Source organism: Microcebus murinus, chromosome 21 (genome assembly GCF_040939455.1).
Source record: "Microcebus murinus isolate Inina chromosome 21, M.murinus_Inina_mat1.0, whole genome shotgun sequence".
NCBI classification, from domain to species: domain Eukaryota; kingdom Metazoa; phylum Chordata; class Mammalia; order Primates; family Cheirogaleidae; genus Microcebus; species Microcebus murinus.
In genome coordinates, this window is record NC_134124.1 from 24,145,226 (window position 1) to 24,206,173 (window position 60,948).

General features: G+C 45.9%; 1 protein-coding gene across 1 annotated transcript; it reads left to right on the forward strand.

The window, feature by feature from the left end:
• The first annotated feature begins 5,345 nt into the window (after nt 1–5,345).
• On the forward strand, nt 5,346–60,275 carry ADRA1B (adrenoceptor alpha 1B). Its single transcript, XM_012786357.2, has 2 exons — nt 5,346–6,733; nt 59,161–60,275. The coding sequence occupies exons 1-2, from the start codon at nt 5,785–5,787 to the stop codon at nt 59,766–59,768; spliced, it is 1,557 nt and encodes a 518-aa protein (XP_012641811.1). The 5' UTR covers nt 5,346–5,784; the 3' UTR covers nt 59,769–60,275.
• The last annotated feature ends 673 nt before the right edge of the window (nt 60,276–60,948 follow it).

Below are 60,948 nucleotides of genomic sequence, written 5' to 3' on the forward strand. Positions count from 1 at the left end.
ACCTTCCCAGGGAGTGCCGTGCCACTAGGTTGGGGGAGTCCGTGCTCACCAAAGAGTGACAAGTTGTAATTACCAGAAAGAAAAGCAGTTTTTCCCAGAGGGAGCGGAAGTTTCTCACTCTTGGGAGCCTCTGGCCTGCTGCCTTTGGGGGCAGAAGAAAGGCCTCCGCTGTAGCCACGGCCCCTGCTCAGAAGAAAGGATGCGTCTCACCCTCCACCCAGGGGACAGAAGGGACAAAATTCCTCCTTGGGATCCCCACAGACCCCAGCAAAGACCTCATGAAGATGCCTCACTCCTCCAGTTCCTTTTTTGTCTTTAGCCTCATTTGTGGGATGTTTGTATTCTAGCTGCGCCCCCTGCTAGTCCTATGACCTCATGCAAGTCATTTAACCACTCTGGGCATCAGTTCCTCATCTGTACCATGTCCATAACAATAGCATGCACCTCGTACTATTATTGTTAGGATTTAATGAGATAATGTACATAAGGAACTTGGGGCCCAATGCCTGCTACCTAGTAAGCGCCTAATAACTCTTGGCTGATAGCATTACTATGACTCTGTGCTAGGCACTTGGCACACATTGTCACATTTAATCCTCACCATAGCCCTAGGAGGTAGATACTATGGTGATCTTCGTTACACAGGTGAGAAAACGGGGGTCCAGTGTGGTTAAGTGACTTGCCCAAGGACACACAGCTAATAAATTAGTGGAACTGGGACGTAAACCCAGATCTGTTTGATGCCAGAGTTCAGGTTCTTAATCACGTTACTCTCCTGCCCAAGGTCACATTAGTAGCTATTAAATGATAGAAATGGGATTAGATTCCAAGTTGGCTCTCAGCTCCTCAGCAGAACGAGCGCTGGCCCGGGAGGCAAGGAAGACTAACCCTCTCTAGAACCTTCCCTCCCAGACAGTGCTACCTGGCCCTCCCCTCCCTGACCTCTGCCTTACTCAAGACCCTGATCACATTCTGTTTTCTGCTGTTATTTCCTTCAGGCTAACACCGAGCCTTCTGCTGCCTATTTTTTTTTTTTTTAATCTCAGTCTGGTGAAGGGAGAAGGATGCAAGCTTTGGAGCCAGACAACAATGCTTTGAATACCAATGCTGCTTACTCATTGAATGGCCTTGGCCATGTCACCGAACCTCTCTGAACCTCAGTTTCCTCATTTGTAAAATGGAGAGAGAATTCCTCTCTTGCATTGTTGCAAAGATTGGCATAAATGCACACTGAGTACATAGCACAGTGCCTGGCACATAGTACTTTACCATTACCATCTCCCACAGCACCTAGCTCTGTGCTAGGTTATTGTTTGCTTACTTTAATTCATCTTTGATTGACTCACAGCACCTAGCGTGGTGCCTTACACAGAGTAGATGCTTCCTGTTTGCTTGGTTGAATTAAAACTGGAAACAGCCAGAGAGAGAAAGAACTATGCAAAACTACATGATCATGGGTGAGAGATCTCCTCCCACAGGTGCCTTAAGCAGATCCCTGAATCTCCCACAGCCTCAGTTTCCCACAGTCCAAATTTCGTGGCAGCTTCTCCTAGAGGGTTCACAAAAATGGGAGTTTGCAACATCAGAGGCTTCTAATGCAATAAGATGGGTAATGAAAAGGTTCTTCTTCCCCAAGCATCCAGTGAGTCAGAGCTCTGTGCTTGGCTTTGCCCCAGGGAGTACCGAGAAAATGAAATATCGTCTGTATCCTCATGACACCTAAACAAATGGTCAAGTCCATGGGTCAAAAATCAGCCAGAGGGGTTACGAGGCATCTCCAGTGAGGAGAGGAGAGAGGTAGCCAGGAAAGGACCATTTGCAAAGGTTGTTCAGTGGGGTCCTGCTGCATGGCTACTATTCAGGCTAATACCTATTTGCCTTGTGGTGGGATGTTTGTTTTGTCTTCATGAAAGATGCCAGTAAATGACAACATGTCTGAAATTTGCAAGCATTTTGAACTTCTCCATCTGGCCCAATAAATTCTTCCCCATCCTGACACCTGAATCACTGCATAAGTCCTCATCTAGGTAACAAACTCTTCTCCTTCATAATAAGGATAAACCAACTCTGAATCTCAAATTTGCTCTTTTTTTTTTTTCTCCCGACCTTTTACCACCATAGAAAAAATGTCTGCTAGGCTGAGTTTTCACGTTGCAGCTGGTTACTGCGATTGTGTAGACACGGCCTCCGTACATCCAATGGTGTGTAGCTGGCCGTTCAACAGCCGCTGAGATTAATGCCCAGGGATGTGGGAAATGGGCCACCACAATCAAAACTGTGGATTTGGAACTTGCTCTTCATCTCGCCCCACCTTTTGCCCTCCCCACACCCTTGCCTTTGTGCTAATTGCCAGCTTTATGTCAGATTTCTAGCATTCTCTTCCTCCTCCCTCTCCCCTTGGGAGTAAACCAGCTCAAGAGAAGTTCCATTATCCTAGACTTGACGACCACATGGGAATGAGTGTATGACACCTCATTCCTGCCTTCGTGGTACAAGATGTGTTGGAGAAAGGGCAGCAGGTGCGTTCGGGGGGCCACTTTGTCCAGCAATGGAAGCTGACCACCTGGAGCTACAGGATCTCAAAGACCATCTGGGCCAGCCCCTATCTACAGGCAGATGAGGACACATGAGCCACCCAGGACCAAGGACAATTTCTCCTTTACATGAAGACCCTTGGCAGAGGGCTGGCCATGCAGTGCAGTCTCACACCCCGCTGTGCAAACCATGAGTGTCTGCAACAGTGGAAGGAGCACCTTCCTGTGGGCCGGGGAAACAGAATTTGCTAACTAGCTCTGCCCCTGACCAGCTATGATGGCTTGTCAATTCCTTTGCCTTCCACCCCACCTCCAAAATGGGAAGATGGGCAAGCTAGGATCTGGAGAGCTCTTGAAGATCTAAATCACTATAAACCTGTAACTATCTTATTTTAAAATCTTCAAATACAACTTAGGCTAGTTTAATTTAAATAGGAAAAGAAGAACATCTATTTTCAGAGCTGTCTCTACCACAGATTTCTTAACCTCTGAGAAACCCCTTGAAATTGTGTATTTCGTGCATTTGAGAAGTCTGTGCATTTTGGTTGGAGAAGATTAAATCCTTAAACAGGTGTGTGATAATCCACCCGCCCTCCTTCCCAAAAACTAAAAACAAAAAGAGGTTAAGAACATACCTCTCGGCCGGGCACGGTGGCTCACACCTGTAACCCTAGAACTCTGGGAGGCCAAGGCGGGCGGATTGCTCGAGGTCAGGAGTTCAAAACCAGCCTGAGCAAGAGTGAGACCCTGTCTCTACTATAAATAGAAAGAAATTAATTGGTCAACTAAAAATATATAGAAAAAATTAGTTGGGCATGGTGGTGCATGCCTGTAGTCCTAGCTACTTGGGAGGCTGAGGCAGCAGGATTGCTTGAGCCCAGAATTTTGAGGTTGCTGTGAGCTAGGCTGACGCCACGGCACTCACTCTAGCCTGGGCAACAAAGCGAGACCCTGTCTCAAAAAAAAAAAAAAAAAAAAAGAACATACCTCTAGGTTGAGGAGCTTAGATGTAAATGGTTTCCCCACTACTGAATATCAAGTTAGAGACACGGTCTAGAGAGAGGTGAGAGTCTGAGATGCAGGCTGGTGGGCCGGGCTGGAGGAGAAGGAGGTGTCAGGCTTTACTTTTCCATCTGCAGCTGCCACTGCCCATTGCTCTGCCACATTTCTCCCAGCCTATGACCTCAGGAATCAGCTAACTCTGAACCGCCATTTCCTCATCTGTCAGTGGAGAATGGTTATGACTCTCTCAAAGAATTGTGAGGAATGAAAGATGAGTAACTGCTTGGCTATCCATTGGAGCTCAATAAATGGGAGTCCCCTCCCAGTACCAGTAGCTTGGGCCCCAAAATTTACTACTTAAAAGACAGCTCCACCTATAACAGTCATTCCATCCCCTTCCTTCCCCTGGGGTGTCGTACAGCTAAGTGTTATTCCGGTGATGGGCACATTTATAGCCCTGACTCAAGCCATGTAACCAAAAACATTTGTACCCCCTTAATATTTTGAAATTTTAAAACAAAGCAGCTAAGCGCTCAGCTTTGGAACAGAACCACAGTTGGGTTCAATTCCTAGCTCCTCTCCTCCATGACTGTGTGGACTCGGGCAAAGAATTAAACTTCCCTGTAGCTTGGTGTCTCATCCACAAAATAGAAATGAGGATGAGAACAGTCCTCTCATAAGAGTCATGCGAAAATGCAAAAAGAACTTAGCACACTGTCTAGGACATGAAGGTGCTGGATAAATGTTAACTAACATAATGTTCTTTTTTGGCTTTTTGGGCCCATCTTTGTCTCCTAAGTACCACTCACTCACCTCTGGGACAGTGTCCCTGTAGCTGAATGCCCAACATGGATATCAGACAGAAAATTAAAAATTCGACAAATAACCAAGATCCCCTACATCCTTTCCCCAGATACTTGGAGGGCTCTTACCCACCTCACCTCCTAGTCCCAGATAGCCAGCCAGCTTCCTCCCTCATTTCCTTCCGGTCTCTGCTCAAATATCACTTCAGTGACATCCCAAGCACCCAAATACAAGTTTGAATCACACACACACACACACACACACACACACACACACACACATCACTGCATTTCCCCCTCCTTGCATTTTCTCCCTAAAACCTGTCATTATATGACACACCTAGTATCTTGCTTATTTATTGTTTATTGTCTGTCTCTTGTCCCTAGAATGTAAGCTCACGGAGGGCAGGGGGCTTTGTCCATTCTGCTCGATTGCTACGCCCGCAGCGGCTAGAACAGACCCGGGTACTCGGTAACACAATTCCTGTAATGAAAGAGTGAGCGTCTGGGTGAACGAATGAACGGATGCAGAGAAGCCAGGTTTTATTGAGACCAAAGTGGTTGGTTGGTACGGGGGAGACACAAACGGGGGCTGGTCTCAGATCTGACTGGAGTCCCTTTCACCGGCCCAACCCTGGAAATCTTCCTCTCTCTCGGGAGCCAGACAGGTGGCATATCCCGATAAATCCAGGGCCTGACTCCAGGCGCCCCGATTCGAGGTGGGCACCCCCAACTCGCCTTTTGAAACTGAGGAGTAGCCAGGAGGGAAAATGATCCCAGCGGGCCACCTCGGGGTGCGTGACCGGGGATCTCCAGGCCCGGGTCCCTCCCCCGCGCCCACCCTGCGCAGGGCGCGCCGGGGAGCGGCGGGCGGGGGGCGGCGGCCTCGGCAGACCACGGTGACGGCGGCGTCGGGGCTGCGGGCGCCTTGGCTGGACCCGCATTGCCCCCTAGTGCCGCGCGGAGTCAGGGCGCCGGGCTCCCCCGCCTGATGTCACCGCCGAGCAGTCAGCCCAGAGGTGGCTCGTGGAGAGCAGACCCTCCTCGGCGCTCCGCTCGGGGCGGGCGGAGCCGGCGCCGCGTCCGCAGCCCCGCCAGCCCCGCAGGCCGAGCGCCCCCGGCCCGCGCCCTCCCCGCGCCGCCCCCGCCGCCCGCCCGCCCGGCGCGCCTGACGTGGACCATTAAACTTGGAGCTGCCGCCTCGTCCCCTCTCTCCTCCTCCTCCTCCTCCTCCTCCGCTGACAGGCGAGCGAGCGAGCGCGCGGCGCGGTGCGGGCAGGAGACGCGCCGCCGGGCCGGGCTGCCCGCGGAGATGACTCCTCGCCGGGAGGGCGCCTCTGGGAAGGAGACCACGGGGGACGCAAAGTTTCGGGGCAGCTGAGGAGCCTTCCCCGCCGCCCTTCCCAGCCCAATCACCCCCCTGGCTATGGAGGGCGGACTCTAAGATGAATCCCGACCTGGACACCGGCCACAACACATCAGCACCTGCCCACTGGGGAGAGTTGAAAGATGCCAACTTCACTGGCCCCAACCAGACCTCGAGCAACTCCACGCTGCCCCAGCTGGACGTCACCAGGGCCATCTCTGTGGGCCTGGTGCTGGGCGCCTTCATCCTCTTCGCCATCGTGGGCAACATCCTGGTCATCTTGTCTGTGGCCTGCAACCGGCACCTGCGGACGCCCACCAACTACTTCATCGTCAACCTGGCCATCGCCGACCTGCTACTGAGCTTCACGGTCCTGCCCTTCTCGGCTACCCTGGAGGTGCTCGGCTACTGGGTGCTGGGGCGAATCTTCTGCGACATCTGGGCGGCCGTGGACGTCCTGTGCTGCACAGCGTCCATCCTGAGCCTGTGCGCCATCTCCATCGATCGCTACATCGGGGTGCGCTACTCTCTGCAGTACCCCACGCTGGTCACCAGGAGGAAGGCCATCTTGGCGCTCCTCAGTGTCTGGGTACTGTCCACGGTCATCTCCATCGGGCCCCTCCTTGGGTGGAAGGAGCCAGCGCCCAATGATGACAAGGAATGCGGGGTCACTGAAGAACCCTTCTACGCCCTCTTCTCCTCCCTGGGCTCCTTCTACATCCCTCTGGCGGTCATTCTGGTCATGTATTGCCGCGTCTACATCGTAGCCAAGAGAACCACCAAGAACCTGGAGGCGGGAGTCATGAAGGAGATGTCCAATTCCAAGGAGCTGACCCTGAGGATCCACTCCAGGAACTTTCACGAGGACGCCCTCAGCAGTACCAAGGCCAAGGGCCACAACCCCAGGAGTTCCATAGCTGTCAAACTTTTTAAGTTCTCCAGGGAAAAGAAAGCAGCCAAGACCCTGGGCATTGTGGTCGGCATGTTCATCTTGTGTTGGCTACCCTTCTTCATCGCTCTGCCACTTGGTAAGTTGGGGACTGGCACAAGGGGACTGGGCATTTTCAGATCCTGGGTTTGCCGACGGGCTTACCCTAAAGTTTTTCGTGGTTTGTGTTTCTTACGCAGTCTGTGTGTGTTTGGAGATTGACTAATCTTGTTTGTTCTGCAAAGGCTTTGCAGATTGGGGAGCTGGCTAAGCACCAAACTCAGGTGTTAGTGGAACACGCTAAGGCACTAGCCACTAGAAATAGAACCACGGGAGGAAAATCTGGTATGTGGAATGACTCACTCGACAGCCTCGGTTTAATAATTAAAAAGGACGCCAGGCTTGAACATCACACACCAGCGTTATTTCGGTAGTAATGATGTGTCTGTCGGCTAAGGCAGCGTCACTAATGCAGCATACAAAATAGTTTGTAGTTACTGCAGACACGGCGTTGGGGAAGCAGGGAGGCAGCTCACACACGGGCGGTGTTCATTCAGCATTTTCAGGGCTTTTGCAGAGGCCACGCTTCTCAAGACCTTTGCAGAAGCTGCATTCTCCCCCTCCTCCCTTCCCCGATGGCTGTCGCCTCAATGAACTACGGTCATTAGCACTTAATAAGGGCATTTCGCAGCGACAGGGCCCCCACCAGCCTTTAAGCTATCTAAAGCTTGAGATTTGAGAGAGAAGATGACTGTAGGATCATACAGGTTTAACCTCAGAATGTTCCTAACTCTAGTGATTCATGGAATGCTCAGAATTAAATTATAGTTGTCCCTCACCTTCAGCCAACAGGCACCAGATCCTGGGAAGATGGAATTCAGTCATTCAGTGCGTCCCTCTCCTCTTATAAAATCGTGTCCACCTTCTTTGTGTTTGGTGTTCCTACAAACTGAATGGTTCAAAAGGCTACCTGATTTTTTTTCCTAAGGAAGAAGCCAAGGTCTGGTTGGGAGGTTAACTTAGAGTGGGGTTTGTCTGCATAGGTTGGGAAACCCATGTTCCTCCTTTCAGACAGTGCTTAGATTCCTTCCCTTGTCTCTGGGGGACACTACAGAAAATGAATGGAGGGAGGTTACCATGGCACAGTTTTGTGCCATGATATCAAGAGAGGTAACAGCTGCTACATGCCAGGGACCACATATGCCTGCAGTCACACCAGGGTCTCAGTGCTGAACGTAACCACATCTCTCATGCAACTAAAAATTCTGAAGACCTATTGCTCTCCAGAGAAAAAATCCAATGGAAAAGAAAGCAAACTGATATCAAGAGTTTTCATTTAAAAAGAAAGAAAGAGAGAAATAGAAAAAAAAAAACAGCTGTTTAACCTAATTCTCGGTGGCATCTTTTCTAAGGCAGGCTTGCAGGCCAATGGCTTTCAGAAATATTTTCAATGGTAAGTGTTAAGTGGAAAGGGTTTGAAGTTCTACCCCCCAGGAGGGATCACATCCCACCACAAAGAAGCTTGTTTTTCTTTGCCAATGTCTCCGAGTCCTTTTGCAGGTTTATTGGGTTAACAGCAGATGATGGCTCACGCTGCATTGGGCCATTACAAAGATCATGGTTGTACATGGAGGTGATTTGGCCTCTTATTAGACACATGATCTTGGGCAAAGGACCACTCCTGTGTGAGCCTCAGTTTCTTCATCTACAAAATGGAGCTAATTAGTATGTGTTTCGTAGGGTTTGAGCTTATGCATGGAAAGGACTTGGTGCAGTATCTGGTGCATAGAATATGCTCAATGAAAGTTAGCTGTTAGTACTGCAAACCAAATCATGATCTCCCCTTGAGTATAACTGTGTGTTTCCTCTTTCTCTACTCATTTGCCAATCCCACATCTTCTACTAAAGGCTCCGAAGAGCCTTCTTCCTTCTGCCCCTGCCCTCCAGTCTACAGAGGCTATGACCAGAGCATGCTCAGGAAGAAGAAGGCCCCAGGAGGGTGCAGGAGTGGATCAAGGGTGCAGGCTTTGGCTTTAGAGGATAGGGGAAACAGCTCCAAACAGGTAGAGAGGCTTCCAGCTGGTTGCAGTGGAAACAGCACTGCTCTGGTGGTCAGGAGCAATCGAGTTTCCCATCTGAGCTTTGCCACCAATTAGCTCTGTGCCTCTAGGCTTGTTGCTTTGCCTCTCTGGGCTTCAGATCTCACAACTGGAGAAGGTTGAACTAGATCAAGGGCTCTCAAATTTTAATAAGTATGAGAATCACCTGTGAAACTTGATAAAAAGGTAGCTGCCTGGGCTCGACCCACAGTGAATCTGACTCAGTAAATCAGAGAGATCACAGGAATCTGCCTGTTTAATTAGACTACCAAGTGATTCTGAAGTTCAGATCAGGCTTTGAGACTCACTGGCCAGAGGCTCTCTCAGCTCCCTTTAGGCCCCAGCATCTTGGATGCCAAGGTTCTAAATGTTCCACAGCTCAGAACTTTCCAGCCACATGGTGGTCTGGGATGATGTGGCTTCTCTCTGGATCTTGTCCTTCAAATTCATCAAGCCCACCCTCAGTTTCTTCTCATTCACATCACTCCCACTGTCTCTCTCCTTTCTGTCTGTGCCTTTTTGAGACCTTGTCCCCCTAACACCTCATGTCCTTGGTTCCTATGCAATAGAAAATAAGAGGTTCTTGCCCCCCTAACCCTAACCCCAACTCCAACCCCTAACCCTAATCCTAACCCCTGACCCTCACCCCTAACCAGAGCTTGTTTCTCCTCTCCTTGCAATGAAAACTGTCTGACTACCCACACCATGATCTCCCAGAGATCTCCCAATGTGCTATCCTTCCTCCCTGAAAATCCAAGAGGTGAGGAATGCAGACTCCAGGCCTTGGGTTTTAGATAGACTCCAAAGGGTACTCAAGAGCTTCAGACAGAAAAGGTACTTAATTAATGTTTGCCTAATAATTCAGGAAGAGTATTCTAGCAAAATGGAGATGTGGCTTTCTACTTCCTCTGAGCTGAAATAATACCCAAATAAAAGTAGCATGATGTGGAACAATAAACTCCTCTGGAATCTGAAAAAGGTTTCCAATTCTAAATTTTCCATAAAGGGCTTTTCACTCATAAGGGGAGGAGGCAGATCTGGGGGAAGACAGAGCTTGGCAAACAGAGAAGTGCAGGTACAAGTAACTTCCAATCGGTGATAGACTTGCAGGTGCCTGGATGGCATGAGATTTCCATAGTTGTGTTTGTTTTCTCCATGGGAGCGGAGGGCTGGGATTCCTCCTGGGGAGGAGAAAAAATAGCCATCTCCCCTACAGGATCCTGGTCAGGGGCCGCATTTGTTTTCCTTCATCCTTTATTTTTATTTTTGGGAGCAGAGTTGGGCTGCCTGCAGAGAGAGCCCTCTCAACTCCTGCTATGCCCGCTATGCCCTCCCCACCTGTGGCACCACCCTCCCCACGTCCCCTCCACCCTTTCCCTGTGGCCTCAGACCAAGTTGGACCAGGGGCCAGGGTGCACTCACTCAGGAGCAGGGATGGACTCCACCAAACAAGGACCTCTTTCTTTGGCCCCTGGGATCAGGCCAGGGAGGGACAGGGAATCATTGCAATAGAATATAGCAGTATTTCTACTGCATGGGCCACGCACAAGATGTCCAAGAGAATCTCCAGCTGCCCAGCATTATCATGAAGACCAACTTCCACTCACCCAGAGAAGGCCTGGTCAGGGTCTCAAGAAGTGACTGAGCGATCGATGGAGCATGTGCATTGCAGCGTGGGGGGAGGCGGGAAAGGGGTGGGTAGCAGGAAGCGCTGGGCAGCCAACTAGTCGCTGGGCTTAGTGAGTTGTTTAGAAAACACTGGAAGCTTTCCTTGCTCCAAATCTTTCTTCTGTCTTTTAAAATGCTGAAAGGCACCAGGAAGCCATTATTGAACTAACTGCTTTCCCCTCCAAATAAATGAAGGTCAATTTCAAAGAAATAGTTGTGCTCTCTGTGGTGCTGGAACCAACGAGGAATCCCTCTTTGCATTGATTCGATTCTCCAGCCCTTTCATTCAAATCGGGGCTGATGAATTTCCACCTTCCACGTGTGCAAGGGGTGGTGAGAGCCCCAGAGGTGACTCAAGACAGAGCTACCTGACAAACACATAATTTAATCTCCCAGCTCCGAGATTTCAAAACAAGGGATTAGAGTTGCCTACAAGGAAAGCAATTGGTTTGAGTACTGGGTGAGGAGATATTTTTACACACAGGGAATCCTTCCTGGAAGAGGGAAATCTTACTAAAGTAAAATGCATTTGACCGTGTAGTAAGTCATTAATGAAGACTTCCTAAAGCATCTGCTATGTGCTGGGCACTGTACTAGACATGCGGTAGTTGATCCAAAACAAGCATGGCCCTGCACGCAGCGGGCTCCCAGCCTAGCAAGATCCCGCTATTATTTGACACATACTAAGTGCCAGACATTCTGCTCGCCTCCTTCAGACATTATCTCATTAATCCTCACAGCCACCCGGACAAGGGAAAGAAACTACTCCCTTTTTACAGATGAATATACTGAAGCTCAGAGAGGTTAAGCTTCTTGTCCAGGGTCACACAGCAGTGAAGTGATAGGGCCAAGAGTTGAATCCAGGTCTGTCAGAACAGAGCTCCACTGCACCAGAGATGTGTGGCCTTTTTCTTTCTGGTGGCAACGTATTCTCATAGCAAATGGTCTCCAGGAAACCCAGAGCCATCCTGTCAAAAGCTAGTCATGATGCTTCTGTTGCAAGACCCCGCCTTCTTTCCACTGTCTGCTTGCTCCTGAAAAGAGACCAACGCATGAGATGTCAGGGCAGGCCATGCGTGTTCTAGCTTAGGGCTGGATGGTCTCCACACTCCTGCACTGTGTGTGACAAGGGTCTCTCAGGATTAGACACTTTGTCAGTCACCCCAGGCAGAAGAAAAAAGTGGGAGAAACCTTGCCCTTCTTCTAGGGATGTGGGTCCACATTTTTAATCATTTTCATTAATTAATTCACTGAAAAAATATGTGTTTATTAAGTGGTAAGTGTCTACTATGTCCAGGCATTATACTAGAGACATAATGGTGAGCAAAATAATTATATTCCATAGAATTTCATTTTCATGGGGAACACAGATATTTTGAAACACATGCACACACACACACACCAAAAAAAAAAAAAACCCATGAATTCAAATTATAATAAGTGACTTGAAGAAAAGGGGTGAGATGCTGTTAAGATTCTATATCAGGGATTAGTGTATCATGGGTCCCTGAGGGAGTGACATTTAGGCAGAGCCCCAAAGAGTGTGGCGGAGCTAATTCAGTCAAGGAGGCAGGCAGAGGGAGAGGGCTGTGGGCAGAAGGAAGGGAGGCAGCTACAAGTTGAGGCTGGAGGCCTGGGTGGAGGCCGGGCCATGTGGGGACTTTTAGGCCACATTAAAGACTTTAGATTTTTTTTATCTTAAGTGCATTGGCCACTGCATCAGGGTTTGAAGCAGTTGAAAGACACTATACTATAGTGTAGACCCAAATGACTCGAGTCACAGTGTGGAATGCAGACTAGAGACTTTGCAATGGCTGTGAGAGGTGATGGTGGCTTTGGCCAGGCTGGGGACAGTGGAAGTGGAGGGCAGCCAACCTCAAGGGCTTGGCGGTGGGCTGGGAATGGTGTAGGGGCATAGGAGGGTTAGGGAGAGAAAGAAATGTGTCCAGGATAAGCCTGGGTTGCTGGGGAGAGCTGCCTAGGTAGATGGCGGGTAACATTTGCTGAGAGGCGAACGATAGGGGGTAGAGGTGAGCGGGCAGGAGGTGGCTAAACAGCCAAGAAGATTCCTCTCAGAGCTCCCTCAGCCCTTTCAGCAGGGCTGTTACAACTCCATGCTAGAAACGACCCACCAGACACTCTCATTAGTTGAGCAGACAGAATACCCAACCCCAAAGCCAGGAGCCGTGAGCAACAGTAAACCTAGCTGCTCATCAGAAACATTTGGCAGGGGGACGGTTTTGTTTTTGTTTGTTTGTTTGTTTTGAGACAGAGTCCCATTCTGTTGCCTGGGCTAGAGTGCTGTGGCGTTAGCCTGGCTCACAGCAATCTCAAACTCCTGGGCTCAAGCGATCCTCCTGCCTCAGCCTCCCAAGTAGCTGGGACTACAGGCATGCGCCACCATGCCCGGCTAATTTTTTGTATATATTTTTAGTTGGCCAATTAATTTCTTCCTATTTTTAGTAGAGACAGGGTCTGGCTCTTGCTCAGGCTGGTTTCAAACTCCTTACCTTGAGTGATCCTCCTGCCTCGGCCTCCCAGAGTGCTAGGATTACAGGCGTGAGGCACCAAGCCCGGCCAGGGGTGCTGTTTTTAAAAGCATAGATTCTTAGGCTTCCTCATAGACATGTTATATCAGATTCTCTCATTGTTGTGCTGAGAATCTCAGTTTTTAACAAGTTTCCTGGGTGATTCTTATGCAGCCAGCACAGCACCAAACGTCCCCATGCCAAGGAACCCCTGGAATACTCTGCAGAGCAAGTGTCATCATGTCTGCCTTTACAGGTGAGGGAACTAAAGTTCAGAGAGGTTCAGTAACCTGCCCGAGGTCACACAGATAGTAAATGGTACAGTCTATCAGAGTAGATGTTTGGCACTCAATAAACATTCATTGCATTATTCCTGCTGTTACTACACTGCTTCTCCGATATTTATCTGAGGTCTGGCACCCAAAGTTTTTACTGGCTCATGGCAAAATGAGAAAAAAAAAATAGGAAAAAGCTGTGTTCTTCTAAAAACTAAATGTATTCCATATAAATGACTGTTCTTTTATTCTAAAGACTCTGTTCTTTCTATTTTGGGACAGTGAAATAGCATTTCTTTGATGGAATGATGGTAATAGAGTGCGTGCGTGTGTTTGTGTTTTAATGTTCTACTTGGCAAAGTAAAAAGTTGGTAACCCTGAGTCAGTCCCCCTCCAAAAAAATGTTTTGAAATTTTACCGTGAGTCTCCTAAAGTCTTGGGATCATGGAAGAAAGACACCACGGTGGCCAGACACGATAAATATTTGCCAGGACAAAAACAGGAGGGATGGAAGGGAGGGAAGGAAAGAAAAGAGGAAGGAGAGGAGGGAGGGATGGACAAATGAGTTAGCCTGAGTGTTGCTGGGAGGGTCCATGCCCTGGGCTGGAGGGACGGGGAGGGGAAGGATGACCTGGGAAGGATTGTGCCTGTCAGGTGTGACAGGGTGGGGACCAGTCGTGGAGGCACCCAGCCCTGCTGGGGCAAAACAGGCCACAGAAATGCCAGCAGGTGCATGTGGAGCTGCAGTGCCAGCACAGATGGTCCTGTTAAGCTCTGAGATTCAAGAGATGCCTTTACCTGGGTACATGTGTGGCTAGTAAAAATGACAGACGTCCGCCAGGCCACACTGGCAAATTGCTTCCTGCCACATATGCAGGATGTTTCTGCAGTCACGGTGCTCCCTGATCGTGCCTGATAATAATACTACTAATAGCTACCATTTCCAGGCTCACTGTTACCCCGTGCTGAGGGTGCTCTCTCTATATCCTCTCTCATCTGCTTCCCTCCACAGGCTTGGGAAGTGGGCCCTGGTGGTGTCCCCATTTTACAGATGAGAAAACAGCTCAGATTGAGGCACTGGCCTGGGACCTCCCCTGCTGATCAATGCTAAGACCTGGGTTCGAATCTAGACAATCACATGGGTTCATCATTGAAGGTCTCCGAGATGTGGGGCTCTGAGCCTCCATTTCTGGAAGTGCAGGAAGGAACTGGAGAAACCAGAGTTTATTCTGAGAAGGAAGAAAGACAGGGCATGTGGCTGCCGATCATTCAGCAACCGGGAGGCACGGTATCCCGGTGAGAACACAAAGAATATAAAAATAATTGGGTCTTCCCTCTAGCAAGATAAGGCAAAATTTTTCTTTTATTATTGATGCTTCAGAAGACTTTTTTTTTTTCAGCCACACAACTTATTGTTGGTAATGTCACATACATTTTTAAGGTTTTTATGAAATTTGAGGAAATACATAAAATTGGGGAGATTTTTTTTCGCAGCTTAGTTTCTGGCTGCGTACATTTCAGACCCAGATTCACCTCCGCCACCCACCTACATGTGGTGCCAGCACCACAGGACACTTTTCTATCTCAGATCAGCCTCTGGTCCTACCTCTTGATGTCACGGGTCAGGCGAGCCGGCATCGTGGGCGACAGAGTATTTCTAGAAGCTGTTTTTGCACTTGGCAGTACCTCTAGCTAGTGATGACCTAGCTGTACAGAAAGAAAAGATTTGCAGACCACATAGGATATATTCAACAGAACCCAAGCAAATGTGTCTTAACTCTTAGCTAGTTCCCTTATGCAGAGAAACACAAATAATATTTAAATAAGGAGGATAACCGAGTGCAGTTAATAGACGTGACTTCTGAAAACTTTGGCCATGGGGGGACATTGCTACGGTCCTTCCTCAGGCCTTGGAGGGTCCCTTGAAGAGAGGGGAGCCCTGAGGCTCAGTAAGCACTTTCCGTCCACACCCAAACACCCCGGGGGTTGGCTCTTTCTAGAAACCTCATGACCTTCTCCTTTACCAGCTGTGGACTTGTCAGCAGTGACCGAATCTCTGCCTAACACGGTGCTCACACAAGCTGAATGAATGAAACAATGAGCAGCGCTGTGCTTTCAGCAGAATCATTAGATCATTAGGAGTGCGTTCTAATTCCAGCAGAATTAGGCGCCAATTCCCAAGTACACCTTGCATCGTCCTTCCCCTGTGCACTCGAGCATGCTGTTCCCTCTCCCACCAGCACGCTTCCCGTAACCTCTGGACACCCAAATCCTGCTCATCTGTAAATGCGTGGTTCTGCCGACACCTTCCTCATGAAGTCTTCCTGCTTCCCCCACCCCTTGCCCTGACAACGATCACTCCCTTTATGTCTGGTTTGCGGCGCTTGTCACATTTGTCTGTGGGGCTAAGGACTGACACGTGCACCTGTAGCAGTGCTAACCCCGGGAGGAAGGCAGGTACTCCTCTTCTTGTCCTCTGTGCTGAGACATGTGTGCACGGTACACTTCCAGCAAAAACAGCTATGACAGCTGCTATTCATGCGGTGTGTGCCAGACTCTTCCCACCAGTTGGACCTCCCACAGCCCATCAGATAAATATTTTGCCCATTTTGTAAATAAGGAGATGGGCTTAGAGGGGTTAAGTGGCATGTCCCATCCCTTGAAACTACTGCAAACCCATTGCAAGGAGACCGTCATGGACTGGTCTTCTAAAACCAAAATGCCAATCTGGGTCTGGTGGATAGGTGAAGACCAGCATGGACATGGGGCAGGAGCTTGGTAGTTGGATGACGTCTTCAGTCTTTATTGAAAGGCTGCCATTCCTCCTGCCCCTGGTGGAGATCTGCATGGCCAGTTGGTCCCCAACTCCCTTCCTCTTACTAGCCCTGGTCACCTGCCTCTCACCTCTGGGAGGGATGTAGCCCCACTTGGTCCCCGCAGAAGCAGAAAAGGAGGAAACAAATCTGGTGACTTTACAGCAGGACCAGATTAAGACTTTTAGAGGCCCAAGGTATTGAGAAGGGAATAATGAAATGCTAAATTAGAACATGCACACATATACACACACATGTACACATAAGATAAAGGGAGGCCAATAATATTCGAACTTTTTTCATGAAGGTGACTTTGACTTCTTTAATGTCAAATTATTACCCCAAAAAGTGGAGGTGCCCCAGCTTTGCTAATGCTCTAAAGACACACTGGGTCTTTTTGTTGGGTAATAGAGCACCGCTCTCCAATGGGGTGACCATACATCCCAGTTTGCCCAGGACAGTCCCCATGTGTGCCTATTATCAAAGCATGGTTATTATTGTTATCATTATAAACCCCTCCCCCGATTCTCAATCTGAATGATAAAAAAATGTCCCTGTACGTTAAAACCTGGAATAAGGGTATTTATAGTGGCACGTCAATAGCACCCCAGAGCCTGAGATGAGGAGGGGAGAGAAATGGACACCAACAGCCACAACAGTCCGCAGAAAGATTCATCACGAGAGACCAAAGCCACCATCCACTTGGGAAGGAAAGAAACACCTTACCCTGTGTGCATTTTGTGGGAGGGAGGGGTTATTGTAAATGTTGGTTTGAATTTTTTAAATAAAAGCATTCATTTATTTCACTTCCCCCGATGACACAAGTGAGTGGCTGAGCTGGGATTTGAATCCACAGCTCATTGGGCCTAAATACTTAATGAATAAGTGAATAAATGAAAGAATGGATCGATTTCAAGCTAAATGGTATGATCCGAATGATGAGTGCCTCCAGAACACAGAGGAGACAGAAAGAAGAGTGGGCTGAAATAAGATTTGGGGGGGATAAGGAAAGTGAGCTGTGTTGTACGGACTTGTAAGGCCGGAATCCCTGTGGAGGGAGGGGACTCTCTGCCCCATCCATCATCGCCCCTCCTGGCATGACAGCATGAGTCAGCCCAGGCCACAGTAGAATCTGTCCTCACCTGCGGGCTTTGCTCTTAGGACGCTGTCAACAGCGCACCCTGGGCCACACCCACCAGCAGCACCTCTGCGCCCCCTTTGAGCATTCAGGTGCCCCCTCTGGTGTGAGCACACGCACTGTGCTGTCAAAGTTGCACCAAAGAGCAATTCCGTTCAAAATGTTCAGAAACAGAATGTTCTAGCATTTGCAAGTGGACCATTCCTCGCAGAACCCCATTTAGCTTTTTCCAGGGGTCTCTGCCCAGAGTGTCTTGCTCCCTCTAAGTGCTCGCTCTCTCGCTCTCTCTCTCGCTCTCTCTCTCTCTCTCTCTGGATGAATTTAGGGCTTGACTTTGCATGTTTTCTGAAATTCTTCTTTAAGATAGAGTTTCCTGCCAGGCCAACATGTATCGCTTAGAGGCTGAGCTTAGCACCCTGGCCGGGCCCCAGAAGGAGGTTAAAATGGGACCAAGGGCAAGCGGGGCTCACTGTCATTCGCAGGCACCGGCCCCAGGCTCACACCACCAGCACAGGGCCGGGCAGGGATCCAGGGAGGCAGCTGGTTGGGGGAGGAGGAGGATCCACCAAATGGAACAACAACAAAAAAATGTCATCTCCAATTCTTATATTCAGGCCATTAATCGCCTCCTGGCATCGGGAGAAAGTGGTAGGGTCCCTTCTCTGTGCTTCTAGGGATATCCCCACAGTGCCCACGCGTGACTCCCTGTCCCCAACCCGTCAGAATTTACCTTCACGCAAGGGTCCCCGGGCTTTGCTGTCTCATGGAGCCTTGGGCAATCTGATGAAGCCCCTTGTCACAATAGACGCATAAAATAAAAGACAAAGGATTCCAAAGAAAGCCAATTATATTGAAATACAGTTAAAATGTTGGAAAAACAGATTTATTATAGAGCAGAAAAATGTCCTTTAACATATTAAATAAACAAGATGTAGCAGCAAGTCAAATAAATAACTACTATAATTTTGAAGTAGTGACAAGTGGAAATATTTCAAGATATCTGCAACAAATGTAATATGATATTACAAATGTGATTTCTATTGGTGACAAACCCTGCTTAACTCTGCTATGGCTTGTTGCCTACATTCCTATCAAAGGAAATGCAGACTTTCAGCCAAAGGTTAGTTTTGTTGTTGTTTTCTAGGGGACGAAAGGGATTTTTTTTCTTATCTAAGTCCCGGGATGCACACCCCCACCCCCAGAATAAGAACCCTACCTTGGAACATTCAGGTAGTTCAGGATGTAAGGTATCTTGTACTTTTCTTCTTCTTCTTCTTTTTTTTTTTTTAACAATTTTTTTGTAAAGAAAGATTTTTTTAGTCTTGGGACCACAGGGAACTTAAAAGTATGCCATCATGCTTTGCAACTATTTTGCATGATTACTTGTAGCAATTGTTTTAATCAACAGGTTTATTTAAAAATGATGTATGGACTTTTACTCGAATCTGAAAGAAGAAAAAAGAGAACAACAAAAAATATTCTGCCCTTACCAGATCCCAGGTTTATATCCGTCCAACACTCTCAGTCGTTTTCTCCGAGAGTAAACACCATTACCAGATTGTTTGTATATGCTTTCAGAAATATTCTACTTATTTGTAAGCATACATATTCATATATGCACGTGCATATATTTGAGTGTGTATGCGTATGGAATGTGTGCTTTCACCCTGTTTAGTTTTTTTTTTAGGTATGAAAATCCAGGTGTCTTTTATTAAGCCAGACAGTAAAGAGATTTGCAAAAATTATCACACGGTAGTTCTCAATCCAGGATGATTTTGTCCCTCAAGTGACATTTGGCAACCTCTGAAAACATTTCTGGTTGTCCTAACTGGGGAAAGTGCTATTGGCATCTATGGGTAGAGGACAGTGATATTGCTTAACATCCTATAATGCAAAGGACAGCCCCTCACAACAAAGAATTATGCAGGCCAAAATGGTGTCACTTTAGAAACACCAGGCCAAAATGGTGTCACTTTACTAATGGTGTCACTTTAGAAACAATTCAGCGAAGGTTATATTTTCCACTGAATAGCATATGTTACACCTAGTTCTGTCACAATGTGTAGAGTTACTGCTCTTTTTTCATAGCTGCATAGCAATCCATTTTATGGAGTGTTTTATTTTACTTACCAATTTTCCAACTGAGTGACATGTAGGTTATTTTTGGTCTTTTACTATAAACAATGTTGCAATGAATACTCTAGTATGTATGTCTGTGCCCACATATTCAGAATAAATTCCTAGAAATGAAATTGCTGGGGCAAGGAATATTTGGTATTTTAGCTTTAGCCTGATTACATTCAATTTTACAAACTTGAAATCTTATTTCAACCCACTCTTCTTTCTGCCTCCTCTGCATTCTGGATACACCCATCAATTCAGATCAAACCATTTAGCCTGTACTGAAATTGATCTATTCCTTCATTTATTCACTGCAATGCAATACAAAATGTTTTAAATGGCAAAATGTAAAGTGGTGTTAAAACAAATAGATTGGATCTATATCTACTGATCTATTAGTAGGGATGTTCATGATATCTAAGTAAAAAATCAAATCATAGAGTAATGTCTAATCCCATTTTTAAATGCTATTAACTTGGTTATTTCAAGGAGACTATTAGCTTTTTTGTACCTTCTGTATTATTTCACATGTTGCAATGAGCAAATACTCTATTTGTGATTGAGAACACCAAATTAAGAAAATATGATGGAATACAAATTGGGTTTCAATAGAAATATAGTAGTGACTATTATACATTTTTATGATTTTAGAAGCAAAAACTGTCAATGGCCAAAAAAGAAAAGACAATTGTCTTTAGTCATTTTCAGTCTAATTTTACAGGTTTAATATACATATCCTGCTTTGTGATTACTAGCCCTTAGAATATTTAGAAATTACTTTGGCCCTTTCCTCTGCTTGTTACAGCCCTGCCCACTCTTCCGGTTTGAAACCACTCTGTTAAGTTGCTTATTGGTTTTTATTTTTATGTTTTCTTCAAAATGAGAAGAATTTTCTCTCTCTTGGTAGCAAAAACAATTTTTTTTTTTGAGACAGAGTCTCACTTTGTTGCCCAGGCTAAAGTGAGTGCCATGGCGTCAGCCTAGCTCACAGCAACCTCAAACTCCTGGGCTCAAGTAATCCTGCCTCAGCCTCCCGAGTAGCTGGGACTACAGGCATGTGCCACCATGCCCGGCTAATTTTTTTTTCTATATATATTAGTTGGCCAATTAATTTCTATTTATAGTAGAGACGAGGTCTCGCTCTTGCTCAGGCTGGTTTTGAACTCCTGACCTAGAGCAATCCATCGGCCTCGGCCTCCCAGAGTGCTAGGATTACAGATGTGAGCCACCACGCCCGACCGCAAAAAAACAATTTATACATGACAGCAAAGTATAATAAAGAGAGGAAAATCACCCATGTCATACCACTGTTTTAGTCCATTCGGGCTGCTGTAACAAAATACCCTGGACTGGGCAATTCATAAACAACAGAACTTTATTGCTCAAGGTTCTGGAGGCTGGGAAGTTCAAGACCAAGGTCCTGGCACAGTCCGTGTTTGGTGAGGGCCTGTTTCTCAGAGATGGTGGCTTCTGTGTGCCTCACGTGGCAGAAGGGGCAAACAAGCTCTCTCAGGCCTCTTCTAGAAGGACACTGATCCCATTCATGAGGGCTCCACCCTTATAACCCAATCATGTCCCAGATGCCCCTCCACCCAACACCCCTGCACTGGGGATCGAGTTTCAACATATGAACAGACACAAACATTCAAACCATAGTACCATCTATATATAATAACCATGTTGAATATTTTCCTATGGAACTTTCCAGAATTTCTTGTGTGTGTGTGTGTGTGAACACAAATGGGATCACCCAGTGCTTTTCTCGCTAGTTATCAAGCATGGACTTCTTGTCATATCAAGAAATCTGTTTTTTCATTTTTTTGTTGTTGTTTTTCTTATCCTTTTAATGTTGCTTGAATTCCATAATAGAGGGTACCATAATGAACTTAACCAAACCAGTTATGTAAGCAACCCACTTATATAAATAGGTGAGGCACACACTAGGCATCGCATTCACGAGAGACAAATGTAGAGGGAAGAGTATGTCCCTCTCACTTATCTGACCCCTCAGCCATCCAATTCCCCTCCCTGGAAGCAACTACTGTTACCAGTTGCTTGTATAGCCTTTCAGACATGTTCTGTGCATATATAAATGTATTCATATGTTCTTTTTTAGTGGAAATAACATTGCAAACACTATTCTATACTTTGCTATTTTCACTGAACAATCTATCTTAAAGATCTTTCCACAACAACATAAATAGAGCAGCATCGTTCTTTTTAATAGCTGCATAGTATTCCTTTTGCCTTTAAATAGATCCCTGTGAAAGAACATTTAGGTTATTTAAAACTTTTCATTACTACAAAATGATATTCTTATACTTACTTCACCATTTTCCACATGAGTAAATATATCTGTAAGATAAAATCTCGGAAATGGACTATTCTGAGTACATTTTTCATTTTTACAAATATTGCCAAATCGCCCTCTGTAGATACTGTACCAATTCACGTTTTCATAACCGCCATTTGAGGGTGGCCATATTCACCAAGTGTGTTATCAAACTTTTTGATCTTTGCCAATTTGACAGGTGAAATGTTTGTGAAAGAGGTTAAGCATCTTTTCCTATGTTTAAGATAAGCCATCCTCTCTTGATGTCCAATTTGCTTTTAGCTGCGATAAATATTCTAATGCACACGTTTTCCCCTTAATATCTCTTGGGCACCTGCCTTTTAGGATTTCCTTAGGATAAAGTCTACTTTGAATGGTTAGATCAAAAGATGGACTCATGGGAAAAGGCCTCAGACATATATTGTGAAATTAGCTTCTGGGAAGTGGGTAGCAATGTGTGCTCCCACTAAGTATGTTCTAAACTAGCTGAAGAAAACCACTTTTTGTATTGATAGCTTCCCGTTGCCTGAGGCCCGAGAAGTTTCAGGCATCCACTGGAAAAGTCAGCTTCCCTCCGAGGTGATAAGATGGCTTGAAAGTTTCAAATCCTCCCAGCTCATTTGGTGTCAGCTTCCCAGGGCCCATGGCTAGCTAGCTGCCCTCTTGGAACACACCCCGCCCTTGGGGGAGCCAGAGAATACAGCAGCCTCAGAATGTGTGTATTTTACCCAGAACCCGAGAACAAAAAGCAGTCACCCACGGTGTGTAAACGGATTTGATCTTTCCCCTGGCTGCCAGGCCCACCCCTGACCCACCCAGGCCCACACCAGTGGTTTGAGGCTCCAGGACTGATGTCCCAATTTAAAACCAGAACAAAAGAAAACGCTGTTGCCACCCCCAGGAAAACAATCGCGTTCGAGGCGCCGAGTTAATAAGGAAGGGTTCCTCCAGGAGTCCAAGCGGGCCCCACCCCACCGTGGGGGCCTGTGCGGGTCCAGGGAACGCAGTGGGCAGTCTATATTTAGACAAGGGTGTGGCAAACGCACCACATTTGAGTTGCAAAATTCCAATTGGCCCTGGAAGATGCCAGGCTCACAGATTTTGAAAATGAAAATTCACTTGAGCACCACTCAAGAAGCAAGGAGCTGGCCCGCTGAGCAGATGTTGCCAGGGGAGGAGGCTTTTGAAGAGGGAGTAAGTGGGGCCCTGGTCAGTCAGGGCGTGATTTAATCCTGACCTTGAACTGCTGGTCTAGAAGGAGAGACCAGGTTATTTTCAGACTGTACTAAATCTAGAGGTGTTGGAACCAGCGACTAGAACAGGGCAGAGACAGGGTGAACTTTGACCGACTGCCACAGAGTTGGGAGATCAAGTGAATTCAGTAATACTACCTGGGCTCAACCAGTGATTCTCAGAATCTGACCAGGAAAGCCCTTCCTGCCACCTGGCTCTGTGTCACTGCCATCCTGTTTCCCCCGATGTCGATGAAGAGCGCTGGCATCTTCCCTTCTCTGGGACATCCTTGTTAGCTCTTCATGACTAACGTCTGAGGGACAGCTTAGAGTACCAGAAAGAGCAGGGACATTGGAATCAGACAATCTTGGTCTAAAGTCCTGGCTCTCCTGCTCACCTTTCTAAGCCTCAGTCAATTCATCTGTAAAATGGGACCACAATCATCTACCTCATAGAATTATAATGAGGAATAAATAAGAAATGGATGAAAAGGACTCAGCCGGGTGCTAAACACTAGCAAATGTTTCACAAACACGAGCTATTAACACACTTGAAGCTTCTCATACAAACATCCAATTCGGAGGAGAATTTCAGTACCTGTTAATGTTGTCAGGATTATGACAAATTCTATGAGTGGGCAACATCTTTTGGGGAAACAAATATGAGATGGGCTCCTTCTCATTAAATAGCTGGGAGAATGCCTGTGTTAAAAAAGAGGAAAAGAATAAAAAAAAACCTAAATCTTTTTAGAGCTCCAGGTATGATGGTCACATGCTCTGAAAATATTGGAAGACTTTTACCTAACATTTCTAGTGGTGTTTCTCTTCTTTTTAAATATTTTTTTTGTTTTTTTTTCTTTTTAAATTTTTTCCAGCGTATTATGGGGGTACAAATGTTAAGGTTACAAATGTTTCCTTGCCCCTCTCCTGCCTCGAGTCAGAGCTTCAAGCGTGTCCATCCCCCAGTTGATGCCCATCACACTGATTATGTATGTATATACCCATCCCCTCCCCCCACCTGCCCAACACTCGATAGATGTTATTACTATATGTCCACTTAGGTGTTGATCAGTTAATACCAGTTTGCTGGTGAGTACATGTGGTGCTTGTTTTTCCATTCTTGGAATACTTCACTTAATAGAATGGGTTCCAGCTCTATCCAGGAATATACAAGAGGTGCTATATCACCGTTGTTTTGTATAGCTGAATAGTGCTCCATGGTATACATATACTACATCTTATTAATCCACTCATGTATTGATGGACACTTCAGTTGTTTCCACATCTTTTGCAATTGTGAATTGTGCTGCTATAAACATTCGAATGCAGGTGTCTTTTTCATAGAGTGACTTTTTGTTCTTTGGGGTAGATGCCCAGTAATGGGATTGCTGGATCAAATGGTAGATCTACTTGTATCGCTTTAAGGTATCTCCATACTGCTTTCCACAGAGGTTGAACTAGTTTGCAGTCCCATAAAATTATTTTGATATTTAATTTTGTGATGTTTCAGTCCTTCCAAAAAGTACAAAAAGTAATTTGACACCCATGAATCCTCCACCCAAATTTTAATAATTTAACAAATTTAACATGTCACTGGATTTGCTACACATCTTTTAAGAAATAAAATGTTACAAATACATCTAAAAGGCCCAGACCCCTCACCCTATTCACCTCTCTCCTTCTCAGAGCCAATTACCACAATGCCTGTGACTGGGGGGAAACCCTTCTCTAAATATTCTTAAATATATGCTGTAAGAAGCAAAAAGACTAGTGGTCAAGATGGGGGCTCTGGATTGTCACTCCTGGGTTCAAATTCCACTCCTGCTCCTTCACTAGCTGTGTGGCCTTTGGCCAACTGCTTGACCTCTCTGTTCCTCCTTTCTCTTCTCTCTAAAATGAAACTACGAACACCTATTTCATTGGGTTGTTGCAAGGATGAAATAAGAGTATTCATGTAAAGCAGTAGCTCTCAACAAAGAACAATTTTGCCCCAGGGGACATTTGGCAGTGTAGGACACATTTTTTATTGCCACACTGGGGAGATGCTCCTGGCATCTAGAGGGAAAAGCCAGGGAGGCTGCTAAACATCTCACAGTGCACGGGACAGTTCCCCACAACAAAGAATTAACCAGCCCAAAATGTCCATATTGCTGAAGTGCGGAATACCTGACATAAAGCACGCTGTCACTCTGAAAGGACTCAGTAAACATTTGCTCAATAAACATTATAACATAAATTATTATAATTTTTAGTTGTAAGACATTACGTTAGACATTTTCACATACATTATCTCACTGGTATTTAGTGAGTTGCCCCTTCCTGCTAAAAAGAACGATGGACAGAAAACACTGTCTCTTCTGCATGTCTGAGTATTTGTTAAATCAAAATGGAAAACTTACTAAAAATGTAAAATTTCAGACTGGTAGCTTAATTGGAAGCTGTTACTCAGAGCCTAACTCCTCCTTGCTCTCAGTGAAAACAAATTGTATCAGTACTTTTCAGCCACAGAATCGGTTCATTGAAACCACAAATATGGCTTCCACCTGAGCAGGCCCAGGGACTGGCATAGCAATAAATAAATGAATAAGGCATCATCATCAAGAGAACCTTTTTGGCCCCTATTTGCAAGGACTGGCTATCGAGGGCTAAAGAAACCACAGAGGCAGGGTGGAAAGAGGGGCAGAGGACAGAAGCCAGACCTCTACTTCTCTGCGTCACCCCAGGCTTGGTGGACTAGGAATACTCTGCCCGAGGCCAACCAGGGATCCAAGCCGCTGCCTGTGCTTGTCTGAGAGCAGGCACGGGGAGTGGCCTTCTCTCTCCAAGTGGGGTTCCCAGCCCAGCAGCAAGGAACTTGGTTTTTTTGTTTATTTGTTTGTTTGTTTTTTGAGACAGAGTCTCACTTTGTTGCCCAGGCTAGAATGAGTGCTGTGGCATCAGCATAACTCACAGCAACCTCAAACTCTTGGGCTCAAGCGATCCTCCTGCCTCAGCCTCCCGAGTAGCTGGGACTACAGGTATGTGCCACCATGCCCGGCTAACTTTTTTCTATATATATTAGTTGGCCAATTAATTTCTTTCTATTTATAGTAGAGACAGGGTCTTGCTCTTGCTCAGGCTGGTTTCGAACTCCTGACCTTGAGGAATCCGCCCTCCTCAGCCTCCCAGAGTGCTAGAATTACAGGCATGAGCCACCTCGCCTGGCTGGAACTTGTTATAGATGACAATTCTTAGCCCCCCCCCCCACCTCAGAACAATGGACTCAGAAGCTGGGGGTGCAGCCTAGGTGATCTGGGTTCTCCCAAGCCTCCAGGCAATACCGGGGCACACACAAGGTTAAGAACCACGAACCTTGGCCGGGCGAGGTGGCTCACGCCTGTAATCCTAGCACTCTGGGAGGCCGAGGCGGGTGGATTGCTTGAGGTCAGGAGTTCGAAACCAACCTGAGCAAGAGCGAGACCCCATCTCTACTATAAATAGAAAGAAATTAATTGGCCAACTAATACATATAGAAAAAATTAGCTGGGCATGGTGGCGCATGCCTGTAGTCCCAGCTACTTGGGAGGCTGAGGCAGCAGGATCGCTTGAGCCCAGGAGTTTGAGGTTGCTGTGAGCTAGGCTGACACCATGGCACTCACTCTAGCCTGGGCAACAAAGTGTGACTCTGTCTCAAAAAAAAAAAAAAAAAAAACAACCACGAACCTATGAAGATCAGATCCCACCCTCCCTGTGTGTCCCTTTGCCATTTGCCGGCTGCAGCCGCGCAGCTCTCCAATGCCAACTCACAAGTGCAGGGGCCACTGCTCACTGGCACTTCCCTAGTGTCGGCTGCTTGACATGTGTCCTGTAACTTTCACAACAGGAATATGAGGAAGAGGCTTTTATCCCCTTTTCCAGATAAGAAAACCACGGCTTAGAGAACCCAAAAAACTTGCCCAGTGTCATACCCGCAGAAAAGAGCTGGAACCAGGGTCTGACTTTGGGTCAGCCTGATGCTAAACCCTGTGCTTTTTACAATGACAGCATACTGTGACATCACACTCCCCACTGATGAGTAAGAGAGAGAACACAAACAGATCAGCGCCACCCAGGCCAAATCGTGAGCCCTGTTAAGTTCGCCTCCAGTGCCCCTCTGTCATCCGTCCTGGGGTTCACCTGGCCCCAGGTGATACCAACCTCCTAGAGCCCAAGGCTTCCCACGTGGCAAGGCCACCTAGGCTTTCTCTCTTGCCAGCTGTGTGACTTTGAAGCTGACTCAACCTCTCTGTGCTCCCATTTCTCATCTTTAAAGCAGTGACAGTAATACATTCAGAGTAAGGTTGTTAAGAGAACCAAATGGGATAATAAATGTGAACGTATCTAGCCCAGAGCCTGGTGCAGAGTCAAAACTAATTCACTCTCGGTTTTCTTCCACCTTCCTCTATACATCAACAACTATCAAAACTGCTCCACCCAGGTTGGATTCCCTTGAAATCTCATTTATTGACCAATGAGCTGATATGATGAGCTGATCCTCACTGAGGTGTTAATTCATGATAGCAGCTTTCTGTGTTTCCCTCTTGTGTTTCTACCAGGGGCCCTCAACGTCTCCTCAAAATTTTGCAGCCAGAATGTTTATGGCAGCACAATTCACTACTGCAAGGGCATGGAAACTACCCAGGTGCCCGTCAATTCATGAGTGGATAACTAAAATGCGGTATATGCTCACAATGGAATACTACTCAATCCTAAAAAACGACAGTGAGCTAGCACCATTTATGCTATCCTGGATTAAGCTTAAGCCCGTAATAGAAAGTGAGACGACACAAGATCTGGAAATTGGGCTACACATCTACTCGCCATCAAATTGGGACTGACTAAAACTATGGTGCTCAAAAAACGGTAGTGTTCAACAGGGATTTGGGGGCGGAAGACCCACATCTTAAGGAAGTGGTGAGCATTGTGGAGGGGAAGGGATTACCTCTATCTCTTTTTAGGGAGAGGTAAAGATATACATTGTAACCAAAATGTCTGAAAAAAAATCTGTAATCAGGAAGTGGGCGGGGGAAGAGGGGAGGAAGGGGAAGGGTATGTACTTACGTGGTGGGTTTGGGGCGCATCACCTGGAGCCTGGACTCGCTAGAAGCTCTGGCATAGTGGGGTGGGGGATGGGGGGCAGGGGCAAGACATGTAACCCTAACAATATTTGTACCCCATAATATGCAGTAATAAAAAAAAACAATTTGCAGCCATGAAGTAATGAATGATGGGAATGTCGGGAAGGTAGAAGGCATGGAGAAGAAATTTCCTAGCCTTTCCTTATCCTTCACGTCACCCCAACGTTGTATTTCTAGAGTCAGCGGACAGGGAATCCCAGAGAGTGGGTCATGAGAAAGGAAAATCCGCCTTCAAGGTTGCACCTGGCTTTGAATAGGAAAAACGAACTACAGGCATCTGAATCTCAGGATGGGTGAGAACAATGCAAAAAAAGTGAAATCAAAGACTAATGAGTCATTTGCCAATGTTTAATAAAATTGCTTGCGATTTGCGTAGTTGAATGTAATAAAGCTTCGTTAAAAAGTAGTTATAACAACTAATAAGACCTTAACTAAATTAGCTGTCACTGGGCAAGCTGCTGCTGAGGTCCTAATTAGGTTATTCGCTGCCACTAGCCTAGCCTGAAAACAAAAGAAGACTCCGTTAAGTCCTCGGAGAGGCCTAGAAAGCCTGGTCTCTGGCCTTATGCGGGGAATGCCACGAGGCTCTAAGTTTGGGGGCAGCCAGTCCGCAACTATCTCAGCTTTCCAGAAATCATGGTGTGTGGCCAGAGTGAAGTCCCACTGCTCATAGGAGCCAGACAATTCTAAAGATGGAAAGGGTATATGAAGGCCAGGCACAGTGGCTCATGCCTGTCATCCTAGCACTGTGGGAGGCCAAGACAGGAGGATCGCTCAAGGTCAGGAGTTCGAAACCAGCCTGAGCAAGAGTGAGACCCTATCTCTACTAAAAATAGAAAGAAATTATTTAGACAACTAAAAATATATATATAAGAAATTAGCCGGGCATGGTGGCGCATGCCTGTAGTCCCAGCTACTCAGGAGGCTGAGGCAGAAGGATTGCTTGAGCCCAGGAGTTTGAGGTTGCTGTGAGCTAGGCTGATGCCACGGCACACTAACCCAGGAAACACAGCAAGCCTCTATCTCAAAAGGAAAAAAATGGGCATATGAAGGTGGGAATGCCAAGAATTTCATTTAACAGATGAGGAAACTGAGGCCATGTGAGAAGTGATTAGCCCAAGGTCCCTCAGCAAGAGGCAATGTCCCCCAAACCCCAATCTTCTTCCGCCATGATCTACAATAAATGTAAGACTCGGGGCTGCTCCCATGGGTTTTCATTTGGGAAGGGAGAAGGAAATAAAAAGTCCTGGGTTCTCAGAGGTACCTTTCATTGAAACATGTCAGATGTGTGTCTGTCTGTCTGTGTGTCTGTCTGTCTGTCTGTCTGTGTCTGTGTGTGTGTGTCTGAGAGAGAGAGAGATGTGCTGATGGTCGTTCAGCCCAAGGCAAATTGCTGATCCGCCTGCAGACTGTCTCTGCATTGCTGCTCAATGATCTTCCTGGAACACAGATCCAGTTGAACCAGTACCCCGCTGAACTGCCCACAGGGTGGCTTCTGAGCTCCTGAGCTGAGCTCCTGAGCGCGGCAGAAACGTCGCCTCCCAGTTGGAGCCTAACCTTCCTCATCTCTCGAGCCTAGGCTTTGTGCTCAAACAGACCAGAAGCCCAGCCCTGTCCCTCACTCCCTGTGCAAGCTTGGGCAAGTTACTCGATCTCTCTCAGCTCCCATTTTTCCACCTAGAAAACGGGAAAAACGTTTTACTTATCGCATTGGGCTAATAGGAGAATTAAGAGCCAGTGAGGCTGGCCCATGCTATTGCTCCTCCGGTCACACAGCATTCTTCCTTCCCTGAATATGCCTGGCTCATTCGTGCCCTAAGTCTTTGCATATGCTGTTCCTTCTGCCTGTGACACCCTTCCCCTTCTCTTCTGCACCATGAATTTTTCCAATTCAAGTGTCCAGCTCAAAAATCCCCTTTGCTGTCTTCCACAACTCCCCAAGTAGTGGCCACTGCCTCTCCTGTGCCTTCTCTGTCCTCTCCCTCCATGTCCATCAGAGCCTTGTCACACCGGCCTGAAATGAGCTTTCTGCTGTCCATCTCCCCCGGGAAAATTGGGTCTCACCGAGCACAGGCCTGGCGCACAGTGAGAACTCAGTAAGTGAACAAAATCTAATCACAACAGCTATGAGGAGGAACTATAAGGAAGGAACAAGATTAGTTCAATGTCACTTCTGTTCTTGTACCAATGCTAAAATACAGACGACTTTTGTGTGTACTGACAAAGAATTCTTCACTTGACCAAATCTTCATCAGCCTCCTGAACCTTCTCCTAGACCCATTTGTGCACTCCTTGTAAAATCCAGTTTTAGCAGGACCTCTGGTAAGCCAGTTTAACAAGAACCCCCCAGCTCTTGGTAGCTGATCACCTCGATTTCTGATCACTCCTGATATCTGATCACTCCCGATATCTGATCAGGGTCCTCACCCTCCACCATCCCCCAGGTGATACCAGCCTGCCTTCAATAAGAATCCTGCTTGGGCCAGGCATGGTGGCTCGTGCCTAAGATCCTAGCACTCTGGGAGGCCGAAGTGGACGGATTGCTCAAGGTCAGGGGTTCGAAACCAGCCTGAGCGAGACCCTGTCTCTACTAAAAATAGAAAGAAATTAATTAACCAACTAAAATATATATATATATATATATATATATATATATATATATATTAGCCAGGCATGGTGGCTCATGCCTGTAGTCCCAGCTACTCAGGAGGCTGAGGCAGGAGGATCGCTTGAGCCCTGGAGATTGAGGTTGCTGTGAGCTAGGCTGACACCATGGCACTCACTCTAGCCTGGACAACAAAGTGAGAGTCTGTCTCAAAAAAAAAAAAAAAAAAAAAAAGAATCCTGTTTGGTTTAGCCAGAACCCTCCTTACCCGTGGTGTTTCCTCATAGTAAATTTCCAAACACTGAGCCCACCCTGCTCCTTACCTATAAATTTCCACTTGCCCAGGCTGTATTCAGAGCTGAGCCCAATCTCTCTCCCACCCACTGCAAAATCCCATTGTAGTTGTCTATACCTATACCTTACTGTGCTTTAACAAGAATTGAATAATTTTTTTCTTTAACAGTACACACACATACCTGCATACACACACAAATATGCACCATCACCCCCCCAAGATATTTGCAGCAATTATCTGTGGTAGCTTTTATTTTCTTCTTATGCTTCTCTGTACTGAGCATAATATTATTGCTCTTGTGGTACAAAACAAAACAATAAAGACAGTTCTTTAAACCAATGGGCTGAAAGGATATACATGAAATGCCAACTTTCCAAACATATCCCTACAACAGTGGGAAGCTACCTGAATTTCAATGTGGTGCAATTATGATTTAAGGCATCGCAGTCTCTGAATTTCTTCTCTGTGATGTCTGTGACAAGAGCCATTTTGGAGCAGCAAGGTACATGCTGTAAGGTGAATCACTTCCCCAGTATCTGTGTGGTAACCTTTTTGAGTACTGGGAGTTTTTACAGACAGTAGAAGATAAGTACTGTGCTATCCACTATAGGAGCCACTAAACACATGAGGATAATCACGTTTAAATTAATTAAAACTAAAATTAAAAATTTAGTGCCTCAGTCATGGCAGTCACATTTCAGATGTTCGATAGCCACACGTGGCTAGTGGCTACCATATTGGACAGCACAGATTTAGAACATTTTCCTCATCACAGAAAGTTCTACTAGACGGTGCTAAGTTAGTATATTTTTTAGCTTGCTCCAAACATGGTTGACAATCCAGCAATCCTATTACTGGGCATCTACCCAAAGGAAAAAAAGACATTCTATAAAAAAAGACATCTGCACTGGAATGTTTATAGCAGCACAATTCACAATTGCAAAGATGTGGAAAGAACCCAAGTGCCCAAGAATACATGAGTGGATTAATAAAATGTGGTATATGTATACCATGGACTTCTACTCAGCCACAAAAGACAATGGTGACCTAGCACCTCTTGTACTGTCCTGGATAGGGCTGGAGCCCATTCTACTAAGTGAAGTATCCCAAGAATGGAAAAACAAGCACCACATGTATGCATCATCAAATTGGTATTAACTGATCAACACTTAAGTTCATATATAGTAATAAATATCGATCAAATATATTGATCGAGTGTTGCACAGACGGGACAGGGAAGGAGGGGATGGGTATATTCATACCTAATGGGTGTGGTGCCCACCATCTGGGGAATGGACACGCTTGAAGCTCTGAATCAGGTGGGCCAAAGGCAATATATGTAACATAAACATTTGTACCCTCGTAATATGCTGAAATTAAAAAAGAAAGACAGCAAAACAAACATGGTCGACGATGTCTTGAGAATAAACACATCCATTTGCCCTTCTTGTTTAAAAAAACAAGAGCATTCATGGAGATGTAAAAGGGCACACCAACTTTGGAAAACAGTTTGGCAATTCCTCAAAAAGTTAATCATGGACCTCATAACCTGGCAGTCTCACTCCTAGTATAGACCCAAGAGAATTGAAAACACATGCTAACACAAAAACCTGTACATAGATGTTCATAGCAGCATTATTCATAATGGCCAAAAAGTGAAAATAACCCAAATGTCTATCAGCTGCGAAATGGATAAACAAAATGTGGTATATCCATACAATGGAATATTACTTGGCCAAAAAAAAAGAATGAAGGACTGATACATGCTACAACACAGATGAACCTTGAACATGATATGCTAAGGGAAAGAAGCCAAAAACAAAAAATCACATACTATATGATTCTATTGATATGAAATGTCCAGAATAGACAAATTCACAAGGAGAGAAAGTAGATCAGTGTTTGCAGAAACTGAGAAGGGGGAAAGTGAGTGACTGCCATGGTTCCTTTTGGAGATGATGAAAATGTTTCATAATTAGATAGTGGTGATAGGCCACAACTCTGTAAATATACTAAAAACCACTGAATTGTACACTTTAAAAGGGTGAGTTTATGGTATGTGAATGATTGCTCAGTAAAGCTGGGGTTTTTTAAAATACTGTTCTAATTGGGAGACAACCTAATTGTCCATCCGTAGGCAAGTAAGGAAATAAACTCTGACACATCAGTACAGTGGATTGTGATGCAGCAGTTAGAAAAAATGAGTTAGATCTGTACACTAATTAAGAAAGATCTTTAAGACAAATTGTTAAGCGGGGGGAGCAAGTTTCAGAGTGCTGCATACAGTATAAAGTGTTACATTTTTTTAAAAATCCCAGATATTCTATTTTCTATGAGTATATATATGGAAATACATAGGAAAAACACTGAAAGGAGGTGCATCAAAAAGATAAAAATAGGGCCGGGCGCTGTGGCTCACGCCTGTAATCCTAGCTCTTGGGAGGCCGAGGCGGGCGGATTGCTCAAGGTCAGGAGTTCAAAACCAGCCTGAGCAAGAGCGAGACCCCGTCTCTACTACAAATAGAAAGAAATTAATTGGCCAACTGATATATATATAAAAAATTAGCCGGGCATGGTGGCGCATGCCTGTAGTCCCAGCTACCCGGGAGGCTGAGGCAGAAGGATCACTCGAGCCCAGGAGTTTGAGGTTGCTGTGAGCTAGGCTGACGCCACGGCACTCACTCTAGCCTGGGCAACAAAGCGAGACTCTGTCTCAAAAAAAAAAAAAAAAAAAAAAAAAAAAAAGATAAAAATAATTGCCTCTGAAGGAAGGTCCTGGAATTAGGGATGGTAATAAAAGGGTATCTTCTTAATTTTTAAAAGAAAAGGTATTCATTTATTACATGTGTAATTAACAATTTTTAAAGCTGTCTTTATGAAAATAAAAATATGAATTTGATCGTCTCTATGGGGGATAAAAAGAAATATAATGAAGAACAAGTTTCAAAGGAATAAACTACTTAAGTATAACCAAGTACTTTTTCTGTTTGTTAATTCAGCTCATATTTTCCCAGAAAAACAAACTTAACTCTTTTTTTTTTTTGAGACAGAGTCTCGCTTTGTTGCCCAGGCTAGAGTGTGGCGTCAGCCAGAAATCCTGCTGCCTCAGTCTCCCGAGTAGCTGAGACTACAGGCATGTGCCACCATGCCCGGCTTTGGCCAATTAATTTCTTTCTATGTATAGTAGAGACGGGTCTCACTCTTGCTCAGGCTGGTTTCGAACTCCTGACCTTGAGCAATCCGCCCACCTCGGCCTCCCAGAGTGCTAAGATTACAGGCATGAGCCACCGTGCCTGGCCTCAAACTTAACTCTTAATCTTTGCTTAGCCCTGAACTCGCAAGGGCTGAAAATACACCTGCTGGGCCAATTCCTCTGGTCTAAGACCCTGTCAAAGGAGCCCTAGACCTGAACGTCCCTAAGCGCCCTAGCTCCAACCTGATTAAAGATTGTTAGTCTAATGACTTCCTCTCTGTGTCACCTGTCAGCATCTCTCCCTACCCCAATCTATCTAAGTGATGCCTCAAAATTCTTTCATGCTTCCTGTAGCCTGAGCCTCTGCAGAGACGATTGAGAATACTGTGTATGACCTACTTAGGGGATTTTTTTTTTCAGGGATTAGGGAGAGAAACAGATTTATTTGCCTTTCATTTGATTCTTCCCCAATTTTTTCCAATCTTTTCTTCCTCCAGATCAAAAAAAAAAAAAAAAAAAGGTACAATTTTACAAAGAACAAAATGGAACACTTTCTCATTTGGTAGCTAAAATTCTGTGATGATTGTCTTCCAATCAGTGTATTGTTACCTGGGTGACTGACTTACTACCACAATTGCCTTCACTCTCATTCATTCTCTCTCTCCCTCTCTGACTCTCACTCCCCCATTTTATTCTTCTGCAATCTCCCTTCCTTTCAAATCAATAGCTCTTTGCCATTCAATGAGGTTCTTTACCCGAGATTTGCTCGATTATTTACATCACATCTAACAGAGATTGCTCTTTGTGAACCTAGATTATTAAAGCAGACAGGTCATGTTCCTTTCTGAACCTTTCGGGCAGGGCTCTTTTTTTTCTTTCTTTTTTTTTTTTTTTTAGCAAAACAGTTCTAAAGATACCAATTTACTCAGGATGTCCCAGGAACAAATGGCCCCATTTGTTACAGCACAGAGCGGTGGCTATCAGCTTCCTCTCCGGCCACCGTCTCCTGGCCCGAGTGCCGCGCTCCTGTGTTTTCATTTATTACCTGCCTGCCCGTGGCGTAGTGTCCTGCAGGCTGCTCATTATTCTGGATACGAATTCTATCCGCAGTGTCTCGGGAAGAATGATCCGAAGTAGCACAAGGTCTCTGTTAATCAGTTAATTATCGTACGTCACACAGAGAATGGCTAACACTTGGCCAGAGAAACATCAGAGTGACGCTGGGAAACCTGGTCTCTCGACAGGCCGGGTTACCGTTTTGTCAAAGTGCTCCTAATAAAAAACGATTGCTTGCTCATTATAAACGAATGAGAGAGGCCTTTGGTGGGCATAGAATTAACAAAGCCTCACGATTAGCACCCAGGGAATGCAGCCACCGTGTGTACCATGTGCCAGGCACTGTGCTGAGTGCCTCACATACATCGTCTCCTCTCATCTTTGCAGCAACCCTGGGGGAAAGGCTCGTTATTTACCTAATTTTACAGACATGGAAATTAAAGGTCAGAGAGTGAGAGGCTTTTAAAGATCACACAGCCAGATACCTTTTAGGTACCTTCTATGTGTCGGGTACACTTTTTTTTTTTGGAGACAGAGTCTCACTTTGTTGCCCAGGCTAGAGTGCCATGGCATCAGCCTAGCCTTACAGCAACCTCAATCTCCTGGGCTCAAGTAATCCTACTGCCTCAGCCTCCTGAGTAGCTGGGACTACAGGCATGCACCACCATGCTCAGCTAATTTTTTGTATATATATATTTTTTAGTTGGTCAATTAATTTCTTTCTATTTTGAGTAGAGACAGGGTCTGGCTCAGGCTGGTTTCGAACTCCTGACCTTGAGCAATCCGCCCGCCTCGGCCTCCCAGAGTGCTAGGATTACAGGCGTGAGCCACCACGCCCGGCCTGTCGGCACTAAAAGAGTGCCTTAAAGTGTAAGAGTGAACAAGATAGGCAATGCCTCCACCTCCATGAAGCTTATAGTCTTAGGGAGTGAGCAGGGACAAGTAGTACATATATAAATAAACAATATGATATCAGATAAATACTGTAGAGGAAATACAATGGGGTGGTGTTCTAGAGAGAGGCAAGGTGGTAAAGATCAAGAGAAAGCATGAGAAGGCTGAAAGGGAAGGACTCTTTGAGGTCACGGGCTAAAACTTGGTGGCTAGAAGGAGCCAGCCATGCAGGGATGTGGGGGGAGGGCATTCCGGGCAGCAAAGGCCCTGAGGTAGGAATGCATTTGACATGGTTGCCATGGAACATGGTGGCCAGAGTGCTGGCACGGAAGGAGGGAAGAGGAGAGAGGTGACAGATGATGCCCCATAGGAAGGAAGCATGGACATCTCGCGAGGCCTTGTAGGTCACAGTGAAGAGGTTAGCATTTTCTCTTAAGTGCAATAGAAAATCTCAGGAAGGTTTTGGAAAGGGAAGAGCAATTTAATCCGATTTGCATTTTTAAAGACCTCATGGGGTAAATAGAGAATGGGTTATAGAGGCTCAAGGGTGAAGTCAGGGAGATCAAAGGTCCAGAGAGAGATGACAATAGCTTCGAATTGCATTCTGTTCTTAAATTTAAAAATCTAGACCACCTGGGGAAAAGCCTGATCCAGGATTTGCAGAGAATTCCCCGGCTTCCTTAGTCAATTGACAGGAGACATCTTCAGGACTTGACCCACCTCATAATGAATGTGTACAAAGCGCGTGCCACTTATTTTTCTTTGAATAGACTTTTTATTGAAGTGTGATATATATGCAGAAAAGTGCACCACTCATAAGGGCACGGCCCTGTCAGTTCTCACGAAATGAACACATCCGTGTAAGCAGCACCCAAAGGGAGAAAGAAAAGATTATCTGCACCCCCAAAGCTCCCTCCCCACCGCTCCAGTCACTCTCTGCCATTCCACGTGTGTGTCTGTCATGTGTTTTGCCAGAATGACATTCTGTAAATCCATTTTCTCCATCTTGCTTAACCCATGACCCTCTTTTCTGAACTGAAAAATTGCCCTCTGCAATCAGGGATTTTCTTATACCACCAGTCAAGATTATTTGAATTTTGAGTTCTGCGATGTGTGTTATGCAAACAGCAGGGTTTTTACATTTAAAAAGTATAGATAATACTAAACATGCTTTTTTCAAACTTGACATAAATTCCCATTCCCAGATTCTGTTGTGCCCCCTCTTAAGAATCGGAGCTCAGTGGCTGGGTACGGTGGCTCATGCCTGTCATCCTAGCACTTCAAGAGGCCAAGGTGGGAGGATTCTTGAGGTCAGGAGTTCAAGACCAGCTTGAGCAAGAGTGAGACACTGTCTCTAGAAGAAAATAGAAAAAAATTAGCCGGGTGTGGTGGCACACATCTGTAGTCCCAGCTACTTGGGAGGCTGAGGCAGGAGGATGGCTTGAGCCCAGGAGTTTGAAATTGCTGTGAGCTATGCTAACACCACTGCATCCCAGCTGGGGTGACAAAGTGAGACTCTGACTAAAAAAAAAAAAGAAAAAAGTATCAGAGCTCACACATATAAACATAGCATAAATTCTGGAAAGCCTCCAGGCTACTTTGTCTTGTCTAGAACAGTCTTGAAATCCAATGTCACAGACAGTTGGATTATGATACATGAGTTTCTTTCTTTTTTTTTTTTGAGACAGAGTCCCACTTTGTTGCCCAGGCTAGAGTGAGTGCCATGGCATCAGCCTAGCTCACAGCAACCTCAAACTCCTGGGCTCAAGCAATCCTCCTGCCTCAGCCTCCCGAGTAGCTGGAACTACAGGCATGCACCACCATGCCTGGCTAATTTTTTGTATATATATTTTTAGTTGATCAATTAATTTCTTTCTATTTTTAGTAGAGACGGGGGGGGGGGGTGTCTCGCTCAGGCTGGGTTCGAACTCCTGACCTCGAGCAATCCGCCCGCCTCAACCTCCCAGAGTGCTGGGATTACATACAGGCGTGAGCCACCACACCCCGCCCGATACATGAGTTTCTAATAAAGAACAAAGACAGGATTTCGTGCTTTGTTCAGAGGGCAAGACACTGATGGAAAACTAATATTTACTGAGCATTTACTATGTCCCCAACACTGAGCTAGGTGTTTTAGTATGTTATCTTATTTAATCTTCACAACCCTTTGAGGATGGTGTAATTACGTCCATTGTATGAATAAGAAAACCAAGAATCAGAAAGGTAAAATAATTGACCCAGGTTCTCAGGGCTCATGAGTGACAGAGCTCAGCTTGCAGTGAGCTCTCTCTGCCCCCAAATCCCATGCTTATTCCACTCAACCAAAGCAGCCTCTTCAGTGCTTTGATCTGCACTAAATAGGTTGAAAATGTTGGACTCCACACTTGGGTGCTGCAATAAGCCTCATTTCTTCTAATGGTTTCCCTTTTAAATTCCTTTTTTAATACACTGGCTTTCAAATTAACGGTAAAGCTATTCCTAAATGAAATGAGGGACCCAGCTATGACTTTGCTTCTTTCCACAAGCCTTTCAAAGGCTCTTTAAGCCTGATGAAGTTTAATGCTTGCTGTAAATCCGGGCAAGAAATGAATGAGCACAATTTAAGTCGCCCCCAGTCCAGAGTCTGGCCACGTGAGGGACATGGGAGGTATGTTGCGTCACATCACCGTATTTTCTGTAATTGAGAAAGGAGCCAGCAATTAGCAAAGCAATTTAGATTAGCCACATTAACATCTCGGAGAGGGATTCACGTTCTCTGGCTTTCTGGACGCTCCTCCAAACTCCAGCTGTCCCTGGGTTCTTTGGCTTTGCGTCATGAAGGGAATTGATTTGATCAATTACTTTGCTGCTGCTTAATTAGAAAGCATGGCCATACTTGCCCATCGGTTTCACAGAGATTAAACTTGGGATCCTGACTGCAGACCAATTTTCGTGGCTGAAAGTCTCGGTACCTTTCATCGTCAATCCATACCAAGTTCCCAGAGTTAATCATAATGGGCCTTTAGCCCCGGGGCTGGAGGAATGTTCTCGAAGTCCAGACAGCTGGGCCTCCTGAGTCCTGCTGCACAACAGTAGAGATTATTTTACAAAAGCCCCTTGGCTTAAGAAGCCCTGTTTTTCCACACATGCCACGTACCACCCTACACAAAGCACTTTTCCGCTCCCCCTTTCATTTGAGTTTCCCAGTATCGCAACAGGAAAGAAGCTATAACCCACGTGCAACATGAAGAAGAGAACCCTCCTAGAAATGACCACTGAAAGCCAAAAAGTATTTTTCAACTGCGATCAGTCATCATTTTTTCAAAAAGTAACTTTTATTGGATGAGTTTCATCTTCTTACAAGAAGTTATACACTTCAGTGGAGTGCAGAAAATTTAGAAACTACAGAAAAACAAAGGGAAGATAATAAAAAGCTGCCCCTCAAACATAACCACTAAAATGTTTAATGCATGTTTATTCAGCCATTTTTCTATGGGATGATGTCATACATACTATTTTGTACCTGCTCTTTATCTTTTAACATATTATGAACACTTTTCTAATCATATGCACTAATTTAATCTTCACTGGTTGAGCTGCATGTATCATTAAGCCAATCACTTATGTGGAATATTTGGGGTTGTTTCCAATTTTTAGTGATGATATAACAAATAATGTGGCAATAAAATCTTTGTATCTAAATAATAATAACATTTATTGAGTATTTATTGTGTCTCAGATACGGTACTAAGTGCTTTATATGTATTTTCTCATTTAAGCCTTCCAAAAATCCTATGGATAAATAACATTACCTCCATTTTACAGATGAGGAAACTGAGGCCTAGAGAGGTTAAGTAACTTGCCCACAGTGACATAGATAATAGGTAGCAATGCTCAAATTTGATGCAAGTCAATCTGACTCCAGAACTAGGACACTTAGCCACTAAGATAAATTCTTAGAATTATAATTTCGGGCAAACTAAATTCCTAAAACTAAATTCTTAAAACTGAGCCTTTGAGTCACATTACCCAATTACCTTCCAGAAAGCATGTTCCAGTGTATACTCCCACCACCAGGGTATGAATACCCATTCATTCACATTGTTACCCACATGAGGTACTATTAAATTTGTATTGTTCATTAGGGAAATGAAAGCCAATCTTCTGACAGCTCATTCACGCTTTCAGAGCATGCATGCAATCTCGTTCCTGATCAAAACAGTGATTTTCTTTAAATCAATGGCTCTTATCCTTTTTTCAGTACATAGGCCCTTTTGAAAATTTGCAGGTAGCTATGAAACAGCTACACGGAAAACATACATATGCACATCAAATAACCCTTTATTTTTTCAATGACTCACAGACACCATTAAGAACTCCTGTGCTTACTAGGGGATTGATGCGCTAACGACATTAAAATTAAAACTAAGAGTGGGACTAATAAACCCAGTCATCAAGTGCAGGTTTTTACCAGATTGTTCTTTTTAACAATCCTGCAGCATAAGGATCCTGAGCGGGAGAGACTGGAATAAAATGCCCAGGCACTATAATGATGCATTTGCCATGTGAAGGCAAGTGCCCAGGTCAAGACTGTCTCCTGAGGTCATGCTGTCCTCTACCGGGCCAGCAAGACCTCAGAGCAGATGGACCGGCCAGCACCAGCCTGCCTCCATTTGTGCACTTCAGCAGCCTCCGAAGAACAAGTCTGGAAGCCTCTTGCCAAATGCACTTCCTCACACGCTGGTGTTTTTCATTATCTCCCCTTGCATCCTACTCCTTTATGGTTTGCAAAGCCTCGTCCCAGATCAGTCAAACCTCCACCATCCCTACGCGCCCCTCCTCCTGCCACGAGCAGCGGATCAGGGCAAGGGAGGAGGGGAGAGTGAGGTCCAGGGCCTCGCCCATCCATCTGCTCTGAATGCTGCTATGCCAGGCACATTTTTTTTTCTTCGAGGCCTCCTTGGCCTGAGCACGTGCCTCCGGGAGTAACGGGGCTGTTTTTCATAATGATCCATCGAGGCTCAGTGACACTTTCAGAATTGGGGCTGGAACATCTGGTCCCAGCCTATAAAGAAGAAGATGGACAGAGGAATTAGCAAGCTTGAGTGAACTGCCCTTTTGGGCAACCCAGTGGAGAATTTAGCTCCCTCTAGATGGGCAGGGCCACACCACCGTGACACACGCACGAGAATGCAGGCAGCTCCTCGGGCTGGGACCTGAGCTGCCCTGGCCTGGCCACCCCCCCCCATGGCCACCTTTGGGGTCTCATTGTGCTCAAGACCACCTACCTCATCCTAGGCAGAAATATGGAGAGGAGTAGTGATAGGAACAAGGGCTGGCGGGCCTTTTTTTAGGGCTTTTTTACTGCCTGGCTTGATTCTATCTTTTCATCTCCACCCTGTGAAAACTTAACCTTTGTCTCATCTTCTCGCTTTTGTCCTTGGCATTGCCCATCTACAGATCATGGAAGAATCTATGAGTTGAGCGTCCACTCTCCCTCCACCTTCTCAGGTGCACTTTTCACAAGGCCTAGAGATGGCAGAAGGATAACTTTTCAATTCTAAATAATTACAGTTTCTCCTGGATTTGGCTGGAAAGAGAAGTCATCTGAAAACAGTATATTCACACCCAAACATGGCTCTTCTTTATCCTCCTTGCACCTCCCACTGTCCTGTGGACTCTGCTCCACTTTCTCAGATTTCCTTTTGGTACAGTGGTCACCCCATATCCGTGGGGGGTTCATGCCAAGATCCCCAGTGGATGCCTGAAATCACAGATAGCACCGAACTCTACACTGTTTCTTCCTATACACACATACCTGTGATAAAGTTTAATTTGTAAATTAGGCGCAGTAAGGGATTAACAGTAATCTGTAGATGGGCAATGCCAAGCACAAAAGCGCAAAGATCGGGCAAGGGTAAATTTTCACAGGATGGAGATGAAAAGATAGAATTAAGCCAAGCAATAAAAAGGCACAACAGGCCAGGCACCGTGGCTCACGCCTGTAATCCTAGCACTCTGGGAGGCCGAGGCGGGCGGATTGCTCCAGGTCAGGAGTTCGAAACCAGCCTGAGCAAGAGCAAGACCCTGTCTCTACTATAAATAGAAAGAAATTAATTGGCCAACTAATATATGTAGAAAAAATTAGCCGGCCATGGTGGTGCATGCCTGTAGTCCTAGCTACTTGGGAGGCTGAGGCAGCAGGATTGCTTGAGCCCAGGAGATTGAGGTTGCTGTGAGCTAGGCTGATGCCATGGCACTCACTCTAGGCTGAGCAACAAAGCGAGACTCTTGTCTCAAAAAAAAAAGGCACAACAGCCCTTGTTCCCATCACCACTCCTCCCTGTGTTTCTGCCTAGGATGAGGTGGTCTTGTGCACAATTAGCTATTGCTATGATTAGAACAATCATAATAATATACTATAATAAAAGTTATATGAATGTGATCTCCGTCTCTCTCAAAATATCTTATTGTTTCAAGATATTTTATCATGTGAAAAAAAAATATCTTATTGCATGTAATATTTTCGGACTGCAGTTGACCACCAGGTAACTACAACAGTGGAAAGCAAAACTATAAATTAGGGAGAACTACTGTCCTTGGTTTCCTGGTTTCTTGGTGTCCTGCCTCACAAGATCCAAACAGTAGTAGATGGGAAGCAGGAACTCGTGGCTTGTAACGATCTAGTTCTGTAACTCTGAAGAAACTGATTCTTTTCTAAGCTTCCATTTCAGCATCTGTAAAATTGGGATAGTTATCTGTACCTCCCTCTTAGAATTCTTTGGGGCACTGAAGGAGTCATGCATCTTAGGGGTTAGTTACAGGACTTGCCCCCATGAGCTCTGGATAGATGGTAACTGCTTTTGCTGTTGCTGTTTTCGTTATTAAAGTCCGATCACCATCATCTTCTGTATTTTCTTTGGAAAACTCATAAAGATTGAGTCTATTTCTATTACGTGAGTCAACACACATTCTCCAAGACACTGTGTAAGAAGTCAGGCCTCCTCCCTCCAGAGCTCAATAACCTTCTTAAGTTACGGGCTTTCTGAAACACACTTTCCCGGCTGCGGTTACACCCCCACCCACAAACGGGGTGCTAGTCCCTGCCCTTCCAGCTTCTGTCTTTTCAAAACATGCAAAGATGGAATCATTTTTGCAGGAACATTCTTTGAAAGTAGCAATATCAAATGACACCTCCTTCCTGCAAGATCCCTCCCACATGTCTCTCCAACCCTACATGTTATCCAGCACCTCCTGGATTTCCTCTAGACACCTCCACAGCGAATGTTCCAGGGGAGTGACAAGTCTCCAGGCTTGGGGAATCAGCACTGGGATAGTGGAAAGACCAGTAGTTCTGGGTTAGGCCTGGAATTCTATCTCCATTGCTATGTAATCTTGAGTATGTTTCTTAATCACTCTGAGCTGTCTTTTTTTTTTTTCCATCTACAAATGGGCTTAATAAATATAACCACCTCATAGACTTGGGAGAACTGAATAATCAGCAAAATCTCTGTTTCCCTAGTCAATGTTAATCTCCTTGACTATATGCTCAGCCCAGCTGCAAGCATCTAAGAACTATTCAATAAACTTTCTCATGGCCAGGTGGGGTAGCTCACGCCTGTAATCCTAGCACTCTGGGAGGCCGAGGCTGGCGGATTGCTCAAGGTCAGGAGTTCGAAACCAGCCTGAGCAAGAGCAAGACCCTGTCTCTACTAAAAATAGAAAGAAGTTAATTGGCCAACTTATATATATAGAAAAAAATCAGCTGGGCATGGTGGTGCATGCTTGTAGTCCCAGCTACTCAGGAGGCTGAGGCAGAAGGATTGCTTGAGCCCAGGAAATTGAGGCTGCTGTAAGCTAGTCTGACGCTGTGGCACTCACTCTAGCCTGGGCAACAAAGCGAGACTCTGTCTCAAAAAAAAAAAGACTCTCTCATCCCAGCACTCTGGCAGGCCGAGGCAGGAGGATCACTTAAAGTTAGGAGTTCAAAACCACCCTGAGCAAGAGTGAGACCCAGTCTCTATTAAAAATAGAAATAAATAAATTGGCCAACTAACAATATGTAGAAAAAATTAGCCGGGCATGGTGGCACATGCCTGTAATCCCAGCTACTCAGGAGGCTGAGGCAGGAGGATCGCTTGAACCCAGGAGTTTGAGGTTGCAGTGAGCTAGGCTGATGCCACAGCACTCTAGCCTGGGCAACACAGTGAGACTCTGTTTCAAAAAAAAAAAGACTTTCTCAGTAAAGGGGACCAAAGCTTGGAGTCCCTAAGAATGATAATCCAAAAATCTATGTCAAATGGAGAATGGAGCATTTATTCACATGAAAAAAGGTAGAGAGAACTGTTTTTTCTGAAAAATCTATATTTTCTTTGAGGAAAGGAACTGTCTTTGGAGAAATAGCTTGCAACTGTCTTTGGAGAAATAGCTTGCTTAGAGGTAGAGGCAGAAGATGAAACCCATCTCCCACCATCACCACCCCACCTCTCCCCTCCCTGCTGCCCTCAACAAGGCTGACCCCAAAGCTACTGCAAGAAAGGATGGAAATGCTCGCCTTAAAAGAGACATAAGAATTTGGAACTCCTGGGGCAATCTGGGAGGGAGGAGGAGAAGAACAGAAATGAGAGGGGCAAGGAGAGCATCAGAGAGCTCAGCATTGAGTAGTTCTAAATGCTTGGTGTCTGAGTCTTTCAGCCTGCTAAAACAAGGTGCCCTAGAATGGGTGGCTTATAAACAACAAATTTAGGCCAGCCGCAGTGGCTCACGCCTGTAATCCTAGCACTCTGAGAGGCCGAGGCGGGCGGATTACTCAAGGTCAGGAGTTCGAAACCAGCCTGAGCAAGAGCAAGACCCCGTCTCTACTAAAAAAAGCAAGAAATTAATTGGCCAACTAAAAACATATAGAAAAAATTAGCCAGGCATGGTGGCACATGCCTATAGCCCCAGCTACTCGGGAGGCTGAGGCAGGAGGATCACTTGAGCCCAAGAGTTTGAGGTTGCTGTGAGCTAGGCTGATGCCATGGCACTCAGTCTAGCCCGGGCAACAGAGTGAGACTCTATCTCAAAAAAACAAACAAACAAACAAACAAAAAAACAGATTTGTTCCTCACAGTTCTGGAGGCTGAAAGTCTGAGATCAAGGTATCAGTATGGTTGGGTTCTAGTGAGGGCTCTCTTCCAGGCTGCAGACGGCCACCTTCCTGTTGTAGCCCCACATGGAGGAAAGAAGGCAAGAGAGCTCTCTGGGGTCCCTTCTATAAGGGCACTAATCCCATTCATGAGGACTCCACCCTTATGACCTGATTACCTCCTAAAGGCCCCACCTCCTAATACGATCACATTGCAGGTTACAGCTTTAAACACTCAGTCCATTGCACTTCGTGTGGGTGATTTTTCTCTTGTGGAATCATTGCCTCAATATGGCATAAGAAAAGGAAGCTGTCAAGGGAAATGGAGCCCAAGAGGCAAGAGAGGCCAGATTGGAGTGAGTCCCCCTGTCCTACTCCAGGAATCCAGAGACTCTAAGGGAGGGCTTTGAACTTCCAGGGTTACAACAAAAAGATACAGGAGATAATCTCACCTAGCTTTCAAGGGGTGGAAAGGCCCCCAGCTGGTGTCTGAGCTACACATATATAAACAGCACAGGCAAGAATGCTGAACACACTCAGACCTTTCTTCATTGAATTTCTCGGAAAGCACTCTTGCGTGGCTACAGCAAGCCCACCCACCTTGGTGTCCTACCAATCTCCTAGTTGAGCAATAAATCATGCTCCAGGACCTTCCACCTGGAAATAAACCATGCTCAAGGACCACGCTCCAGGACCTTCCACCTGGAAAGGTTTCTCTCGAGCTGTGGGATAGGGCAGGAATTTCAGGCTCGTGTTAGGACACGTCTTGTAGACCTGGACAGAGAAGGAAGACAAAGCCACACCTTGCTGGGATCCGAGAGGGGCACACATTGGGCAGCAAAAGCCAATCATTTCGTTATACAATACTCACGGCGCCAGGCAACGTGTTTGGCTCTCGGGATACAGAAAGGCAAGGGAGGGTGCTGGCGAGAAGAAAGACGCCCTAGAGACACACACCATCATCATACACTCAGGGCTGAGAAACCCTGAGGGCTACAGGCGACAAGGAAGGCATGAGTCCCAGGCGTGGCCGGTCAGGGAGGAATGTGTCCCAGACTGGACCAGACAAGTGGAGAGGTGACGCAGAGCCCTGGCATACCCCTCTGAACATAGGAAAAGTTTTGATTCCCACCAGCCAAAGAACAGAACAAAGGGATGAGTCAGAGAAAAGAGGGCAGGGAACCCAGTAGCAAGCCGCCACTGAGAGAGGGGATGAAAGGGACCACACGGAGTCTGATGGCTTGAGTGGCCCAATCTGGGTGTTTTACCATCCCATTCTCCAGGGCCAGGAACTGTCCCTGTTCTCTCATGGAGCCTTTCATCCCAGACACCCAGGCCTGTCTGCCGGTGGGCAGGTTCATCGACTCCCTTGGAAGAAAGGATCTAGTGTCTCGGGGCCTGTTTGTCGCAGGCTCAAAGCAGCTCCGGCCGGAGGTATATTTGTACCTTCTCCCCAAATTTCCATTTGTTCTCTAAAGAGTGAACACAAGGCTTAGAGTCAGAGAAAGAGGAGGCCCTGGTAGCTAATGCAACCCTCATATTTGTGCATGGAAAAACTGGGGCCCAAAAAGGCCACAACCCAGCCTGATTGTCTGCCAGCTAATATCTCGTGGCTGGCTATATACATATATATATATATATTTTAGTTAAACTCATGTTCAGGACATCTCCCCCTATATTTTCTTTCTTTCTTTTTTTTTTTTTTTTTTTTTGAGACAGAGTCTTACTTTGTTGCCCAGACTAGACTGAGTGCAGTGGCGTCAGCCTAGCTCACAGCAACCTCAAACTCCTGGGCTCAAGCAATCCTTCTGCCTCAGCCTCCTGAGTAGCTGGGACTACAGGCATTTGCCACCATGGCCAGCTTATTTTTTCTATATATATTAGTTGGCCAATTAATTTGTTTCTATTTATAGTACAGATGGGGTCTCGCTCTTGCTCAGGCTGGTTTCGAACTCCTGACCTGGAGCAATCCGCCCGACTCGGCCTCCCAGAGTGCTAGGATTACAGGCGTGAGCCACCACACCGAGCTCCCCCTATATTTTCAACCTTTGTCTCTCTCTCAATATCACTCTCTTCTCTCTCTCTCTCTCTCTCTCTCTCTCTCTCTCTCTCATTACAAAAGCAATATTTGTTCATTGCAAAAATAATTACAAATACAAAGTGAAAATCTTTACATAAACATATGTTCCAGAGATAACTGCTATGAACAGTTTTGTATATATCCATCCAGATGTTTTTGCTGTAAACATACTGATACACACATACACAGTTTTTTATAGAAACCAGATCACACTCAGCATTCTCTCTTAAAATTTGCCTCATTGCCAGCTTAGCTTACCATTTCAATAGATGTACAGGTTTTCTTTGTGTGAATGCTACATGGTTTATTTGACGATCCCTTATTGTTGGAAATTTAGGTTATTTCCTATTTGGGAACATTATTTCAGTTCCTTATACTTTCATCTTTGCTCTCTTTCAAGAATACTTCCATAGGATAAATTCCTGAATGTCAAGTACTTAGATCAAAACCCATACGCGTTAATCTTATTAGATAATGCTAATTTTCTGCCCAAAATTGATACCCCACCCAGAATGTATGACAATGTGCGTTTTCCCACACCCTCACCAAATTAAGCATAAGCATTTTAAAAAATATCTTCCAAATTAATAGACCTAAAATATTTTGCTGCTTTTAAATTTGTATCATTTACTTTATAAAGTAATTTCATATTTTTTCACTAATTCATTGGGTATCTATTATAGTTATTCTTGTTTATTTGCTCATTCATATGATTTGTTTATTTTTCAATTGAGTCGTTTTTCCCTTATTGATTTGAAAGAGATTTTTGTGTATTAGAAATAGTGTTCCTTTTACTGTCATTTGAATTACAAATATTTCTCTCAATTCTCCTTTTAACTTTGTTTTTGAAGTGTACAGTCTTATAGAAATGTCTAGATACATTTCTTCACAGATCCTGAAATTCAGTCATGCTTAAGAAGGTCTTTCCTATTTCATAATTATAAAAATATTTACGTATATCCTCTTCTAATATTTTAATAACTTTTTATATTTAAAATCTTGGATCTGTCTGGGTTTATTTCAGTATAAGAAATAAAGTAGGGATCCAGCCTTATTTGTCTCTAAATAGCTATCCTGTTGTCCCAGTACCATTTATAGAATAATCTATTTTTTCCCCAAAAGCATTGAAATAGTATAAAAGTTCCTGTGGATATTTGGTTCTCTTTCTAAACTACATAATCTCATTGATTGTTCTGCCTTTTCCTGCACTTCCTGCCCTACTATTTTTTAATTACTATGATTTTATGATAGCTTTATTATGTATAGAGGTGATTTACCCATTTCCCCAAACCACACCCCTACCATTCCTATTTATTTTCAATTGACCTGGAATTTTTCTCATAGTTATTCTTTCAAATTCCATGTTCTTCCATATATTTGGTTTTGGATCATTTAGCACACTCTCACTCTTTCTCTCTCTCTCATGCACATGCACATACAAAAGGCAAAAACAAAAAAAAACAAAGAAAAAAACTTGTTAGAATTTTAATGAGATTGTTTTGAATTTTCAGATCAATTTGGGGAGAACTGAAATTATCTTGGATAGAGACTTCCTGTACAAAAGCAAGCTATGTCTCTCCATTTATAGATGTGTTCTTCTTATGACCCTTTATAAAGTTTCACAGCTTCTTTACATCAAGTCCCACAAATCTCAGTTTCTAAAAGTGTTCTGCAGGGAAATTGCCATTTTCAGTGAGGTCAAAGCATGGAACAAACCCAGTTTCACATAGAAGACAAACTCATAAGTGCTGCAGAAACCATTCTGTCCCATCTGCTCCCTACTCTGGGTCTAAGCCAGGAGGTTGCTCTCTTACTGGAAGTCAGAACAGGTTGATCAATTAATCAATTGGCAATCGATGGGCACTGACTGCACACCCAGCCCTGTGCTAGCAGTCCTGTGCTAGAAGTGTAAGACACAAACCCCATCTTTAAGGAGTTGAAACAAGGCCTAAAGTGACAAGAGGCACATCCCCTAACCACGGCGTTCTATATTAACCCACGTTCTATGGACACTGTTTGATGGGAAATAAAAAAGAAGAGGTCTGGAGCAACCAGGGAATGTTTCAGGGAGAAGATGGGTGAACTAAGAAGAAGATGGGAACTAAGCTGGGTGTCAGCACAGGGTTATCTAGATAGATGAAGAAGAAGAAGAAGAAGGAATCCAAGTTCAAGTGGGAAATCAAACAACCATTTAATCAGCACCTACTATGAACTTGACACTGAGCTAGGCACCTGAAAAGGTTATGTGCTCAACAAATATTTTTACACATTCACTATAAGCCAAGTTCTGTCTTGGGTGCTAGAGGAACAGAGATAAGTAAGATTGACCCTGGCCTCAAGAAGTTTGTGAGCAAGGAAAACAGACCCTTAAATAAGTTCAACAGCTGTTATAATACAAATCTGTGGAGAGAATAGCAGAGACTCTTAATCAGGGGACTATGTACCTCCCAGATGTCCATGGATAGGATTCAGCAGGCCTGTGAGTCCCTGAAATTACATGGTGCTAAACTATCTGCTTAACGAGTATTGTCAGGCTCAGAATCACTGGGGCAGAGTGACACAAAATTCTTGGCTTCTAGATACTTGCCTTTTAGTAGCTAGATAAAATTGCTCTGGAGCTGAGCAGATTTGGGTTTGAATCCTAACTCTACCACTTGATAGCCATGAATTCTGCACACTCGTAGCCCTGATTTCCACATTTGTAAATTGAGAATTACAGAACCCACCTGTCTCTCTTGCCTATTGTGAAGAAGAAATTAGGTAAGGAGTGCAAGCCACCTGGATTTTAGCTGGTCTTCTTGGCCTGCTCACTCCTCCCTCCTGCCTTCACATTTCAGAGGAAGCTGGTTAGGAGAAGAAGGAATTTGAGCCAGCCTGGAAAGGATGGAAGGGAAGAAAGGAGAGGAAGGGGCATCTTAGACCAGTAGACAGCCTAAATAAAGGAAAAGCGTCCAGATAAGTCAATGAGTGTTGCAAAGGATCAGTCCACTGCAGCCAAGTTGAGCGGGTCTGAAATTCCACCCTAAGCAGTTTGAACTTTATCCTATAAACTGCAGGAGTCACTGGAGGATTGGGAGCACATGGGAGCACAGGAGTCAATCCCATGGTGAGGTGGCTGTCAGCCCAGCCCTTGCTCACTCCTGAAGCCCAAGATATGCAGGGAAATAATTTTTAAAAATAAAATTGTAATGCAAACGAAGGCAATACTTCTTACCTTGGGATCTTGTTAAAAAGCAGATTCTAGGCCGGACGTGGTGGCTCACGCCTGTAATCCTAGCACTCTGGGAGGCCGAGGTGGGCGGATTGCTCGAGGTCAGGAGTTCGAAACCAGCCTGAGCAAGAGCGAGACCCCATCTCTACTATAAATAGAAAGAAATTAATTGGCCAACTAATATATATAGAAAAAATTAGCCGGGCATGGTGGCACATGCCTGCAGTCCCAGCTACTCAGGAGGCTGAGGCAGTAGGATTGCTTGAGCCCAGGGGTTTGAGGTTGCTGTGAGCTAGGCTGACGCCACGGCACTCACTCTAGCCTGAGCCTGGGCAACAAAGTAAGACTCTGTCTCAAAAAAAAAAAAAAAAAAGAAAAGAGAAAATATTTTGAAAACTTAAAAATTTTAAAGAATTAAAAAAAAAAAACAAGTTTCAAAACCTGTTTCAAACCTCTCTTTCTGTCTCTTCCCTGAGGGGCCCTTGGTCTGGGGTTGTTCTCCACGAGTCCCCGTTGCTTCACCTGTAAAACAGGGATAAGCCCACCCTGCTCTGGGAGCTACAGTTGGGATTAAATAAAATGGGACCCAAGAACACCAGCTGGCACATGACAAGGATCTGATAAGCACCGCATCTTTCGGCTTGTTTGTTTTTTAGCTTGTAAATAAAAGTCACTGGACTTTCTCCCAGTTCCAGAAGTAATTCATGTTTATGGGGAACATTTTGGAAAACACCGAAAAACCCAGAGAAGGAAAATTCACCCATAATTCCCCCACTCAAGGCTGGGCACAGTGGCTCACGCCTGTAATCCTAGCACTCTGGGAGGCCGAGGCGGGAGGATTGATTGCTCGAGGTCAGGAGTTCGAAACCAGCCTGAGCAAGAGCGAGACCCCGTCTCTACTATAAATAGAAAGAAATTAATTGGCCAACTAAAAATATATAGAAAAAATTAGCCGGGCATGGTGGCGCATGCCTGTAGTCCCAGCTACTCGGGAGGCTGAGGCAGGAGGATCACTCGAGCCCAGGAGTTTGAGGTTGCTGTGAGCTAGGCTGACTCCATGACACTCACTCTAGCCTGGGCAACAAAGTGAGACTCTGTCTCAAAAAAAAAAAAAAAATTCCCCCACTCAAGGATAAGCACTGTGGATGTCCCAGTGTGTGTCCTTCCAGCCGTTCGCACACACCAGCATGTATGTTCTGTCTCCCTGTGAGCTGTTTTGTTGGCGACTAAGAGCCTCTGGTAGAGGCTGCCTGGATTCAAATTCTAATCTTCTATCACCTACTAGCTCTGTGCCCTCTGGCAGCTTACCTATCAAATCCGAGTCTCTGTTGCCCTGCGTGTAATAATCACAGCCCCCAGCCCCGGACATGCAAGTCGGCCGTACAGTCACCAAGGAGTGTTGTAGGCGACAGTATGAGTGTTGACCCCCTAGAGCCGTGCACGGCACAGTCGAAAGGGGCTGCCCTGGAAACAGGGACTGCTGAAGAAGTAACTGGCACACCAGCGGTTAAGCACTTAGCCCAGTGCCTGGAACAGGGTAAGAGCTTGTTTTGAAGAGTGGAGGTTCACAGAGGGCTGAGACCTTCAGTGCTCGCTGTTTACTGTTCAGATTTCAGTGGCACCTTAAGGATGACCCGCTGGGACCACGTCCAGCCAAGAAATACTTCTCCCTGTACAGATTCTGCTCGGCATTAGCCTTTGATCCTTGCACTTCTCAATCTCTCTAAATCGCCCTTGGGCACTCAAAGCCCAAGTGACGTGGGTGGGTTTACAGCAACATCTGTTCCTGGACTTACCCCTCCTCCCCCAAGCTTCACCTTCTATTCCCTCAGCCCCCCCCCCGGGGGGTGGGGGGGGAAAGGGGTAAAAATAATAGAAATGCCTCCCCAAGGTGGTGAGCTTCTAACCCCTCTAAGCCCTTTCAGAAGTCTTGTCTCATTTGATCTGCTTAATGAGCCTAAACAAGAGGCTGCCAGGAGATACCAGAGTAGAGCTGCAGAGTGTCCAACGTGCGGTTTCTCAGGGCCACACCTGCACTGCAGGTCGAATTCACTATAGATGTGGTGGTTGGTGACAGCTAGAGACAGCACAAGAAACTCTGAGTCACATATTCAGTCAGTCAATGAGAAAAATATTTATTTAGCACCTACTATGTGCCAGGGCCTGGGCTCTCCACTGATCAAGTGGTTCCCTATTCACGTTTCTTTCAATCTTTTAGGTTCCTCGAAAAGAGATGCCACTCAGTTTAGGGCCAAAATGTCTCAACACTTTTCAACCCCTGGTAATTTTCCTTTTTGAGGAAGAGAGCGGGCCTCAGGCCCACCACAGTCTGGAGAGATCCAGAAGGTACAAATACTATTTTGTTTTCATCTTCTTTTTCTCTAGCATGACATTTTATTTATAACAAATGATGCAGGTTTTAAAGTCGTGACAGAAAGCTTCCTTCAAAGGAATAGAGTTGGGGCCGGACGCAGTGGCTCACACCTGTAATCCTAGCACTCAGGGAGGCTGAGGTGGGCGGATTGCTCGAGGTCGGGAATTCAAAACCAGCCTGAGCAAGAGTGAGACCCCATTTCTACTATAAATTGAAAGAAATTAATTGGCCAACTAATATATATAGAAAAAAATTAGCTGGACATGGTGGCACATGCCTGTAGTCCCAGCTACTTGGGAGGCTGAGGCAGCAGGATCGCTTGAGCCCAGGAGTTTGAGGTTGCTGTGAGCTAGGCTGACTCCATGACACTCACTCTAGCCTGGGCAACAAAGTGAGACACTGTCTCAAAAAAAAAAAAAAAAGAACAGAGTTGAGATACCAAAAGTGAATCGACTCATAGAAAAGCGTTTAAGTTAAGTGGTCCAGATGCCTGGCAAGCCCTAGACTTGAGATGGGTCAGCATCTTAACCCTTTGAGGGTTACTGGTCCCTTCAAGACCATGATGACAGCTATGGACCCTCCCCCTGGAAAAATGCACAAATGTTGCACACAATCCTAGCAGGTTCGGAAACCACGTGGAGTCCATCCTTGGGCTTGTCTTGGAAAGAGCAGTAGGGTAAGAGTCCCGAGGCCTGGACAGTGCAGTAGACATCATTCTCTTTGCCACTGTCCTCATCTCTGTAGAAGACCACTTCTACAGAGCGAAAGTGGCTGCTGGTGGTGGCAGCAGCACTGGTAGTAGAAATAGCAGGATTCAAAGCAATCTTCATAGCTGCATTTATTGAGAGCTTTTGATATGCCAGGCACTTACCAAGCCTAAACTCATCTCATCCATGCAAAAAAAGAACTATCTCCCTCCCCATTTTTCAGGAAACTGAGCCTTTCCAAAATCAAAGAGTTCCTCCAAAGTCACACAACTGAGAATTCCAGGGCTAGGATTTGAACCCAGATCAACCTGCCCATGACACCAGAGCAGGTCCTTAACCACTGAACTTCTCTGCCTCCATAAATGTTTGTTGAAGCAAATGAATGGCAAGTTGAACAGGTCCTGGCAGCCACTCTGCCATTCGCCACCTGAGGGACCTTGAGCGAGACACTCACCCTGGCCCCTGGCGAGCCTCCATTAAGGAATGAGGTCTCTCAGTCCTGGCAAGCCATAATTTTGAGAGCCAGGGCAAGGAGCACTGGGATCATTTCAAGAGCAAGAGAAGTGGAGCCAGGCTCAGGGACATGCACAGTGAGTTAGTGGCACTGTCAAAGAGCCCAGCACAGCCTTGACTTCCAGCACAAAGCCTGGAGTCTTCCAGAAGCCTACACTTCTTTATATTTGCTCCCCTCTCCTGGCAGCTTCCTCAGTCCTCTCCTACCCTCCTCCAGGGAAAGGTCTCTCTGGGTACCCAGAGAAAAAGATCTCTGTCACCCATCCTCTCACATGCCTAACGGGCTCAGCACCTTGTCAATTAACTGCAGCTTCTTGGCTCTCACCCGGGCAGGCGCAGCAAACAGGGCCCCTAATCCCAGTAGCTACTGTGCTGCTGCGGGAAGAGGGAGGTGGGAAGAGGCCAAAATATTCATGGAATCTGTGGCAGCCTGGAGGTCCAGTCCCTGGCACACACTGCCCCTCTGTGGTGAGAGTCTAGCACAGCAGGGACGGGCAGGGCTTTCGTCTCTAGCTTCATGGAGACTGAATTTTAGACCAAACTCAATCCACTCAATTAAAGAAGGAAAACTGGCCGGGCGCTGTGGCTCACGCCTGTAATCCTAGCACTCTGGGAGGCCGAGGTGGGCGGATTGCTCGAAGTCAGGAGTTTGAAACCAGCCTGAGTGAGACCCCGTCTCTACTATAAATAGAAAGAAATTAAAACTAATATATATTTAGGAAAAAAAATTAGCCGAGCATGGTGGCGCGTGCCTGTAGTGCCAGCTACCTGAGGCAGGAGGATTGCTTGAGCCCATGAGATTGAGGTTGCTGTGAGCTAGGCTGATGCCACAGCACTCACTCTAGCCTGGGCAACAAAGCGAGACTCTGTATCAAAAAAACAAAATAAAATAAAGAAGGAAAACTGGGGTGGAATGGGGAAGCAATTTATCCAAAATGGTACATGGAGTTAGCAAACATAGATCCCAAATCTCTTTCCTAAAATTAGATTTCCAGCCCAATCAGTCATTTACAGAAATAATATAATAATTATTATTTGGTTAATTATGGTTAATGCAGAGTTGATTGGGTGGCAGGCACCTGGTACGCAGAGTGCTCATGAGGACTTCACATGGGTTATCTTGCTTCATCCTCATAACAACCCAGAGAGGTCGATACTGCTATGAGCCCCATTTTACTAAATGTGGACCTGAGGCTTAGGGACAGCGTGCAATTTACCCAAGGTCACAAGGCTGCAGGTGAGACAGCCAAGATTCTACTCCTGAGAGTCCCATTCCAACAAAAAAAAGGAGGAGAAGGGCTTCCTGGGAGAAGTCCCTGAGGGCTTGTTCAGGGTGGGCGTGCCATGCTGGGGTCTTCCTGAGGACAAAATTAAAAGCAATGAAAGGACACGATCATTGGGAAAATGTCACACTCCTGCACAGTCGATGGGAGGGTATTGGTGCAACCAGTTCAGAAGGTAATTCTGCTATCAGTGCTGAAACGTGGAAATGGCCCAGTGATTCTCCATGTGGGAATTTGTTCTACACAAACACTCAAATGTGCAAAATGTGAAATGTGTGAGGCTTTTCATCACTGCAGTCCAGAATAGCCAAACATTGGAAATCGCCTACTCGACTATCATTAGAGAAGTGTTAAATAAACTACTGTATATCCAGACAGGAGGCTGCAATGCAGCTCTTGAGGGGAGGGGAGAGAAGTGAAATAGCATCATAGACCCTGACATGAGGAAATATACATATTCTAAGCAAAGAAAGTAATTTGGGGAAAGGTCTGTGTAGTATGAACCCATGGAAAAAAAAGCTAGAAGGATTAAAAACAAAATTGTTAACTCTGGTCCCTTCTTCTGGAATGGAGAAAGAATTTTCACTCTATACTTAATAGATTTTTTTGTAATATGTAATTATTTAAATTTGGCATGCATCACTTTTGCAATAAAAATATACAAATCTGGAAGGGAAAAAGAAAAGAAATGAAGAGAGGGTTCCTGCCCAGAAGGAATTTACAGTCTTGGTGGTGAACGAGGACTCAGCCAGCCCCAGGATGGCTTAATATTAACAAGCAAACAATAAAATAACAAAATAAGATCTGGTTGTATGGCTGGGAGTGGTGGCTCACGCCTGTAATCCTAGCACTCTTGGGAGAGGCGCGAGGATCGCTTGAGGTCAGGAGTTCAAGACCAGCCTGAGCAAGAGCAAGACCCTGTCTCTACTAAAAATAGAAAAAATTAGCTGGGCATGGTGGTGTGTGCCTCCCAGCTACTTGGGAGGCTGTGGCAGGAGGACTGCTTGAACCCAGGAGTTGGAGGTTGCTATGAGCTGTGATGATGCCACGGCACTCTACCCAGGCAACAGATCGAGACTCTATCTCAAAATAAATAAATAACGTAAAATATTCCCGTGGACAGAGATAACTCACCCACATCATGAGATGCTAGGTGTTCACACATCACAGTGGCATTTCAGCTGCATTTTATTAACCTAATGTTGTGGCCCTTGTCACAAATCAGACCAGGAGATGGCGCCCTCACCTGACTCACTTAGAGCAAATCTAGAACGTAGCCCTCAGCTTTTCCCCTAAGTTGAGAAAAGAGGTCAATATTACAGTTAGCACTTACATGCAGGCATCGACAACTCTCTAAGTTTAAACTCCTGGCTGGCTTCGTCCTGTACCAGGAGCCCAGCTGTCTCCTCCCAGCTGTCACCAGTGGGTTACTGAGCAGATAAATAGGAGTTGGGCTCCCTGTATCCACAGGCCAAATCTCACATAATCAAGGTGAAGTGCAACAGAAAGGAAACGCAAGGGCAATCCAAAATCAAAGATAGGAATTCTTGTGGCATCTGTGTCACCATCTGGGGGATTTTCAGCTACTCTCTGTGTCTCAATGTCTCCATCTGCAAAATGGTTGGACTTTGCAATTGCTAAGCTCCCTCTCGTTCAGATATTCTAGGAGTGCTGGCTCTTCAACAAATGGATCAAAGATGATCCCACAGCCCAGGCCCTTGGGAATCTCAGTCTAACAGAAGAGATACAGCAGGAATATGAAAGTCGTTATGCCACAGGTCAGGCAGCAGGGTTAGGGACATGGTTTAAAGATTCAAAATGTTCTGAAAAGTATAACCCAATTTTTAAAAAATATTTAAATATGTATATACATATTTAACAGAATACATATAACATTTAAAAAATATGAAAGTATATGCACCTAAATGTGATATTTTGGCATTGCAGGATTATGTGTGTTTTTAAATATTTTTTCTTTTCTTTTTGCTTTTTTATATTCTCTCATTTTTCCACAAAGAGCATTATTAATAGCATCCTTTTTTAAAAAAAAAAAACAACCTATTTTGTATTCAAATAAAATTTAGTTTAAATCCCAGCTATATTACAAACATACTAGTGACCTGGGGCAAGTTACTTAACTTCTGCAAGTTTCAGTTGCCTTATATTTAAAATGGAAATCATTTTTAATTTAATATTGCCATAAAATGTTTTTGGATCTCAAATTCAGAGGGGTGAGTTAATCATGTTTTTTGATTCCTAACATCTCATCATCAGTCTATGCCAGGCTTCACTCATTTTATTGATTTATTTCCTTTTGTTCCCATTTCCCTCTGCCTCCACCCCTAGGCAAACATTCTGTGTTTAATACGTTTTTTTTAATTTGAAAGGTTTTTTGCAAAATGCATGCAGTTGTTTGCTGAGTTACTTAAATGGTCTTAGGTCATAAATATCATTCTATTTCCTACTTTTTTTTTTTTTTACAAAGAACGATGTCTTTCCATATTGCTGCTATGTAGACATGTCATTCTGGGCCTCTGAGTTGCTGCATAATCTTCAGGTATGCACTTTTCCCAGGGGGAGTCACCCAGGTTTTCTCCCACTCCCTGTCACCACACACAATACTGCCATAGGCACCTTCATACATGTCCCCTTATGGATCTGTGTGACAATTATTTGAGATCTGTGCCCTGGAGCAGAATGGCTAGCTCACAAGGTGTGTATATACATAATTAGACCAAGTGGTGCCACAGCCTTCTCCAGAATGTCTGAACAGCCTCTGCCCTCCCCAGCCACACAGAAGGTCCCCCAAATCCGCTACACTTGGAATTATCCAGTTTCCTAATTTTTGCCAGCCCATCAAATATATTCTATCTCAGGGATCCTCAAACTTTTTAAACAAGGGCCAGTTCACTGTCCCTCAGACCGTTGGAGGGCCGGACTATAGTTTAAAAAAAAAAACTATGAACAAATTCCTATGCACACTGCACTTATTTTAAAGTAAAAAAGCAAATGGGCAAAAACACCTGCATGTGGCCCGCGGGACGTAGTTTGAGGACGCCTGTTCTCTTTGTGGTTTCTATTTTTCACTTATTTGACTGCCTAATATTTTGAGCATCTTGTAATGTGTTCATTAGCCCTTGGGTTTTCTATTTTGCAAACTGTTCATTTTCTTTGCCTGTGTTTCTACTGGGAACACTTTTTCTTGTTGATTTGTGGGTGCTCCTTATATATTCTAAGTGTCAGTCCCTTGACTGTTTTAGACGTTGCAAATATCTTCTCCCATTTTTGGTTCACGGTTTATCCTTTTGAAGTGTTAAGTTGTTTTTGTCTTCACCCCTAGATCAAAAAGAAATTGTCCTTTATATTGTCTTATTTTACCTTTAAAGTCTTGCCTTTCACGTTTAGGTCTTTAATAAATCTCCTATTAGCCATGGAAATAAATCAATGTCATTGCGTCTTGTGAAGGATAAACTACTATAGGTAAAACACCCAGCACAGTAGCTGGTCCAAAAGAGGTGTGCAATTATGGGTAATGCTTATTATCACACAGGTTGAATATAGCAAGTGCCGCTCGAAGAAATATATAGATATAGGAGCTTAGATTCTATTTGGAGAGATCAGAAAAGGGTTCACGGACAAAGAGGAAGTTTGAGGTTGAGGTTAGCCCAAAAAATGTCTGTAGGATTCATTCATGGAAGCAGAAAGGTGACGGTCCCTGGGGAACGGCTGGCAGCAGGGATGCTGCGGATGACAAGGTTGAGGGGGGGCTCACTGGGGAGAGAGCGTGACTACTCACAAACTGCTGTCTGTCTCTCTGCCCGTCCCCCCTCCGCCCCTCTCCCCTGCAGGCTCCCTGTTCTCCACCCTGAAGCCCCCCGACGCCGTGTTCAAGGTGGTGTTCTGGCTGGGCTACTTCAACAGCTGCCTCAACCCCATCATCTACCCCTGCTCCAGCAAGGAGTTCAAGCGCGCCTTCGTGCGCATCCTCGGGTGCCAGTGCCGCGGCCGCCGCCGCCGCCGTCGCCGTCGCCGCCTGGGCGGCTGCGCCTACACCTACCGGCCGTGGACGCGCGGCGGCTCGCTGGAGCGCTCGCAGTCGCGCAAGGACTCGCTGGATGACAGCGGCAGCTGCCTGAGCGGCAGCCAGCGGACCCTGCCCTCGGCCTCGCCGAGCCCGGGCTACCTGGGCCGCGGCGCGCCGCCGCCCGTCGAGCTGTGCGCCTTCCCGGAGTGGAAAGCGCCCGGCGCCCTCCTGAGCCTGCCCGCGCCCGAGCACCCCGGCCGCCGCGGCCGCCTGGACTCGGGCCCGCTCTTCACCTTCAAGCTGCTGGCCGAGCCCGAGAGCCCCGGCGCCGACGGGGGCTCCAGCCTCGGGGGCTGCGACGCTGCGGCCGACGTGGCCAACGGGCAGCCCGGCTTCAAAAGCAACATGCCCCTGGCGCCCGGGCAGTTCTAGGGCGGCTGCGCGCAGCTTCCTTTCCCAGGGGTGGGGGACATCACCGTGGGTGGGGGGCGGGCGGAGGGGGAGGGCAGCGTCCGCGCCCGGGACTCGCGCGCCCCAGGGGACGGGGGAGGGCGGGCAGAGGGGCCGCGGCTTTTCTGGCAGGGGCATGGGTGCCAGGTACAGCGCGGAGAGCGGGCCGAGCATGCCGAGAGCCGGGGGACCCGACGCCGCCGGGACTCACCTCCCCGCCTCTCTCCCTGTGTATATATACAAACGAGTCCCTCTCCCCATGTATTTAACCGCGGGTACCCGTGCGTGCGTGCGTCCGTGCGTGTGCGTGTGGTCTGCATGTGTGCCTGCGTGGCCCGCGGGCAGAGCGAGTGTGCGCCCGGAGGCAGCCGCGGGCGTCGTCTGTCTCGTGACTTCGTACCTCTCGAGCCCCTCCTTGTACTTCACTGAACGGTGGCACTTCGGTGGGGTTGGAAACAAAGTCAGACATTAAAGGTCATTTCTCCTGTGCGGCTTGGAGTAGTTTGTGAACGCGGCGGAGGCAGGCAGAGCCTTGGGGGACTGGGGGGAGGTCCCCGCTCTCTCAGATTTGACCCGGTCCTAGGTCTTAGGCTCCTTCTTCCCTCGGGTTCCCTCCACGCCACCTCAAGGCCTGCTCTCTCGAGGAAGGCGCAGCCGCGGCCCGCCCTCCGGTCCTGCGGGCAATAGTTGTGCCAATGCCCTGGGCTCACCTCTGCCTTTGCCATTCCTGACCTCCAGGGGTAAATGAGGCTGGCCCTGTGACTGAAAGTGGCCCCCTGCCCTTGCTTCAGAAACCCTGCTTACCTGCTTTTGACACTTAGCAGCATCGAAATCTTCCTGCCGCTGCTTCCTGCTGTGACTGACACCGGGCAATGTCTGGCCCGGCCCTGATCCCTAGAACCCTGAACCCAGCTGGGGGTACCCGGCCAGTGCCCTAGGTGGGCCTGTCCCCTGAGAAGGGATGGGACCCAGGCAGAGAGACGGGTGGGTCCCCTTCTCCTCCTCTCTGCATGCCCACGCCTAACACTCCATTGTCTGCCTGCGCCCACAGAATCAGAAAAGAAATCCGGACTGCAGAAGTTTCTGGATGAGGCATGAATCCTGTGGCCCCGAAACACAAAGGCGCAAAATTTTTCTCAAGCTCTTCTTATTTGTGAGCCTG

Excerpts from the sequence above, each read along its gene's own strand:
- ADRA1B (XM_012786357.2), top strand. The coding sequence starts at position 5,785 with ATGAATCCCGACCTGGACACCGGCCACAACACATCAGCACCTGCCCAC. Across the intron at positions 6,734-59,160 it reads CTTCATCGCTCTGCCACTTG|GCTCCCTGTTCTCCACCCTG; the intron begins GTAAGTTGGGGA and ends TCTCCCCTGCAG.